Raw genomic sequence first — 72,089 nt, 5'->3', positions numbered from 1 at the left:
CGAACCGAAGTAATTCGGTTGGTTCTTGTGTCCATATTTTAGGTTTCGGGTCAACCCGAATAAACTTTTAGTTTTAAAACCATATATATTTTTAGATATAATAGGTTAAGCCTTAGCCTCCAACGTTATCAGAATTTAGTTCAAATTGACGGTTCTCATTCCAACTATTATGAATCAATTGTTTATTGTTTATTAATGTTTCAATTTTTTGACTAAAAGCAACTATAAAACACCCTAATCATGACATACTGAAGACGATTATGTCGATCTTTTTTCTTATTGTTGAACTTTGTTGAATTTTACCTTTTATAGAATGTTTTATACGTTTATTTTTGTTTTGTTATTGGTTTATTTACATTTAAATTTAGCAATGTAATTTTTTTCCCTAAGATACTTGAAACCTGATTAACCTAAACCGAAAAAACCCAAACCCGAATTACCTAAACTCGAAGAAACCGTGAAAAGTTTGGGTTGGGTTTCGGGTCTGGATTTAAAACTTTGAAACCCGAAATAAAAAAACTAACCCAAAGAACACCCCTATAAAGATGATAATGAATTCAATTTTTTGTTTAAATTCTAAATTATTCCAACAGGCAAATCATGTGAATGATGCATAATTGCATACTCAATGTTTGTGATACTGTGCCAAAGATAATGTTCCAAGACTATGAGCTATAATGGTTCCCGAATCAAGTGCTTTTATTTTATGGTTTCATAAATTTACAATGAAAAAAGTTGTAATAAATATCAAGAGAGGTTATAGTGTTATACGATACCATAAAACATGAAAACTTGATGCGAGTTTTGTATATATTTGATGTAACATAATCGTGAATAAGACGTTATTTACAACTTTTTTAAAATCACAATCATGTCAAAGTGAAATATAAAAACATCATGTAATAATCGTTTTTTGTTAAACCATTACACATTTATCTCACAATCTTTTATTCTTGTAATGTTTTTTTTCTCTTCTCAAAATTTGTCAAAATTTAATAACTATAAAAAAATTATATCTATTTTGATAGACAAGATTAATAAAATAAACTCGACATTTTAAAACTATAGGTCATTTTGACACAAAATAATATCATTTTGACACAACAAATCCATACTAATGCATGTATGCACCGTAGGCAACACAATAATTTTTTTTTTTAGAAAACATAAAAGTGGTGCGAGAAATTCCAAAGTGACGTAAAAGAATTCACTTCTGATGAGGAAGTAATCGAAGATTTAGGAAACTCTTATGAATCACTTTGATAAGGGATAACATACCGAAAGAGCCAAATTTAAAACAAACATAACTCTCATTTAATGTTTAAAATTTACGTTTTCAATTTCGTTTTGTAATTTAGAAAATTTTGCAAACCTGGATAAATTTATAAATCGCTTTGGATCACCAGCAAAAGAGAGTTTAACCGGTAGTCTATTCCGTCAGTAACTGATGACACGTGTCCTATCGTGATTCGTGTAAATTACTTAGTACTTACAGTTAAAATTAAAACAAAAGTGAAATGATAATTTTTTATTTCATAAAGTCAAGTTATATTGTTAATATACTCCGCCAAAAGGATATTTTCCTGATTTTCCAAAAGTTATCATGTGACACCTAACAACAAGAAACCATCCCCTCTATATATATTTATCTCCACCTTTCATTGTAAAAGAAAAAAAGAATAAAACTAACGATTATAACAAATTACACACCGGAAATGGAAGAAGATAACCATAACCCACACCGGAGTCCGAAAAAACTCATCGGTGTAGTCGTATCGGAGCTAAAAGTGCAACAAGCCATTGCATTCCCACTAGTAGCAATGAACTTGACATGGTTCGCCAAGATAGCCATAACCACAGTGTTTCTTGGCCGGCTAGGTGAGCTCACACTAGCGAGTGGGACACTCGGGTTTATGTTCGCGAATGTCACGAGTTTTTCAATTTTGAATGGTTTATGTGGTGCCATGGAGCCCATTTGTGGTCAAGCTTATGGAGCTAAGAACTTTAAGCTACTTCATAAAACTTTAGTCATGATGGTTTTATTATTATTATTAACATCATTGTTTTCTTGTATTTTGTGGCTAAATGTTGACAAAATATTGATGTATTTTGGCCAACAAGAGGATATATCTATTGAAGCTAAGAAATACTTGTATTATCTCATTCCTGATATGATTATTACATCATTTTTGTGCCCACTTAAGTCCTACTTAAGTTCACAAAGCATAACACTCCCAATAATGTTCACCTCGGCTCTAGCGGTCGTTATTCATGTCCCGGTCAACATTTTCCTAAGCGAAACCCGAGGGTTCGCTGGGGTGTCGATGGCGATATGGATCACCGACCTTGTAGCCGTGGTTTTGCTAGCGGTGTACGTGGTGGTGGCGGAGTTTAGGGCGGGTGGGAAGTGGAAAGAAGGCGGGTGGTTGGACCATGGGCTTGAAGATTGGGCCCGGTTGTTAAAGCTTTGCGGGCCGTGTTGCCTTACGACATGTCTCGAATGGTGGTGCTACGAGATTTTGATCTTGCTAACGGGAAAGCTCCCGAATGCGAAGCAAGCGGTTAGCGTGATCGCAATCGTGTTGAATTTTGATTATTTGCTTTTTGGGGTAATGCTTTCGTTAGCCACGTGTGCGTCCATTCGTGTTTCGAATGAGCTTGGGGCGAATCAGGTGGGGCCCGCTAGGCGGGCCGCGTCTGTTTCATTAGTGGTGGGGTCGGTCGCGGGTTTAACGGGCGGGTTAGTTATGGTGTTGGCTAGGGGTACATGGGGTCATTTATTTAGTCATGATAAAGGGGTTGTTAAAGGTGCAAAAAATGCAATGTTGTGGATGGGTTTATTAGAGGTGGTTAATTTTCCTTTAGCTGTTTGTGGTGGTATTGTAAGGGGTACAGCTAGACCATGGTTGGGTATGTATGCCAACATTGGTGGATTCTACTTAGTAGCATTGCCTTTAGGTGTGTTTTTGGCTTTTAAGGTTCATATGGGACTCCAAGGATTGTTACTAGGTTTCATAGCCGGTGTGTTTTGTTGTTTAACGTCGTTGTTAGTGTTTATTTCTAGGATTCGTTGGGATCAAGAAGCCGATAAAGCTCAAAGGCTTGCAGCTGTTGATGTTGATGTCGGTTCGGTTAAAGATGAAAATGTTGTCAAAACTTGAGCAAAACGTGGCAAATTTTGATCAAGATTGTACATTAAAGATTGTAGTGTTTTTCTTGAATTTTTCTTGTAATATCAAGAATCGAGCGCGTGACGCCTTTATTAGTAACATTACGTGTTAGAACAAAAGAAAAAGAACGAAAGAACTTCAAATATCTGAAATACTGTATTGGATATTCCATGTATTGAATAACTAAAAACTAAATATCTTTTTATAGAGATTCTGATAAAGCTAATAGAGTATGATGATAAATGTATATAATTATCATAATATTCAAACTAGAGATAGAATAATAATTAAATTATAATAATAAGAAAAAATACACAATCTTAAAAAAAAAAAGAATAATATCAAATGGGACCAAATTTTAAAATATTAATATCAAGATAACTTGAAAAGATTGTGCACTATAAATTGGATAGCATTAACCTTAGATATGCTTAAAGTTGGGACCTCATTGGTCTTTGCTAAAATAATATATATGTGTGGTTTAAAACATTTTTAAAATGTAATGATAAAACAGTGATCCCACTAAGAAATGATTTTTTAAAGAAACTTATGAAGGAAAACGTACATATTAGTAACACCAATTCTACTTTTTAAAAAGCTAATAATTATGCTTTTGCAAAAACCAAAACAAGTTGCTTTGATTATGGTTACCTTTCTACTACAAACTTTTTTTAACATAGCAAGATTAAGAAACTCACATTATTTTCACCTAACAAAGTCCCAAATGGATTCATGAGCCTAATTTATCTCAATGGTATATCATGTGTCAAGGTGTCAAAAGGATCATTTTATGTGCCTAAACATGTGAGGCGGGTACTCGTGTTTATCTTTTGAAAGTGTTTTATAACAGTTTTAAAATGTGTCAAAGGTACTTACACTTCTCAGTACAACATAGGTTGTGAGATATTGTCACTTTTTTGATAGGTTAAGAAAAAACAGTGAACCTCGATCATACGTGCATCCTTATGGATTTAAGAACGTGGAGCTGTTTGGACGAGTATGTGACAATCAACTCCACATAACAAGTTGGTTTCCTAACCAAAACTCATGCTAAACTATAACATGATAATTTATGATCGAGTCTACCAACATGACGGTTTTGGAAAAAGAAAAGATTAAAAACACACAATGATCAAGCGGTTTGTTTTTGTTTGTTTGTTTTTTTTTTACAGTTATTTGGCTTGGATCTTGTATCATCAAAAAATAGTGTGTTTCCAAAATACGAACTTGAACAAATAAATCCTAAAATCAGAACCCACTCCTACTTATTATTGTAGGTATGGCCGTCCTTACCACTTGTCGCTCGAACTCGCTCGCCGCTCGCTCGGAAATTGCTCGAAAAATGCTCGCTCGTTTTTTCACTCGATTGAAAACGAGCCACTCTGCTTGGCTCGATTTGTCGAGCCAAGCAACGAGCAAAGGCCTGCTCGGTTCGGTTTGGCTTGAATATTTTTAATTTATTTTATATATAATTATATATGTAAAAATATATAAATATATAGACAAAACACATAAATATAAGTTTACAATTATTTTTACCCATTTAAATTTTTCTTATTCCGTCAACTTTATTGTTTTATTTGTTTTATTCAAGTGTTTAGAATACTAGAAGTTTGTTTACATTATCATTATATCTCACTTCAAACTTATTTTTAATAAAAATTTACAATATATTACACGTTTGTCTAAAAACTACTAATTTATTTATAAAATATATTATTTACAACCTTCAAATTTGTTTATTATTGAAAATTTAAAGTGAAAAAAAATAATGATCGAAATCGCTCGATGTTCGATCGAAAAATGCTCAATTCGATTTTGGCTCGTTTCGGTTTTCGCTCGGTTCGAATTTCAGCCGTTCGGTTCGGTTCGGTTGGAACCGAGCCAAGCAACGAGCAAGCCTTCGCTCGGCTCGGTTCGGCTCGTGAACAGCCCTAATTGTAGGCTATTCATGAATATGATTGAATGGTATAATGTTGACATAAATCAAATCATCATAGATTATAAGTGTTGGGCCATTTACAAATAAAATCGAGATAATACGTCCACCGGACCATTCACAAACATTAATTAACTAACAGGCCAATTATATATTAATCCAGTTAGGCTTACTTTGTTTATTTTAACTTTTAAGTTGATATCAATCAGTCCATGGACCATGAATCCGTCTGAAGAAGTTAATAGACCAAACAAGTTACAAGTAGACGTGCACAAAAAAACCGGTTCCGGAACCTAACTGGTGGAACCGAACCGGAACCGGTTCCAGTTCCAACCCGGTTGGTACAGTACCCGGTTTGGGTATTTTTGTACCCGAAAATCGTACCCGGTTCTCATATTTGTATGTTAGTATCAGTTCCAACCCGGTTCCTACCCGGTTCTTAATTGTAACCGGTTCGGCTCGTACCCGGAAAAACCGGTTCCGGCGGGTTTTTTTTGAAGAGTCAAACAAAAGTCAAAGTAGCCGTTGGAACCGGTTCCAACGGTAATATAGCCGTTGGAACCGGTTTTTTTAGCCACCAATTAGCCGTTAGAACCGGTTCCAACGGTAATATAGCCGTTGGAACCGATTTTCGAGAGACAATAGATACGTTGGAACCGGTTCCAACGGTAATATAGCCGTTGGAACCGGTTTTTGATGCCCAAACCTATATATAACTTGTTTTCCACCACTAATTTCACCACCAAACTCAAAAACAAACTAAAATACTACTCCTTTAGCAAACCCGTTCCGTTACCCGACCATCCAACTAAATATTATTATGGCACCCATCAAAAAAACTAACAAGAAGGCTAAGAAGAGTGTTTTTGTTGCCCCCGTTCCTGTTACGGAGGACCCAAGGGTTGTTACGGTAGTCAACCATAACCGCAACCAAGACATATGGAAGAATTGGGATTTGATTGTGGATGACGAAGGTTATCAAAAGGCTCGTTGCAAACTATGTGGTTCAATATTAAAGCACGATTCCAACTCTACTTTGAGAAAGCACATCGAGAAGCCATATTGCAAGGCGTTGAAAGGGATTGGCGCGACCGATCAAATTGACTTGGGTAAAGACGGTACACTATTTCGTTACAACACGACTCAAGTTCAAGATAGAATGGCAAAGTTCGTTATTCAACGAGGTTTGCCGTTTAACCACTTTGATGACCTGGAATTGACGTCGTTGATTCGCGAAACTCTACAACCGAGATACACACATGTAAGTCGTACTACCTTAAGACGTCATTGTATCAGGTTGTGAGAGTGTGCTAAAAAAGAGTTAATCGAGTCTTTTCATTCTTTAGAAGCCATGGTTAGTTTAACTACCGATGTTTGGTCGGCACCACACGGGTTGCCCGAATCATACATATGTGTCACCGCTCATTGGGTTGATCCGGTGACATGGCAATTGATGAAACGCACCATCGCTTTTGAAAACTTCCCGTTCCCACATACCGCCGAAAAATTGTTTGAATTACTTGATGAAGTTATAACGACTTACAACTTGAGAAATAAAATATTTTCGATTTTGTTTGACAACGCTTCAAACAATACTAAGGCGGCTGAAAAATTTATCATTAAATATTCACCACCTTGTTTCGGGGATTTTTTTTCATGTCCGATGTGTTGCACATATCATCAACTTGGTTGTTCAAATAGGTCTTGACAATGAAAACATTTGTGATGATTTAAAATACTTTAGACTTATGTTACAAGATGTCTTCAAAAGTGGTAAAAGAAGACATATTGAATATAAGAACTATTGCAAGTCGGTTGAAAGAAAGTATTTGGGGCCGAATTGGGACGTTCCAACCCGTTGGAACTCAACTTGTCATATGTTAAAGTGTGCTTTTGCCCAACGCCAAACTTTACAAGCTTTTCATAACAATCTTGTTGAAGAACGCGAGGCCGATATGTTTCCGGAAAGTGTTTGGGTCCAAGTCGGTTATTTGTTGGAGTATCTTGACGTGTTCAAAAAGTCAACAACAAAATTATCGGGAGTCTATTACCCTACTAGTTGTTGGGTTTTGCAAGAATTGTACTATATGTCTTGTGTTTTTAAAAGCTTTGCGGAGAATAACAAACTCTTCGAAAATATTGTTGCGGTGATGAAAGAAAAGTTCATAAAATATTTTGAAAACATACCGCCGGTCTTTACTTGTGCCGCCGCATTAAACCCCTATTGGAATGTTAATGAGGTTGAAACAACGATTGAGGAAATATTCGACAACTTAGGTATGCACGAGATTGACCCGAAGTTGTCGACGGAAGCGAAGGACAAGTTCAACAAAAACCTTCAAGACCTTTATGACCATTATTTTCAAATGTATGGTCCAAGCACGAGATCGTCTTTTGTGAAAAAAACAACAACCAGTAGGCCGTGCAATGACCTACTTATAAACTTGATGAATGGGATTCGTGAATTGGCATCTAAGAGGCAAAGAGGAAACACACCAAGTAGCGAACTTGGTCGATATAGTGGAGCAAACTATGTTGAGGGCGCAACGGTCGACGAAATTCGCAATATTGATTTGTTGGCTTGGTGGAAAGGTAAACAAAACGAATTTCCCATTCTATCCGCCATGGCTCGTGATTTGCTTGCCGTACAAGCCTCAACGGTTGCTTCCGAATCGGTTTTTTCTCTTAGTGGGAGGGTGTTATCTATGCGAAGAACAAAACTAACTCCCGAGTCTCTAGAGGTTTGCATTTGCCTAAAGGACCATTTGGATGCGGTGGATCGTGTACAACACAAAGCGAATTTTGAAGACGAAATACCAATAGAGCGTCATATTCATGATGAGGAGGCGGAGGACGGGGTTTCTTCCGATAACGAAGACGAGGGTGAAGACGAGAATGAAGACGAAGAAGAGTTGTAATTATTTGTTTTGGTAAAATTATTTGTAACTTGTTCAACTAATATTTAGTTTTGATTTGTTTTATTATAATTACTTTTGTTACTCATGATTAATTTTTGTTACTTTTTTAATAACGACGAACATTTTATTTATTTAAAAAATAACTATTACAAACATTATTAAAACATAAACGATACTAAACATAACAACTAAAACATAAAAAAAAAGTCCGTCGTTTTAATCCGGGAATACTTATTTTTGGGTTGTAGAGCCGGACGACTCTCCCACTTCCGTTTTTTTAGCTTCCAAACTTCTTTTCTCTCGACAATACTTATTCGTATGTTTTCGTAATGTCGAGTTGGACCCTGCTTTAAGAAACTTCGAGCAATATTTTCAACGTGCCATCTCATGTGAGTCGGTCATGAGACACAAATCATAATGAACCCAAACATCGGGGCATCTTGTTGTTTCGATCACCATAACAACGTCATCATTAGTTGCCATTTGTTGTCGGTTTAAGGTTAATTGTGGTTTGGAGTGTGTTTTATAGTTTTGGAAGTGGTTTAACAAGTACACAAACAAACCTTGCTATTTAGAGTAAAAAATAACCTATTTATAGTTAAAAAACCAGTTCCAACGGTCAAAAACGGCTATATAGCCGTTGGAACCGGTTCCTAACGGCTATGATATTTAAATTTCAAAAAAAACCGGTGGAACCGGTTTTTACGTAAAAACCGGTTCCGGTTCATACCCTACCCAGTTCTTAAAAGTTAGCATATCTGGGCATCGGTTCGGGTCGGGAACCGAACCGGTTCTTGATTGGAACCGGTGCCATTTTACAACCCGGTGTGAAAAAACCGGTTTCGAACCGGTTCGGGTTTTCCAGTTGAACCCGATTTGTGCACCTCTAGTTACAAGTCTACTAAGTACTAACTAAAATGCATGAAGGTTATAATTATATTTGCTTGAATTTTAATTGGGCTTTTATGCTTATAAAGTTTAGCTATGAAATAAGCAAAATAGAAGTGAAGGCTAGAGGTGTACAACTCCCGGTTTGGTTAACGGCTGGTCATAACCGGTTTGACTCAAACCGGTTCAGTTTATAAACCGGTTTAGAAGCAACATAGGTCGGCCTGGTCATGTCGGTTCGGTCCGGTTTATAAACCGGTTTTTCTCAAACCGGTTCGATTTTAAAACCGGTTTGGTAGATATTATGGGGAACCGGTCCTGAAACTGGTGAGTTGGGTCAATTTGAGAACCGGTTTGGGTGAAACCTGTTTTAAACCCAAACCGGTTCGGTTTGCCTAAAACAGGCTTTTTTTACGCCTCTAGTGGAGACCCTATTTCTATATTTCAACTTTTTTATAATAACAATTTTTTTTACACACCTAACTTTGCATTTACAAGGATTTTAACTTAGGTCATTTTTACAGCATGTGTGAATTGGCTATGAGAGAGTGGCAAAATGCAACATTACTTAATTCGCAAATTGTACATTTCACGGTCAGTAGAATGTGTTATGGTGGGATGAAATATGATTAAGTAGTGAACATTTTTTTCATAGTTAAAAAAATGAAATGTGAGGTAGCTAAATCAAATCGGATAGAACAACTAAATGAGTTGGGGTATCGCTCGTGAGAGAAGTCGCGGTAGAAGGGGTACTCACAATGGTATGCACCTCTATTATGTGGGCTGGGAGGCATGCATCTTTACCATGTGTGTGTTAGTCTCACAATGACATGCATAAACATGTTATTTTAATAGAAATCATGTGTTTGACAATCTAAGTATTAGAAAATGTTAGTGATTAAGTATATATTAGAAAACGTCATAAGAGAGATGAAAATCTCTAGCAATTGTTGGTATGATTTTGTGGGTAAATACAAAGCACTTCCGAATGCTTTCAAGTTGTAGCATCAAGATTGAGACTTGATCATTAATGAAGACAACTAATGTTATTTCTGGTTGTTGACATAAATATCATAGTATGGAACTATGGATTCCTTGCTTTCATCTACTCTTTGAATTATCATTTACTACTGAATATATCATAATATTTTATATTGTTTAAGTAGATATGGTAAAAGCTAGCATGCTTAAGTTTGAGGCAGGATTTGAACCATGTATGTGGCAAAATTTTATGGGAACCTCATGGGTGTTATGGTTTAATTCCAACAAATGTATGTCACTAATTGGGATGAACACCGTTGTTCTAGTATTCAAACGTAAGACGGGTTATACGTAGATGTTAAACATTTCGGAGTTTGCCGACGAGCAGTTGCAGTAAATTTGATTAAAAAAAAGGTAAATATGATAAATAAAAAACAGGAAATTATACTCATCTGCAAAGTAGAGATAGGGCAAATAAACCGGTTAACCAAACCGACCCGAAAATCGAACCGAAACCGAACCGGTTTGTGACCGATTATGTAGAAACTGGTTTGGAGCCGACTGAAACCGTAGGTTTGGAACCGGTTTGTAATTTTCTCCACCAAAACCAGTTAACCGAACCGAAACCGATCGTCACTGTTCTCGAAACCGGTTTCAACCCGAACCGAAACCGATCATAAACCGGTTTTGACTTTTATTGACCAACCCGATCCGGATTCAACCCAAACCGGTTTAAGTTTTAAACCGGTTTGTGCACCTCTAGTGCAGAGCACGTGGCTGCATCTAATAACTAAATGTAACGTACCTCCATTAAAAGAATAGAATCCATAACAAACATTGCATGAAAAAGATGGTATGTATAATTGCTGAGGTAAAAAGATGAAAATGTACAATTTTTAATATAAATAAAGGACAAAAAAAAATGGTACTTGTGTATTGTACGTATGCTCATAACCCTTTTGTTACACACCATTTGGATTCTATCTTCCTAGTTAGATTATAATGTTCCAACTTCCAACAACAAAATGAGTCGACAAATATGCTCCACCTCATTAAAATTGTGTCTTTGAAGTAAAATGGTCAAGTGTTGCATCATCCCATCATCTCAAAATAGCAGCTATCTTTATTTCCTTAGACTTGTGCCTCCTGTTGTAAAAGATTTTGGTACATCAACCGGTCATGTCCAGCCGGCCCGGCCCATCCATTGTACTCGTAACCCTAATCGTACGGACATCATTAACATTTCTTGCGCAATTGAGGGCTCAGGTCTAGGCCCATGGCTACCCAAATGATTGATCCCAAAATAAACTTGCCTATGAGAAAATAAGAGACATTTAAAGTTAAAAAAACTACGATTGGTCACGAGTTGACTGGTCAACTAATTTGTTGACTGCTGTAAACAGCAATTAGACTAAAAACACCTAGGCCAAATCAAGTCAAGTTGACTTGTCACAACTTTACTTGATGAATAGATGATTGATCACAAGTTGACTTGATTTATCTTTTGTTAGTTTGCCAGCTTTGTGAATATGCAAATGTCTATTTAAAAAAAAAAAAAAAGTTAACCTATATTACGAGTTCAAGATAGCTTACTCGTTACTTTGCTTAAATAAACTTTCACACTTGATTTTGTTTTATTTGTATTTTGATGTGTTAACTGGGAATTGTGTCACTGATATTGTTGTTGGCCCGTGTTTAAATGCAATTTCTTCAAAATAATAAATAAAAAATCAACTCACAAAGCCACGTGTTGCAAAAATATGAGCTCAAGTTCTAGCTTAGATTGAAGTTTACGAACCATGCAAGTAGAAGCTAGCTCTACTCGTTTTGTCGTGAGCTTTAAGCATAGGTTGATGTTGTCCTTTTTTATATAACGTCAACTCACGTACTTTTTACTCTTTAATTAAACATTTTTTGCCAAGCACGAGACATGACTCTAAGGCTCCATGCTATGGGTGGCCTTGGGGCATTGAGGGCGCGGCACACCGCTGGGGCGCTGCTTCGTATGTATGTACGTACGTACGTATGTATATAATGGGGCGCTAAAGGGGCTTTAAACCATAGTGGGGCGTTATGAAGAAGGACTTCGAAGCCCTGTTTCTTACGTGGCGATGACGTGACACTGTAGAGGGGTTTCGATGCCAAAAGCCCTTTGGCTAATAGTGTTATAACACAGTTGACATTTTGTTCCAGTTACATGTGAATGATAGTTAAAACTTATGATATTAAGGTTTTATTTTCAAAACCTGAGTCAATAGGTTTTTCATACAAATGTGAGTTTCTTCTTATTTAATGGTGTTTCTGAGTTAGTTAAGTTTGAAACGTTAAAATCATTATACTGTAATAAAAACTAAAAAGACTTACTCGGGAATTAGAAATAATTCTAACCATAGTTATAAATATACCCTTTATTTAAATGTCTGGCCAATCAACATTCATCATAGTTTGCGGTTGATAATAATTCTGTAAAATCAGAGAGCAAGAAGATGTCACTTTCCACCTTTTGAGTTTTGCCGTCAACAAACCACCGAACGCCATCTCCACTTTGGTGGGATGGTAAAGGCTTTGGCCTTTGGGTGAGAGGTCCAGGGTTCGATCCCTGGCAATGACGGTTTAATGTAAATAGTAGGAGGAAAGCATTAACATTCAAAAAAAAACCACCGAACGGTCAAAAGGTAAATTCCACGTTACAAATGGCGAGGTTTCCTATGTTGCTCTAGTATCAAAATTACCCACATCTGAGCTGTCATCAACCACCTTTTCTAAATAGGACCCACACTTGGATTTCGCGGGAAATTCTTCTGTTCAACCACACTTGAAAAGCAATGTTTTCATGCCCGGCCCGGACGTTGACCCGGACATCTTACCGGGTCAAAGGTCGGACCGACCTGGAAGGGCGGACCGGTGTTTGACTCGGATGATGTCATAAACAATTTAATATATATTTACATATATATATATATTTCTATTTTTATGTTCAACAAAATTTCACACACCGATACACAAGGTTTTTTCTCTTATCCAATTATAATTCAAGACAGCCATTAAAACATTTGAAGTTTGTTTGATATCCATTTGACTATTTTAATGGAGAGAACAATTTTTTTTATATAGCACATGCTGTACGTAGTAAACATATGAAAATAATTAGATATCAATGTCTAATCTCAATTAATCAAAGTTGGCAAGTCTGAAACTATTTCTTTTTATATCTTGTTAGTATTCCTAAATTAGTGGAGATTGAATTGGAATAAACAACTTTCATTCCATTTACCATGTTTAGTTTCAATATGTGATTTAAATTTCATCTAAATATCCATCAATAAGCTCTGGCGGATTGGTTATATGGCATTTGTTAAGCACTTACCTTGCTACTTGCCGGGTTCGATTTCTAGTATCTATATGAATTTTAATTTAATGAAAAAACATGTCTTACCGGTTCAACCGCGGGTCCTCCGGTTCCGGTCTGACTGCAAACCGGTAGACCCGGCCGGGTTTTTAGAAAACGGGTTTATTGTACGGACCGGACTGGAATACTTACCGGGTCCCGGTTAAACCGGCCGGTCCGGTCCTGGTTTCAAAACATTAATGAAAAGCATTATATGAATTCGTATGTTTTATTGAGGTGTGATTGAGTCAAGTTACTTTCCTTTCTAAGTTTCAACATATATTACAATAAATGTCTATTAGTTAAATAACAACTAGGAGGTTTGGTTTAGTTTTCGTCACATTTTTTTTAACAGTCAACGAATCATTCAAATAAATTACTAGTGAAATATCGATATACACTTGTCTTTGAACTAGAAAAACCCATCACCTAGACAAAATTCACGGGTTTACACAACTTAAAAAATAAACAAACATTGTACGATTATTTGCGTCTTCGATCTTCTGAGTTATGTCTTTTGCCTCTTCCATGGCCGCCGGGTGTCAACCCCTGCACCATCGGATCAGGAGACTAGCCGTCGACAACGACGACCCGCCAATCTGTTCCAATTTTTAGCCCTCACGACAACCTTCCTAAATAATCAATAATCATGTATCTTTGATTTCGATATATGAAGAAGCGTGAATCGACTTACTTGTATTCGATCTACGTTCCTCGGGTATGAGTGTGCTATATCACCGATGGTTTTCCGAGACACGAGTTCTTCCACCTACAAAATGAACAGCACCGTGAGCTTACCCCTAAGAAAGGGACAGAGGGGTCCTCTTTGGGGTAACCCTCCGGCGTGAGAATAAGATATTGTAGGAAAAGATAAGAATGTGAAAATGAGTAAGGACTTAGAATATATTTTCTTTCCTGACCTCAACTGTGGAGGTGGTGTGGTATTTATAGTATTAGGGTTTCCAATGATTGGGCTCAGACCTAATTAGGGCCTTTTTGGTCTCCTCCTATTGCTTCGCGCCACGTGTACTTAGGACACCTGGTGCTTTTTCATTGATTATTCTCTGACCAAGGTATTTCCCGACCCATGTGCCATCACGTGTTAGCACATGGGCTTTGCTAAGTTGTCCACCCTTCATTGGCAGCTGTCAACATCAGCATATTCTTTATTCCTTAAAAGATACCTTCTGGAAGGTTGTCTGATGAGCACAATCATGGTTGTCCTTATCCTGATTTGGATAAAGACGTGGTTGGTTGTGTGCATATGTGATATGCGCCTATCCTGGGGATGCGCGAGGTCTTCTCTTTATTCTCACGCGCAGATGTTTCATGCGCAGATGTGATATGCGTGAGCATGTGATATGCGTAAGCATATGTAATATGCGTGAGCGTATGTGATATGCGCCACGCGCAGATGTGATATGCGTGAGCATATGTGACGCGTGAGCATATGTGATGCGTGAGCATATGTGATATGCGCCACGCACATAGGTTTTGGCTTTGTGTCTTCATGACATCCTGATTTCAAGCCTCTTGTTTATATCTTGTGGGTTGACCCGCCCCGCTCGATGTTAAGGCGGGTGGATACCCCTTCAAGCTCCCCAGTCTAATGTGTGTCTTGTCTCGCGCGAGCGAGGTAAGATAGATATTAGACTTAATAGTTTGCTCTTTTTTAACAGGGTTTGTCTTTTCTTTTTCATTTCTCATATGTGCGTTGCGCGAAATTATATCCCTTTGGTTAAAACGAATCGTCAATGCACGTGGTTGGTTGGTGCTGACATGCATCATTGATGGAGACGTTACGTGTCAGACCTTTCGCGTGCTTGAGGTGCATCAGAGATGGAGACGTTATGTGTCAGACCTTTCGCGTGCTCGAGGTGCTACAGTTGCCTTTCACGTCTCTTCATACAGTGTCAGGAACACGTGTCGCGCTTATGTTGGCCTACGCCTGCGCGTGGGGGCGCGTGAGCGTAGATTTGATTATTACTTGTTTCTCTCTCTCCCCTGGGCCTATAAAACCAAACCTTTTGAATGGTTTTTTCTTCATCTCCATTGTCATTTTCAGAGCTCTTGCTTCTTCAATTTACATTCCGACTAAGAGCTTTCGTCTTTGTCCCTGAATTCCGTCCTTACAGTGACCATATTGTTCGATTTGCAATTGTATGTCTGATAACCCAGACACCATAATTTCCCCTAGTAAACGCCGTGTAAAATCAGTGGTTATGTCTACTTTGAAGAAGACCGGCAAGGGTAAACGGGTTGCCGAGGCCTCGTCGGAGGAGGGAGGGAAGAATAAGGCAGTGAAGAGATGGGACGAGATTCCCTGCAAGTTGAAACAAGCTGACTTTGATAGTCTCCTTGCTTCTCAGGGTTTTCTCCCTGAGTATGGTTGTCTGCTTCCGGCAGCCGGGCAGACGGCGGCAGATCCTCCTGCCGGCTACATCTCTCTATATTCTCATTTTTTTACTCACTGTAACCTTCGTCTTCCGATGACAAGGTTTATAGGTGCGCTCCTTCAGTTTTATGGGATTCACATATCCCAAGTCCATCCCTGTGGATTAGTGCGCATGACTCATTTTGAGTTCATGTGCAAAGCTCAGCGCGAGGAGCCCACCCCTCGGCGCTTTCAATATTTTTATAAGCCAAAGATCCAAGATTCTTGGTTCTCATTCACACCGCGCAGTCAGAAGGTTAAGTGCTGCACTGTTTCCTTCAAAAGCCTTCATGACTGGGCTGAAAAATTCTTTTATATCAAGGCTGGTGTGATTCCCATCCGCATGACTATGCGCGCGATTACTTCCGCGCCCGCGGATGATGACGTTCTTAAGAATCCATCTGGCGCGTGGGTTAAGAAGTTATCTGCTGAACCATCACCCGCCAGGAAAATTTGCGAGGAAGCGTTGGTGGGGGTTGGCATGAGCAAGAGGTGGACTGACAGCGCGACTGAGCCTGTCATCCATGTTGATGGCTTAGGTGGGTTGTTTGTTCATTGCATTAATTCTGCGCGAGTATAATTCGTTTTGCTGATATCACTTGTCTTGTTTTATGCAGTAAGCAAGGAATACATCCATGCCGCCTATGACGAGCATACGGAAGGTGGCTCTGTCGCGCTGAGCGCTGGGGAAATTGCTTTCCCTGATCGCTTCGATGATATGTTCATCCCTGTCGATTTAGAATTTTGCTTTGACAGCGATGAGCCTGGTAAGCCTTTGTATTTGTGCTTAGGCCCTTAGAATACCAAATTTGGTTTTAACATTTCTGTTGTGCGTATTGTAGATGCGCTCGCTAATTATGAATTGGAGCTTGTGGAAGAGGAAGTGGAGGAGGAAGAAGCTGAAGCGCCGCAACTCAAGCGCAAGGCTAAAGGCAAAACTGGCGCAGGGCCAGTAAAAAACAGAAAAAAGATGATGCCTCTGTTGCCCAGAATCTTCCTCCTACTCAAGCGAAGGGACTTGAGAAAACCAAGGGTTTTACATCCAAGTTTTCCTCGTCTTCTTTGCCTCAAGGTGTGGGCAATCCTCCAGTCCACACGAGGTATGGTGCTGCCACATCATCTCTGCGCGCGGCGGACAAGGGAAGCGGTGCTGCGCCTGCTGTTTCGTCTTCTCCAACAGGTATACTTTGTTTATATTTTGTGGCTTTATGAGCGTGATTCCGATAGAGTTATTAATGAAGCTTTGTTCACTCAAATGTTTGTAGAGCCGGCAACGTTGGTGGCTCAACCTCAGGCGCAGCAAGGTGCCAAGGCTATGCCGAAGGTTGTCTTGAAGTCCTCTGTTTTGCCCTCAAAAAGGGAGAAAATGGACTTCATGGCGATGCTTAATTCGCGGACTGCGGTGCGCCAAGGTATTTATTGCGCTTTTATTGTCTGATTTTTTCCTTTAGTTCAAGTCATGAATCACTTCTCCTTGTTGGTTTTTCATAGGCATTATAGCTGGCACACAAGCTGGTGGTGGTACCACTGGCGCTGGCGCCGCTAGTTCTGTTCCTGCTCCCACAAGTACTGAATCTCCCCTCATTGGGATCAATAAGGAGCAGGAGACTATTTTTCGCGCTACTCTAACAGCGTCAAGACCTCCCTCACCTCCTCCTGCGCGCAGCCCTCCTTGTGAGACTATTTTTGATTCTTCCAAGTCGCAGGAGAAGAGACCTGTTCCAGAGGATGATGAGGAGGTTAACTCTGAAGGTTCTGATGGTGGCCGCGCAAGCCCTATAGCGCCACGAGATTTGTGGCGCAGCCCTTTTCTCATGGGGCAGGCAGGAGCTCATCAGCTGGCGCTAATCTTTCTGCCGGTTCTCCTCAGGTATAAGTTTACTTTGCTCCGCTGCGCAGACTTCCAAATTAGTGTTTCGATAACTAAAACGTTTCTTTGCGTTGCTTTGTGTTTGCAGGAAGCCGATCACATATACCGCCCGAGCTGGAATATCACTGAAGAGAGCTCATTCCAATCTATAGGCGTATGTGAAGACTTCTAGGCTCACTCTGTTCCTCCGGCTGAAAGGAGGTTTCAAGAGGACCGCGCTCGCGTGGACTTGCTTAATGACCACCTTTTTGCTGGGTATGCGTTCTTTGCTGCCTCCCAAGAGCTTCGCAATGATTATATAAAAGTGCGTGATGCCCTTGTGGAGGCCAAGCAAGAGGCTAAGGTTTCTGTTTGGAATCTTTCTGATGCCCGAGAGAGGGCTGAGAAACTCCAAGAAGAACTTAGCGAGAACCGGGCAAGTGCCAACGCTGCTTTTGTGAAGCGCGGGCTTGAGCTGCAAGCTGCGCGGGAGAAGTTGCAAGCGGCAGAGGCAGATGCGGCCAAGTACGCGCGTCGAGCCCGTGACTTGGAGTTGGAAGCAGAGGCGCGTGACCAAACTATTGCGCAGGCTAATACAGACAAATCTTTATTGGAGAGTGAGGTTGCGCGCCTGAAGAAAGAGCTCGACGCTGCGCGAGCGGAAAAGAATGAAGCCTTGGCGGCAGCCGCGTCTGACAAAGAAGAGCTAAAACAAGCCAAGGAAACTGTTGAGTTGTTAAACTCTCAGATTCCTGCTCTTGAGACGTATGTTTCTTCCCTCGCACAGGACCGTCAATGGCTAATTTCACAGGGTGTGACTCGTTGCGCTTATGCGATGAAATACTCAGACGAGTTTCAGACCGTTGTGATGGATTGTAATGCAGCGTCGCGCTTGGTGGGTCGGGCTGAAGGGTTTAAGGGTGGTTATGAATATGGCATGCTAAAGAAAAATCCATCCGACTACCCTTATCAGCTCGACGTTGTCTGCGCTGACATGGCTGAGGTGGGGGAGAAGTACTTGAATACTCCAATTCCCATCCTTGAGCAGGTGTTTTAACCTTAATGAGTTTACTTGACTTATTTTTATAATCTTTTGTACTCATACTGTTCCTTGTGACTTGCAGATAGCCGCGCTTGCTGACCAGCCCGATCTTGGCGCTTTAAAGAAATTACTTGATGAATGTGAGGGGACTGGTGGCAATGATGATGGCGCGGGCAATGCTACCTCTGCCAGCGGCTCTGGCGTGGCCAAAGGACCTACTCCTGACACTATCATAATAGAAGACGACGATACTCAAGGCGAACAACTTGATTATGGTAAGTTTGGAGATGTCATATTTCAAGTTATTTTGCGATATTTTGAATATGCTGACACGTGCCTTGGCATTTCATTATTCCTCTTTTGCGCGACGTTATCGCGCATTTATTATAGGGAATTATGAATGAGTTTTTTAGCCTTTACGTGTCAGTATGTGTTACTCTGATATCCATTATAATCCCATGCGCGACCTCGACCTGAGACCTTAACAACTATGCTTTGGCATGTGCTTTGCCTTAGCTGTGCTTAGGTATTTTTATGGTCCAGCTGCGCAATACGTAGGATGGATGCTATGAGTAATTTGAGCTAAGGCTCATATTATTGGGCTAAGGCCCTGAGCTAAGGCTCATATTATTGGGCTAAGGCCCTGACGTTTTAGAGTTAAAACTCGTTAACGCGTTTGAGCTTGAAGCTCGCGCATGTATGTTTTACTTCGTTTTATTTTTAGTTTGATGTCAATACAATGTTGTCGTATTGCTCAAAATTAATAAAGGGAAGTGTGAAACATGTATGCAAAAGGTAATAGAACGCATATTAAGAAAAAATAGCGCGTATCATTATTCATAATGGCTTAAAAAGCCTTGATTACAAACTTAACAACTTTTACATGAAACATTTTCTGAGTTGTGCTGCGTTCCATGTGCGCGGGATCTTCTTTCCATTTAAATCTTTTAAAGCGTATGCGCCTTTTCCCAATTCTTCCGAGACTTGATAAGGTCCCTCCCAGTTGGGAGACATCTTTCCCGGGGGTATTGCGCGACTAGCTTCATTGTTCCGAAGAACAAAATCATTATTCTTGAAGTGGCATTCTTTCACGCGCTGATTGTAATATTTTTCTAGTTTTTTCTTGTATTTGGCTTCACTGATGATAGCCGCCTCTCTGCGCCCTTCAAGTAAGTTGAGATCCAACCTCCTTTCGCGCTCGTTATCCGTCTTACTCATCATGAGCACTCTATAGGATGTGCATCCAATCTCTGCTGGAATCATAGCCTCCGTTCCATAGGTTAGACTGAACGGGGACTCGCCATTGCTGGTTTTGCTTAATGTCCTGTGCGCCCACAGGACATTAGGTAACTCTTCAACCCATGCATGGGACTCTCCCTCAAACCTTTTCTTCAGCCCATTCAGCAAGCTTTGGTTCGCGCGTTCCACTTGGCCATTCCCTTGAGGGTGGTATACTAAAGTGAAGACCTGGTTGATGCGCAATTCCTTGAACCAACTGGATATCTTCTTGTCAGTGAATTGTTTGCCATTGTCGCTCACAATTTCCATGGGCAGGCCAAAACGGCATACGATGTGGCTCCAAATAAATTGCTTCATTGCCTCGGCTGTGATTTTTGCCAGTGGCTTTGCTTCAACCCATTTTGTGAAATAGTCTACTGCCACTACCAAAAACTTTACTCGCCCCGGCGCTTGTGGTAAGGGACCCACAATATCGATTGCCCATTTGTGGAAAGACCATGCAGAGGTCACCGGAATCAAGTTGTTCTTTGGCCGCATGGTGTTTGGCGCATAGCTCTGACACGCTTTGCATTTTTGGATCTCTTTTAACGCGTCCAAGTACATGCCTGGCCAATAGTAACCTGCGTTCATTGCCTTGGCAACCACCATGCGCGGGCCAGCATGTATTCCACAGATTCCTTCGTGTATCTCTCTGATCACATAGCTTGCTTCCTCAGCGTCTAGGCATTTCATGAGCGGTCCAAGATAAGAGCGTCGATATAACGTACCATCAAGCAGTTCGTAGTTCTGCGACTTGTGCCTTATCTTCCTCGCCTGTGCGCGATCGTCTAGTACATTTCCCTCCCTCAAGAATTCCATTATTGGAGTTATCCATGATGAAGGTGTTGTATGAATTACAAGGACAGACTTCGCTCCCACCGACGGGTTGCTCATTACTTCCACCCTGACATCTTTGCCAAAATGATCGAAGCTGGTTGATGCCATCTTGCTCAGCGCGTCGGCAGACTTATTTTCACTGCGCGGAATGTGTATGATTCTGAAAAAGTCAAATTGTTCGGTGAGTTTCTTCGCCTCCTCTAGATACAGAGGCATGGTGTTCTCCTTGGCATCATAAAGGCCATTGACTTGTGCTGCTACCTGGTATGAATCTACATGAGCCTCTAGCTTTTTAACTCCGAACTTGTGCGCGATGCGCAAACCAGCCAGCAGGGCTTCATACTCAGCTTCGTTGTTGGTGCTCTTGAAATCCAACCTGATTGCGTAAGTATACTCATGATTTTCTGGATCCACCAGTTTGAGGCCTGCGCCGGACCCTTCGTTGTTTGAAGCTCCATCAGTGAATAATCTCCAAACGTTTTCTTCATTATTGGCTTGCGGAGGGTCTACTTCGCGCTGAGCCTCTTCGACTTTTCCTTCAAAGATTTCTGCGATGAAATCAGCTAAGACTTGTCCCTTGATTGCTGGACGAGGCTTATAGGTGATCGTGTGCTCCCCTAATTCCAGCGCCCATTTTGTCAGCCTTCCTGAGAGCGCGGGACGTCGCAAGACTTGCTGGATGTTGTAATCAGTCAGGACTTCAATAGGATGACCATTGAAATATCTGTGAAGCTTGCGCGACGCATGCGTTAGTGATAAAACTAACTTTTCTATGATGGTGTAGCGCGTCCCAGGATCTGTCAGCACCCGACTTACATAATAGATTGGTGTTTGGATTCCCTTGCGATCCACCAAAAATACTGCGCCAATGGCGCGCTCTCCTGCTGACAGGTACAACGTTAGAGTTTCGCCAGGTAGTGGAGCTGTGAGCGCAGGCAGGTTTATCAGACATTCTTTTATCTCACTGAAAGCTTGCTCGGCCTCAGGCGTCCACTTGAATTGGCTTTTCTTTAGGCAATTTCTCAATGTGTTAATGAATGGGGTAGATTTGCTTGCATGGTTCGCTAGGAACCTGTTAATTGATACCAATCTACCATTCAACTTTTGAACTTCCTTCATTTAATGATTGTCAATCCAAGTCTGATATTACTGATTATATATTTAATGAGTACACTAATAATATTTGAAACCAATGATTAATAGTAAGATTCAAGGATAAAATTATCAGTTCTAATAATCATGTATGTTTATTTGTTTCTTTATGAAGAAAATCTTGAATACTAAATTGCAAAATGAGACTATTTCTTAAAGATGTCAGCCCAATACAGACCATTTAAAATCCAGAGTCCAGACTCAGAGACATTAATTGGATCCTGAACCGGGTACTTCAAGCCCAATAGCAGATTTGTGCGTTGATCTTGAAAATTGGGCCATATAGAAAGACTCATTAGCCCAAATAAAATCCGTGGACATGTTTTTTTGTTTTTGTTTTTATTAGTGAAAAACTTGTACTTTTGTGTTGTCCCGAATAAGCGATTAAGTAAAAAAAAAAACACGTTTATTGAGTGAACTATGTTTTAAAGAGACTTTCATAAAACATCACGGGTTATTCTGGAAAAAAAAGGAACAAAAAAAACCACTCACATACTAATCAATGAACTTTAATGGTTTTATATACATATTTATAATTTATATTCATCCATATTATTAAAGGAAGAGGCGGATGAATTGATCCATGAGTTTCAGTAAGTATAATTTATATATAATAATAAGAATCTAAACAAAAAAAAATTATGTGCTTATCTTTATTATGTTATTAAAAAATCATCAGCTATTAAATTCCCATATTATTTGTAACCAAACTATAAAGAGAAGAAATATATTTATTTATTTTGTGATGATTGTGTATACAACTAGGATAAAATAAAAATTAAAAAAAAAAGTTAGAAAAAGAAAACAGTAACAGGAAAACCTTGTGTGATAGAACCATAGTTAAGGTTAAGAAATATTTAGTTACGTATATCATATATAAAAAAAACTAAAAAAGTACACTATGTATAGTATCCATCATTTTAACACACATCTATATTCTGTCAAAATAGTAAAAAAAATAAATATAGTTGATATTTTTTTAAATAAACATGTTAAATTATCGTTTGATTTTATGGTGATTTTTACTATTAAGCAACGGTGTATCATCTTCTCTAAAGAAGTACAATGTGCCCTCTCATAAACAAATAAGACAAGATCCACGAGGATGTGTTACATTTCTTGCATCTAAAACACGAACAAAATTTTATCGACGCCCTAGTAAAATATAATCATTCATCAATAAGTGCCGTTTTGTAAGAAGAACTTTATGAATAACCGTAGTGCAACTATCAGTAATAAGAAGATAAGCTTCGATCGATTGAGTTATTGTTATAATACAAATGAACCTTCCACTATTAAATCAATAGCCTTTGTAAGTTGTAACAACCCAAAGATCATGAATAATAAAAATACCAATGATAACATATTGCTAAGTTTGATAACCGATATTGGAACATTTTTGCGAAATGATAAAACATTAATTGTCAACCAAATAAGAATTGTATTTAAAAGACTATATAAACTAATTAAACCAGAATTGTAATTTTTAAATTTAAAGACATCGAGAAACATTAATTAGTTGAATTTAATAATTTTAGAAAGAACGTGAAAATGAAATAAATAATCATACAAATTAGGTTAGAGGTTGACTGGGTCAACAAAAATTCCCATGTGTGAAACACGACTTCCATTTAACCTGTGTGAATAAGATATTATATATTTCTTTTAACCTTGAATTTGTTTTAAATTATTGTTCTTTACGAGACTTGAATCGAAGAACTTCTTAACCCATTTAATCAGAGATGTTTACAGATTTTATCTTTACCAATATATGATATTATATGGAGATAACCTTTTTAAAACAATATATTAAATATACCACTCAGTATTATTACTCTACAATATAAAATATTGCATCTCAAGTTTCATTTGAGTTTTGTTTTAGGTTTTACTTGATTTAAAGTCACCACATCTATAAAAGTAATAAATATAATAAAATATTAGCATGCTTAAACTTAAAGTTTTATAGAAAAGAAAAAGAGATGGCAGCTTCATAATGATTTATTGGGTTCATCACATATATATTTAAATGTTTGATGCCTTAACTATAAAACCTTTTCTTATCTTAACTTATTTATCTATATAATTTACGTGTTATGAATTTTGATTATTAAAATATAATTATGTCATCTAAATTTGATTTAATATTTTAACTTTGCTTTCTTCACAGCTTATTAAATGAATTAAAGTTTGCATTTGTATTCCCTATAGTGGTGGTCCCAATATGAGATGTTAATTACATTGGGGGTTTAATATTAAACTTCTTTTTAACTTGAAATGACCAAAAAAAAAAGATACATATTTTTAAAACATTGAAGAAAACGATAAAACTGTGAACTGAATAAGAGACTCCAAACAATTGGCAAGAAAAGATTAGTGCTTCACAATAACATTGTATTTTAGAGTCTCATTTATCGAGAGGAGGGGAAGGGAAGAAAATTAGGAGACGAAAAGAATTTTTTTGTGTTCCCGAGTTTAATGAGAAGGAAAAGAAAATCAACGAATTTACATATTTCATGTGTTCCTGAGTTGATAAGAAAAATAAAAGAAAGTTATAGTTTTACTATCATATAAAACTAAAAAAGAATTAGTTTTAAATGTGATTTAGTAATTGAAAAGATTTTCTCTCCAAATTTCTCCAATTTGAGAGGATGAATACATGTTTAATTTTTCTAGTATTTCCCTCTCATCCTCTCCTTAAAAAATCTCTGAAACATAATATTTTAACATTTTCTCCTCCTTCCCCTCCCCTCCCCTCATTAAATAAGACTCTGGAACACACCGTAAAGGTGAGTAGTAACCAAATCAGAAAACAAACGAAAGTAAACCGAGATTAACTGAAAAACAATTATCGGTTATTAATCAAATCGAACGGATTGTACATAAATGTTATAATAATATGAAGCTTTTATCCGTAAGAATCATTTTCTTCTAATGAAATTATGTTTCAATACTTCAAAATAATATACATCTAACTTTCTTTAACCGTTATATTCTTGATCTTGGACATTTTATTCCATTAGTAACATATAATTCGTTTCGGATGACAATGACTTCAAACACCTTCGGCTACGAATGAATGGTTTTAACAACTAGCTCTTCATGTTACGAATGGATTGGTGGTCCATTGTTAAAGACAAAGCCTTTAAACACCTTCGGTTGGGAGGGTTTGGAAGGTCTTAGGTTAAATTCTCATAGACGACAAAAGTTAAAAAGAAATTCACCGTTCAAAAGAAAGTTAATTCTTTACGTGTTAAAACCGAGTTTATGAGTAATCTCTTATGTATATTTTAAAACTAATGTGTATTACCTAATCTCTTAGATTTTGATTTTAGTGAAATTCTTAACAAGTTCAATAAAAACTTAATTCATGTTAAAAGTTTGGGTTTAACAGTTAATTAATCGAGTATATCCGAATTAACTGCCAATAACTTATCAACCAAACCGAACGATTATTGTTTTTTTTTTAATTTCGAAGTGTACGGTTATAATTTCGGTTATTGATATCAATCAAATCGTGCACACCCCTACTTCACGTAAATGTAAGTGTGGTAGTTTAACTAACAAATGGAAACGTCTTGTTACATCATTATCATATAGGCTTTGGGGGATTTTTTCTTTTAACTTTTTCATAAAAAGTGTGATAATTTAATAACATAATTATATATATTTCAAACCCGCCATAACCGAACCGCTTTTTAGAAGTTATAAATTTTGATGAATTTTTTTTTTGGATTTCTTTACCACTTATTGTAGTTTATAGTCACATACTCGTGTGTGTAATGTAAATCAGGTTAACAAACCACGACAAGTTAGTTACTAATTAACTACTCGTATCGTAAATGTAAATAAGATAAACTACTCGTATGCGTAACGCAAACCAGGTAAACTTAATGCGACGATTTAATTACTAATAAAAATACACGTATTGTGAATGTAAACTAGTCGTTGACCAAAATCTACTCGTAACGACTAGTTAACCAACTAACCATTCCGATTAGTATTTTGTTAAACTAACCATTCCGATGTATTTGGTAAACAAACACCTCGTCATGGTTAGTTTGATAAACTACTCGTGTCTCGTAAAGTTTTAAAATCTACTCGTCGCGAGCAAAGGATTTCTTATATACTCGTGGGCGTTGATTACGAGGCTTGAAATTTATTTAATATTTACGAATAGATGATTAGTGAAACTGGTCGTTACAGTTAGTTTAAGGACATGTGACAAGTTTTAATTGAGTATACAAACTACTCGTGTGTAATAATAAACTATTCATCACGACTAGTTTATAATACATATTTTAAGAATTTGTTGAAATTGACACCTAAAACCTGAAAAACATTTTTATAAACGCTTATTTTAGGAATTTTCCCTTATTATTTCATGAAATTAATTAATTTATTAAATATATGATCTTGTTGATTATGCCGATGAATGCATGAATGGTGAAAATATAAGTATTTAAAAGTCATAAAAGTCAAACTTGATGAGTCAAAACTATTAGCGGTCAAAGTGGCATACATGGGTTTTTTACATTGTTGCGGTTTAGGTATATGGTGTATATAGTGATTGTAATCTAATTACCGTAAATGCTGTATAACCGATTGTAGCTTAGCATTTTTCACTTTTGTTTAGTTTCTATCAAATCTTGTTGGATTATGTCATTTTTTTTAGGCCCAATTATATTGTTTTGGCCACGGTTAACCGACCCATAACTGACTTGTTTTAACCTTCAAACCGATTAACCGAAACCGTCATAACGGATCGGCTATGGTTATGATAATCTATTAACCAACATATCGGTTATGGCTATAGATTTTGCCTAAAACCGCTCAAAATCGACCCATGCACACCCCGACCTTCGTGTGTGTGTAATAAAGACAAATTTTATTTGCCATTTTCCTCTTGAGGACGTATAAAAACCATAACCCAAGACCAATATGGTTGGTCCACGTATAGGGATGAGCACACAATTGAATTAATCGAAATGAAATTGAACTAACCAACAAAACCATTTCGAGTTCAGGTGTCGTAATGAATCGAACCTATATCAAGCGATGTCCCACCACATCAACCGGATACATTTAGACTATTTCGGCCATATTACGGCGATGTTTTTGTGCTTTCTCTTAGCTTTGTTATAGCTTGCATATTCTCTTTCGGCTACTCCGTCTCGCTGTGACACCCTTAGTTTATTTTAGTTTTAATTATATATTTTTAAAAGCAGACTTTGAGTGATTACGTACAACTTATCGAATACATTTGAGCGAACACGACCTCTGTTTGTGTTCGTTCGTTAAACTTACCAAACATATTTTTTATGCGTGTTAGTTCATTTATTAAATAAACAAACATAAACGAACTTACCATTAGAACGGTTTAACGAACATTTGGTTCGGTACATGATTTGGTCTAGGATTGCGGAATAAGGTTAACGAACATTTATTAAATAAACAAACATAAATTTAATTAGTATTAACGATACCAACACAAATTCGTAAACATATATAGTAAGCCAAAAATATTTTATAGGGGATGTATCAAACGTTGAAATGCGGTTATAATTAAAATCATGCGATGGGATATATTCAAATCATGAAAAACATTTCGCTCATTGTAATGACGAACTATAAAAATATGAAAAAAAAAAGTTTCGCTCATTGTAATGACGAACTATAAAATTATGAAAGCAAAGTTTAAGAAAATTATTTAATCGACAAATAAAACATGTAAAGCTGACTCTTGCCCATTTTTAGTGTTTAAATACGTAGTTTGTTAAATATTTTAATTTAGTTAACATGAAAAGTAATATAAAAGAAATATATATTAATTATGGGATTATATCTATTGATTTAGTATTATAGTTAATAGTTAATAAAATATTAAAAAATGAATAGTAAATTGAATAGTGAATTTATGAGGAGAATTAAATCCTCTTTTTAATATATATAATAATATTTTTACTATGTCTCAAGTGAGACTATGGATGAGTTCGGGATGGTACCACCTTACCGGTACCGACCGATCCTGAAAATAATGAAAATTCGAAATATTTGGTACCATTACTGGCACCGGTATCATACCGATCTCGAAAACTCAAAACTTGGTATCGATCGGTATTGGTACCGAAAATGCTCATTGTTAAGTAAGACTATAATCCATAATCTTCTAGTTGAAAATTATTTATTTTTGCCAGTAGACTAAACTAGTGGTCGATATCAATTTAATTTATGAATTGAAATATAAAAATTAAACTACATACCAGAAAAAATGAAGTATAAATGTTTTTGGTTTTAAATATTTTATTTATTAAACTTTTATTAATTTAAGATACTTAACAACCTATTAAATAATTATATCACATGCTATATAATTTAGTATGTGGTCCAAACAATTTTGGTCTTCCACCAACGAAAAAAGAAAAGAAAATAATATCATTAAAAATCAATTACAAAGATCGACGTAAATGCTAAAATAATCATACTTATTTTTTAATATTATAATTCCATATATATCTATTGTAGTAACTATTAAATAATATTTCTTTATATTTTATAATAATGATAATTAATTGGAATAAAACATACCTATTGAGTTTAATGCATACTTATTACAATATATTGTTTTTACACACATCATTTATTTTACATTTATATAACTATATATATACACACTATATACACATTAAAAATTCAATTTTTTTCTTAAAAGAAAAGCTTGACAACCAATTTCACTTTTTTCCAAATATTCCATATATTTTATTTTCACTAGACTCCAACTTTTTTCTGAACTAAAATACATAACTTCTTCAACTTTTTAATATTATAATTCATATATTAAATAAATTGATCCAATTACAATAAAGAGGTGAATAAGCGAACAACAAACTGCTACGTTATTTTCTTTTGAATAGCAAACCCGATCCTACTGAAAACAAAGTTACAATTCTTAGCCGTCGATAAGTTACTGTGCACGGCCAGTAGACTTCTTTTAAGAAATGTAATAGTTTCGGGGGCAAGCAACCCAAATATATTAAAAACAAAATGATCCTTTTATTATTGGTAATTAAGTACCCAACATTAAATTATTTATTTTTCTATTTTTACTATTTTTTTGCTTTTAAATCTGTTATAGTCAAACCTCCTTGTAATATAAAGTTATACACATATCTCATTTTTCATTTTTCAAAAAAACTTGATCATTGGTTTATGTTATATTGTTATATATATATTTCTCAACACCATCAACTTTCATAATAACATAATAATAATAATAATAATAATAATAATAATAATAATATTATCATTCATTCATTAATGGAAGGTAACAAGGAAGAGATAATAAACACTAGTGGTGTTACGGTGGTGTCCTCCGATGCTCCGTCGGAGTACCACATATCTCCGAGGACTGAACCACCCCAAGTGGGACCCGGTGATCAGGCGTTAAGTGTGGCACCGGTGTCCATGAAGAAGAAAAGAGGCCGGCCTAGAAAGTTTGGGCCAGATGGGTCAGTCACACAAGCAGCTGCTGCTTTATTGTTATCTCCTAAACCCATTTCATCAGCTGCCGGAACTTCGCCGGTGATCGACTTTTCCGCCGGAAAAAGAGGCAAAGTCCGGCTACCATCTGCCGGAAGAAAACAGTCTCACAAGATGGGCATGGAAAGTTTAGGTAATATTATTATTATTTTCTTGATCTTTTTATTTTTTAACGAACAACAAATAGAGAATTGTCTTGGTATTCCGTACAAAGGGAATCAGTGTCAAACGGTCACCGCCAACTGCAGGGACGAAGCTTCTTTTGGGGGTTGGGGGGGGGTTGTCTGTTTTTTTTTACGCAGTAATATAAATTTATCCGTTTTTTTCTCCAGAGATATTTATTCGCAATGTAAATTTACCCGTTTTTTACCAAAAAAAATTGAACCCCCCCCCCACCACACACACATATGTGCCGACGTTCTCATCCAAGCTTTACTGGCTGGTGCAAGTCATCTCCAGTTCTGGGAAAAATTCATTTATCCGAATGTCCACCGGTGGTAAAACCCGGACGTGGATCAAACAGGAGATTACAAAGATCCTGGTTTTTCTTTTGTTGAGTCACCCATGCCTTCCCCAAAAGTGTTGTATGTGGGATTGAACTTGAACCCGAGACATTTTATTTTCTTGATAAAAATTGGATTATTATTTTTTCTTTTATGTTTTGAAGATTTATTTTTGTGATGTTAAAATTGAACTTTCTAAATTCTAACTATTATTATGTGGGTGTGGGGCCAAGATAACCCCCAACCATGGATTTAGGTAGTTCTTTTAAGTTGTTTTGTCTTCAAGTTGTGTTTTTTAGAATCTTGGTTCCATATTTTTGGAATCTATGTGTGTACATATAACAAAAAAGATGAGTGATGAACTGATGACTGAATTGGTTCATATTGAGAATTGATGAATCTATATTTAGCTAGACTTGTAAAGATGAAAAGATGAAGACTTTGCTTTTTATTATCTTGTGGGGTTTGGTTGTTGGTTGAAAGTGGTCATGTTTTAAGTTGCAGTAGTGTAAAATTTTGTTGCAAAGTGTTCGTCTTTTTAAGAATCAATATTCTTGGTTCTGCTAAGATTTGAACCCGACCCGAATGTAACATCAATAAACGATTGTGGAACCGTGAGTTGAAAACCGACCCCTAACTGATTTCAATGTCATCATAAGATTTGTGTGTGATGTAATTAGTAGATCGATCGATTAACTACTATGGCTTAACGACATTTGCGGTCTTTGGCATAGGTGACTGGTTTTCATCGGTTGGGGCTAATTTCACACCACATATCATCAATGTAAATGCCGGGGAGGTAAACTTATAAGTCCTGTTATTTTAATACGTGACATGTATAGAAGTTAATAATTTTTGTGTTAATAAAATTTTTATATTTGTTTCGTTAGGACGTGACGATGAAAGTTATATCATTCTCTCAACAAGGACCTCGCTCAATATGCATTTTATCCGCAAATGGTGTCATTTCAAGTGTCACGCTTCGGCAACCCAATTCTTCTGGCGGTACATTGACATACGAGGTGCCATACTCAATTATATGTTTTTTAAATAAATAAGCATACTATGATATATAATGGATTGATATTATATATAATATTCTATGGGTTTTGGTCTTTTCAGGGCCGATTTGAGATACTTTCTTTATCTGGTTCGTTTTCGCCATCCGAGAGTGGAGGATTAAGAAACCGATCTGGAGGAATGACCGTTTCTTTGGCTAGCCCAGACGGGCGCGTGGTGGGAGGTTGTGTTGCTGGCCTACTAGTAGCCGCTAGTCCTGTGCAGGTACTTTTTAGGGACAACTTTATACAATAGTAACCAAGTTTCTTAAGTGTCCCACTAAAGTCGCCCAACTTTTATTAGTTGTTCCAATCGCATACATTTTTTATGATGTTAAAAGGTTTAATTTAATTTATGAATCTTTGTTACTATTTAGCGATTATTTTGTTTCGGTTTGACTTAAATTTAGAAATAGTGAACTGCGGTTTTGTCCCTGTGATTTGTCCAAATCTGCGGTTTTAGTCCAATAGTTTCAAATTTGCGATTTTCGTCCCCGTGGTTTCATTTCACTTGCAATTTAACCCGGCCCCACTAACCCCGTTAAGTCTGGTCGTTAAACCCATCAGCGTGCCCCTCACGTGAGGGGCATTTTTGTCCTTTTTTTATCCCAAATACACACCAGCGCCTCACGTGAGGGGGCTTGCGAATTATGGTTGGGGTTTATTTGGGGAGAAAAGGGACAAAACTACCCTTCACGTGAGGGGCACGCTGATGAGTTTAAAGACTAGACTTAACGGGGTTAGTATGGTCGGGTTTAATTGCAAGTGAAATGAAACCACAATGACAAAAATCGTAAATTTGAAACTATTTGACCAGAACTGCAGATTTGAACAAACCACATGGACGAAAACCGTATTTTACTCATTTTTAAAAAATTTTGAAACTTGGTTTATTATTTAGCGAACATATTTACTTCACCATTACCTCAAGTCAAGTGGAAAAAAGTTACCGCTTATTAGTAACCAAGATTCATATATGTTTCATTTGTCTCGATAAAAGGTTTACATAGGATTAAAACACCTACAATAATATATCTTGTGTAGATTGTGGTTGGAAGTTTTTTGACCGGGAACCATCACGAGCTGCAAAAGACGCCCAAGACACCAAAACTCGAGAGGGTAACACCTACACTACCACCACCACCACCCGCGGCAACCTTGGCAGCAGCCGCAGAGGCGGAGGAGGATGAGGAGGCATCTCCAACTAGTGTGAAACCAGACGTGTCATCACCGACATTTCGTGGGGATAATTGGTCTGCTTATAATGCTACTTCCCCTGAGTCAAGGAAACAGTCAACGGACATCAATGTGAGTCTGCATTAAGGGAGTTTGGAAAGGTGACTTGCATGGTCCATATGTTATTTTTGTTTTGTTTTTGATTTGTTTGGATGTGGATGTTGAGTTACAGTTTGTAGTTATTTAGATAAGTTTGGTAGGACATCAGCTTCTTTTGTGTGTTTAATATGTTTTGAAGTTGGTATATCTCATGTGAGTTTCTTTTAGGTTTATTGGATTATAATAATCTCTATTGACTGGTATTGGCTGATAATAATCACTATTCTTTTTATCGTCACTAGCGGTCCCAAATTTCAAAAGGTTGTTAAAAATGAATTAACGACGTTATACTTTTTTCCCAAATTTCAAACTAATTTTTTATGGCTTTAGATCAGAAGGAGAATACGAATCGATTGATGTAAAACTTAACTCGAAAAGGTGATCTAAACGACTTGATTTTTGTTAATTGGAAGTTCAAACAAACAAATTGAAGCAAAAATCAAGTCGTATGGATCACCGTTTCGAGTTAAGGTTACATCAGTCGATTCGTATTCTCCTTCCGATCAAAAGCCCTGAAAAGTTTGTTTGAAATTCTGAAAAAAGTATAACGCCGTTAAATCTTTTTTAACGGGGGGCATTGGAGCCAATTTTTTGAACTTTGGGACCGCCAGTGGTGATAAAATGAATATGGATTATTATTGGTCAATACCACTCAACAGAGATTATTAAAATCCAATAAACCTTTATTTTATAAACTTACTTGATGCCTTTTGGTCATTGTTTTTTTACCAAAATATTTATCTTCATACATAATTTAAAAGAAATGAAATTGTTAGAAAAAGTGGTGATAGAAGGTTAAATCCATGTAAAATGATATTTTACCATTATTTAAAAAAATTTATAATTGAATTTGTTAGATAATATATGCCAACCAATTGAATTTGAGTAAATAATCTTGGAAAACAATAAATATTATTCTGTGCAAGAGCTAGGACCACTACAAAAGATGAGTTCCATGTGGTAAAGCAAGCAAAAACAGTTTCTTGGGATGTAGCTATCAAGCACAAATGTGACAAAGAAAAACATGAATCACCAAATTTAACCTCCTTAAAAAAGATCCGCGGATACAATATTTACTACAACCACGTGAGGACCCTCCATGGCGAGACGAGATAGAGGGTCCCCTTGTCACAGACCTTGACCGACCTTAAACTCACGCGTGGGACTGCCATTAACTAGAATGAAAACTTTCGCCGATGACAACCAAGTGTTAACCCATTTGATCAACTTACCATTATAAAACAATACACGCCATAACTTGAGTTATATAGTCCCAACTCAATGAGTGATACGTCTTCGTGAATTCGTTTTTTGAAAATCATCTTCTTCTTGTTCACCGCCTAGTTCATGATAGGAACCCCGTCAAGAACTTGTCGGCCTTTGATGAAAGAAGTCTGTTCAAAACTGATAACTCCATCAATGACATTAGCCAGCCTCATTGCCAAAAGCTTGGCAATAATTTTATACTAAACGTTAATCAAACTAATCGCTTGGTAATCAACTGAGGGTTAGACAATTTCGAAATTATAAAGTAATAAACGAGGAATTATAACCTAGCGGGAAAGTACACGACTCAAAAAACTCGCATGCATAACTGAAATTCATTTTTAAGACTCTCCCAATGCTTCTTCAAGAACCCGAATGAAAACCGCCAGGGCCCGAATATTTACCTGGCCCACACGCCTAAATATCATTTTTAACCATATTCGGCTTCAGTTTTGGGCTTATACCGTGGCCCGGTTGAGAGGAAGAATGAGCCATAAGAGAGAAATCTGCTGAATTGTAGGCCAAGTTACTGGGCTGAGTTGGAGTTTCCAAATCAGGGTGGGCCCCACTTTGCTGACCCAAAAAGATTGGCAAGATGAGATGAGCATACAACAATTTTTCAATCTCATTTATGCAATTAGCAGCTTTCAAAAGAGCATCTCCTTGTCACTAATTAATTACATGCCAAAATCTTATACTATACTTTTCATAGAGTTTAGAATTGCCGGTTTAGTTTGCCACGCGTTAATATTAAGACTAAATTACCATAACCATTTTTAAGGCAGTCAATAATGATTGTGTTAGAAAGCTAATGCATCAAACATCATGATGATCTATGCGAAAAACCTGTCTTAATTAAATCAAGATCATATAACTGATATAAACGATGCTCATGTTTTATTTTTATAATTGATATCCTATATTCAGATACGTGACTGGAAATCTGTAAATGTTTTTTAAAACATTATCATGAAAATACATCCGGCTAGATAATTATGTATTTGTTATATTATATTATATATTATATGCTAGAAGATAGATAAGTTATATATAATTGTATGCTTTATTTTAATGTTGGCATAAGTCTTGAACAAGATCCACTCGTTTTTCACCAAATTCCAAATCTAGTAGGCACAGATAATAAAGTGGCTTTGACCGTTGACTTTCAAAACATAATGGGCTTGATATGAGATAACTTATGAATATTTATATCAAAATTGTCAACATAGTCTCCTCATACTTGACAAATTTATAAATTTTAATTTTCTAACTTAAACCAACTATTATTATGTTTTTTTATTTTAAAACGGTGACTTCTTGTATTTAGACTATCACGCTCTTTAGATTTAAAAAGCCCTGATACCCACACTGTCTAGACTATGTTGTCTTAACCAGACCCACACTATACAAATTTATATGTGCAATTTTAATGCAGATAAAGGGTTCGAGAAATTAGACGTGTGTCATCTTAATCACTACAAACTCATTTTACCCGTATGAGAATTTCATATTTTCATGCATGGTTCAGGTGTGTATATATATATTTTTTTTTTGAAACGGCAACTTTCTTGTGTGTTAGACCACTACACCTCCAAATTTTCAAGGGTTCGTTGCTTCCACTCTGGCCATACTATGTGATTCAGCCATTCAGGTGTATTTATCATCCCTGAACATGATATATATGAAAAAATAAAATAAAAATGAAAAATAAATTATTAAATCTATCATATCCAAAGAACAAAATAAGTTATTGACTTATGCTTCCCACCATCTATAAATAGCAACCTTTTCATTCAATACTCCCAAACTGTTCCAAATGAAGACAGCCATCTTGCTCTCATTTTCATTCATCCTTTCTATCTTCTCAATCTCAGCCAATTCAGCACCCGATCCCGTGCTAGATGTCACCGGAAAAAACCTCGAGTCAGGGATCCAATACCACATCATGCCAGCGGCTAGAGGCGGTGGCGGAGTTGCACCAGGCCCAACCAACCCAAACAAAACTTGCCCACTTGTAGTAACCCAGCTCTCAACCAACAAAAACGCCCTCCCGTTGACTTTCACCCCAGTCAACCCCAAAAAAGGCGTAATTCGCCTCTCCACCGACAATAACATCAAATTCGCTGGCACACGAGCTGTAACGAGTCAAATATATGGAGACTGAAATACGATGAAGCTGTGAAACAATATTTTATAACCCTAGGCGGTGTAGAAGGAAACCCGGGACGGGGGACACTTGACAACTGGTTTAAGATTGAGAAAACAGATGACGGTTATAAACTCGTGTTTTGTCCTACGGTCTGCAACTTCTGTAAGGTTATATGTAAAGATGTTGGAATATTTTCAGATGTTAACGGGATTAGACGTTTGGCACTCAGTGATGTTCCTTTTTCTGTAATGTTTTACCGTTAGTTCAGTTATTTGCGGAACTAAACATGTAACAAAGATACTTGATGTTCTATTTATGCTCAAATAAAGTTTCATAATATTTCGCTAGTTCACATATTAAAGTCCCAAAATACCACAGAAAAAGGTTTTGAAAATACAGACCGTTTAATTTGACATAATATTAACCGAGACCTGTACCCTCCTCTTTACGTGGTGCATCAGCTTTTATACGGGGTGGTCTAACGATTCGGTCAATGAGTCCATAATCCAAAGCTTCTTGAGCATTGAACCGTTTAGTCCGCCTTAAATCTTTGTAAACCTGCACATTATCGTAATAAATAGTACTTAATATTTGGATACAGTGACCAAGTAAACATGTTAATCAGGTTGGTGGGTTGTAAACAAATGGGTTAAAGAGGTCAAACCTGCTCCACCGGTTGACCCGTCTTTTGAGCCAACTCTTTGAAAAGATAACCTCTAACTCTCAAAAGCTCATTCGTCTCATTTTGAATATCATCAGCCTGTATAACATCATTGGTAGCAAAATTAAAAAACTAGACATAAATTACTATATATAACTATATATTAACTATTAAGTATTAACTGTAAGACTTTATTGACACAATAATATGTTCCAACCTGACCACGGGCGGCACCAGCTGGCGACTCTAGAGCAATTCTTGAAAGAGGCATTGCAAATCTTTGACCCTTCACAATTTCAAGATAGTTAAAATTTTAAAAACACACCTAAACAATGCATTGGTAGTTGTACAGTGCAACCAACTATATGCAATAAATACAAGATGTTAGATATGTAAACAAACCGAACCTTCAATGAACAATTCATGAACTGTTTGGCAGGAAAGTCCGATTATTTAAGAATCAAACAAACATGAATACATGTCTCATTAGTTAGTTTTATGTTTGATCGTTTACATTCAAACATGTTCGTTAGCTTAAATTTGTGTAAGTTCGTTAGTTTACGGTCGTTAATTTATTCATATAAAATTTTTGGGCCCATTACAACTTAATCTAGTTTCAATATTTTTTAGGCCCAATGCATTGTTCCTCACATAACTTTTACCTGGTTTTTAGTTCAGTTATGTCCGTTCATCTATGTTCAGTTATGTTAGTTAGTTTAACGGACATAAACAAACATGAACATGTTCATTTTTTTAAGAACGAACATGAACAAGAAAATCCTGTTTGTTTAATTGTCCATGCTCAATTGCTCGTCCGTTTAAAGTTAAACGAACACGAACATACTGCAAATGTACCTTTTCTCCAGCTGCAAGAAGAAAACCAGCAAGACCATAAGCATAACCGACACAGTGAGTGCCAATTGGACTTTGCAAGCTTTGCATCGTGTCATAAATAGCCATGGTTGGAGTAATCTTCAAATAAAACATACCAAATAATTTATAAAAAAATTATGTATTCATCAAAATGACTATGATTGTATCATGAGAGAGAACTCACGTCACCACCCGGGCCGTTAATATACATATACATTCTTTTGGAATTGTCAATACTATCGAGGTACAACATTGTTGCAAGTATCTGGTTACTGAATTCTTCATCTATGTTTTGTCCAATAAAGATAACGCGCTCACGATACTACATTACATTAATTTTATATAAGCATTTCAAGAATCAAAATTATACAAATGACTATGAAATAATAATAATAATAATAATAGCTTACGAGAGCATTCCACAGATCAACCCATTGCCAGGTTCCTTCACCAGGAACCCTATAAGGTACTCTAGGTGTCCCTATTGGCATCATTGTAATACGCCCTCGTGCTGGCTTAATGCCAATCCTGAATATATAGATCAAGTAATATTGAAAATCAAGGTTTATTGTATATTGATTGTGTTCATAATACTGAATATGAAAACTCCAATAACCACAAGTATGAGCAGCTAATAACGAAGATAAATCATGAATAGTATTGTATATTAACCGTGTTCATAATGTAAGGTCTTGTGAAGCCATATGAGCAGCTAATATGAAGATAAACCATGAATTGTATTGTATATTAACCTTGTTCATAATGTAAGGTTTTGTGATGCTATTTTGGGTACCTTTTAGTTTGGGGTGGAAGGCTCGTTTAACCTAATAGTTCTCTGTATATACCTATCATTGTATTCTAATCCTTGTACTGAGCTAATAAAAGATAAACCCTAGTTGCAGCCTAGGTCACCTTAACTGAACCACGTATATCTTGTGTTCATGTGGCAATATTATTCCGCTGCATGCTTGCTCTTATCGATATCTAACACATAATAGGGTTATATTGCATATACCTCTTTAATCTATACATAGAGTAAGAGTGCAAACGAGCCGAGCTGCTTGCGAGCTACTTGATCTCAGATCGATAAAAAGCTCAATATGACTCAACCTTTTTCAAGCTCAGCTGAGCCCCCAAAAAAGCTCATTTGGTTATTGAACCCAAGCACACACCTTGTATGGGAAGCTCATTGAGCCTTAACGAGCCATCTGTATTTGTAACTTTTACATCCTTAGACCTTTATGAATTAATTTCACAGTGCACCGTCGGGATCGAGCCGAGCTTTAACTCATTTACGGCACTACACGATAAGCTTAAGCCGAGCTTAAACTCATATTAGGTTATTCTAAAAATACATATAAATAAAAATAATTAGAAACGTATATAAATTGATTAATAAACAACAAACGAACCGAGCTCGAGCCGATCCCGAGCTTGAAAAACAACTCACAAGCTGACCTCAAGCTTTAGAAAAAAAGCTCAACACAAACCGAGCTCAAGGTTGAGCACTCATAAATCAAAACGAGCTCAGCTCAAGCCTAGTCAAGCTCACGCTCGGCTCGTTTACATACCTAATATAAAGTAGATAATTACACATAGATACCTAACAATACTTCACATATAAACAGTTAAACACCACCATTTGATGCCAATACAGTATGAAATTAGGTTTAATTTCATACAATAGAACATTATTATTGTATTGCAACAATTATTACTATTAATAAAAATAATAATACATACCTAGGTTCAATACTTTTATGAATTCTCTTGTACAACTCAGCGGTCAAATTAGGTCTAGCGAATCCATAACAATCTGTTATTCGTAAACGTAACGAATATTAATTCAACGAGTTCTAGCAAACATATAAAAATAATAATAATAATAAGTAAGTAATTGATAATAATAAGAAAACTGACTAGGAGATTGGAGCCTTAATCCAACGAAAGCCTTGTCCGTGCTGCAATTGAGTAATAATAATAATAATAATAATTAATAGTAATATAGGGTTAATTGAAAGCATATATTGTTAATAATAAGTTTGGTAACCTGGGAGAAGAGTGAGCTGGGTGAAGATATGAAGAACAGGTGATGGAATTGAGCGTCATTGTTGCAAGAAGAATGTTTGATGAATGAAGAGGAGGGGTGGATTTGGTAATACGGGTCGGGTCGGGTCGGGTCGGGTCGTTCTTTAGTAATCGGTTTATGGACTACGGATTAGACGTTTTCTCTAAGAGAAAAAGTTTGAGTCATGGATGTTTTATTTGGCTTAGACGGTTTTGATGCAACCTTCACTTTTATATGTTTTTAGATGTTTTCTGACCTTTTATTTTTAATTCGTTTGATGATTTTGTGCGTATTTAGACGTTTTAGTACATATTTAGTCGTTTCATACATGTATGGATGTTTCCAAGTTTTCATACATCTTTAGATGTTTATGTAGGTATTAAGTTGTTTCGTACATGTATAGATGTTTCGGTATTTTTCATATGTTTCTTAACTATCAATTACCAAACAAGGATGATAATTTTTTTTAATGTCGCTTAAGATAGTATGCTTCGTTTGATTGAGTATGCTTCTTTCGATTGTAGGAAACGTGTGATGTATTGGAAACATCTTAAACAAAAATGTGGACATACATAGAGAAACATTTAAATTCATTACGAAAACGTCAGAGCTGTCTACGTTGATGGGAACATCTAGGGCTTGGATATTCTTTTTTATCCTAGACATTTCAGTTGCAACGTATCCTTTATAGGAGAAACGGCTAGGGAATAAACGTTTCCCCTCAAATGGCATATATGTAGACTTTTCCTTTAAAATATGTCAGGAGTAAGCTAATAAGTGGTCTCTTTGTGAATCCAACAAAAAGAGAAATCCCCTGTCTAAAAGTTTCAACCATGTATCATAGGCTTCTCATGTTTTTTTGTTTTGACTGATCAATATTTATTTTGGTGATTTTCCCATTGTAATAACTATTAAGGATAGTTTGGTTTCCATGCTCAAACAATAATTAGACATAGCCGCATAGGGGCTATTTGACAATATTATAATATTATGCTAAACTATTAAGAGGCTTCGTAAACCATTAAGATGTATATTTTTAATGAGTCAAACACACTCTAACCTTAACCGATTTAAAATAGTTTCTTAACAGAATCATTAAAATATTACCAAACAACCCATAAATTTAACATTGATATACATGCATCCATAATAAGAAAAGTGAATAGTTTGGTGGCGTGTTAAGTTCTTTTCTTTTTTTCTTTTTCCTTCTTTATTTTTTTAGGGGGGGGGGGGGGGGGTTGGGGTTTGGCAACTTTAATCATGTGGTTTAACAGTTTGGTTATATCATTCACAAAGTTTAAATAAGTATATAAAAGAATTATAATTAACTTTTATTTTTAAATAGATTATTATCATCACAAAATCGAAGCAATACCAACCGGATTTCCACGGCGACTACACCACAAAGCGTTGGTTTAACACTTTAGTACCGACCAAGTTCTTGTCACATGTCCGCCACAACATGTGAGGTTACCCAATACCTACTGAGTTCTCATTCCATCCCCGTCAAATGAGTTTTGTGTTGTTCTCATCTTGTATTATTTGTTAAAAAGGCCATTTAGATGCTTAAAAAATGTATTAACTTGCACTAATATTTTTCTTGGGTCCTGCTAAACGTACCCACTCTCCTTTAGTTTTACTATACATACCTCTTTACTGAAGTTTTACATTAATACGATTTAAACCTTTTTGTTTTTCTTTTGCAATTTTGTTATCTTTTATTATCATTATAAATTATAAATAGTTTTTTTATACCTTAAGGAGTTTTTCTTTTATTTATTTATTTATTATTATTTGCATATTATAAAATAGTTTTTTTTATAGTTTTTAAAAATAACCAAAATAATTGTTCATGCAAAAAACGTTTCTTGAATTAAAAAGAATGTTTTTTTTTCTATTTTGGTGTTTTTAAAAAATAATTTTTAAGGACGACTTACATTTTTTTAAATAAAAATCACATTTTTAATCAATAAAAGAGATTAAACAACATGCGAATTGATCAACATGGTGATTCGTTTCTCATGTCATGTCATATTTATCTTATGCATCTAAACCTAAAAAAAATATTCAAATGATTTTCTTTTTCGTGAAAGACATATGATAAGATAAAAATATACAAAACGTTTTATTGTTCTTATAAAGATGCTATATCATTATTCTTTAAATACAATTTATAAAGCATTTAATAATAAATATTATTATTATTATGATAACGAACAATAAACACATAAAGAGAGAAAATAAAAAAAATAATAAACAATAAGGTTTTTTATTTGATATTTTAAAGATAGATTTGAAGTAACAACAAATATTAGACGGTAGTAATATGTCAACTAAAATTGTAAAAGACATTGAAAGTCTAGGAGGTGGAGTATGATAAGTATACAATGATGTACGTTTAGTCTGACCATTTTTCTTTTATACTTTTATATTCATGGTCCTCTGTATAAACTATAAATAGAATAACATACTATTTCACTATTTTACTTTTCTAACTTTTGCACAATAAAATCACACATGAATACAATATCGAACTATAAAAAAAATTCAATCAGATAATTGTTAACAAATTAATAGATTTACCAGACTGCGATACAGCAAATTATTAATAGCCTTGTATATTGTCATCACTACTTTAAATTCACATATTGACAAGTATCATCTATCTAATAAATGTAATAGTTGCCAAGTGTCCTCTATATGATAAAGCCATAAAGGTAACAACTTTTACAATAACAACAAGAAACATATTAAACATGGTTTGATTAAATTGATAAGTCAAAAGATTTTACCAACATATCTAACCAAATTAAGACTCTAAGAACTACATAACACTAGGGTAAAAACACATTTCATCTACCGTACGTGTGACAATGTTTATATACTTGTATTTCATGTATCTACATGTACTTATCTTCCAAATGATTGTTTAAGGTATGGTTTGAACATCACCCACCAAAACAACCTAATAACCTCCTAATCTTCCTTGTTTTTTTAATCATTTTTCTAAATCCGTGACGTATAAATCCTAGAAAGAAAATATTCATAAACGGAGATGTAACTTCATCCGCTTTAGCAGTCATTTCTGAACCAACGAATGTACTAGAACGCATGGCTCCATTGTCTTTAACACTCTTACGCAAATAGAAACTTCTACTCCCGATATCTCCAATCATATTCGATTTATCCAAACCTATGTCAAAAAGATAGTTAAATTTCTTGACCTCAAGAGTTGTACCTAAAATGGAGGAAGATTGACTTACTATGAAGGCTAAAGTATGAGTGGTGCAACTCAAAGTTAGTCATGTCATCTTGATCAAGTCGAGGAGACCTCCTTTCCGCGTTGTATTTGTTTGTAACAAGTTTTATCGCCTCGTCAACACTCGAACCCAACTTTACCAAAGCTTGAATTGGCCCAACGCTTCCCTCGACCGTTACTTTAATTACAACTTTTGCGTCTTTGTTGTAGCTCTGCGATACTAGATATATTTAAACGATGCTTATACAAATACTTCGACTATTTTTGTATATGCAGAACGTTATAAAGAGTTTTTTACATCATCATACCAAAATATAACTTGGTCATGTAATGGAAATTATGAAAGTATGAACATATGTTTATGTGAAACTGAAAAAGGTATAGTTTTACTAACATTTGAAAAAAAAATAATAAAAAGACATATATCATGGATTATGCTAGAAACTATAATAGAATAAAATCTAGGTTGTTGCAATGTCGTTATCTCGTTAACGAGACATGGAGATGACCAAACTCCAAAGTCACATATGTTTGGTCGGCAAAAAGAAAAACAAAAATTGGGATATGAAATTATACGCCTTTAATAAATACCACTTATTATTTTTAATTATTTTTATTATATTATAAATGTATGCAATGCAACGGTAAATACGGCTCCAATTATACATCAATAAGTCAAATAGTCAATAACGTGTCATTCGATCGTTCAGATCATACGACCCGTATATAATATGGTTCGTATAACGTAATAGATATATCAGTACGCACCACCGTATAATATAATTTGTTTTATACTGAAATGGCGTAGACTCGCAGTAGCGAAGTTTGGACATGCACGTCGAGGGGCCGGACTCAATATGTATAAAAAAATTCATAAACTAGAGGGGGCAGGCTGAAAATTTCGGTCGGAAACGGGTAGATTTACACAATGTATAAAAAATTTCGGCCGAAAAAGGATAATTTACACTACCGAGCGAAAAAACGAAGGGGCCGGACTCCAAATTTAGGTCGAAAACAAGTAAATTTACACTGTATAAAAAAAATTTCGGCCACCCATGACCCCAACTAAGCTACGCCCTTGAATGGCGTAGTTTTAATTTTCAATCGAACATACACAAGAAGCCAAGAAAACAAGTGCAAGGGAGAAATAAGTATATATCAATCAAGATCAAAATTAATATCATTATTCATATTTTTTTTCATCTCTATCGAAAACAACAATCGTTTTGATCACTTCAATCAACAGTTTAAATATATACAGCAAGTGATCAAGGCATATTTGATTAAATCAAATTATTAAGTTTCTGACAACGGTCAACGCGTTATTGTAATAAAGGTATTTTTAATATGTACAAAGACACATATTTTGATCAAAATAAATTAACCAAGGAAACACGCATTACATCATATAAATGTTATATGGTCCTTTACATAATTAGAGAAAATTAATATTAGAGTAAAGTTTTTGTTTACGTGGTTTATCCAAATCTGCGATTTTAATCCAATAGTTTTAAATTTGTGAATTTTGTTCCAGTGGTTTCATTTCACGTAAGGGGCAGTTTTGTTTTTTTTCCCCTAAATACACCCTAGCCCGTCACGTGATGGAGGCTTATGAATTACGACTGAGGTTTATTTGGAGAAAAAAATGACAAAAATACCCCCCACGTGAGGGGCACGCTGATGAGTTTAATGATCAGACTTAACGGAATTAATGAATTCAGCTTTAATTGCAGGTGAAATGAAACAACTGGGATGAAAATCACAAATTTGAAAATATTTGACTAAAACCGCAAATTTGGACAAATTACATGGACAAAAACTGCGATTCACTCTTAATATTATTATATATTATGTAAAATCGAAATATTAAATTTAAAGTTGACACGTGACACCCAATATTTAACAAGAAAATGACGTTTACCTCGTTTTTTCCCGGAGAATAAGGCAGCAACTCCGGTGACGACGAGAATATATTCGTAGGGGCCCCAGTTCGAAACAACAAGCTACTCTCACAAGCTGGGGGAGTCATATCCTGGTGATCATCTCCGACAAAAACTGTGGTTAATAAAGTTGGTTCGGAGTGACATCTCTTGATGAATTTCGATTGTTTCTTCGACGAACGAACAACGACTTGGCGGTGAAGTTTGTGACCGGACAGTGATGGATGAGGAGGTTTGATCCTCCGGTTGATAGGAAGTCTTCGAGGGTTAAGGTTTTGTGACATAGAATAATATATAATATTATAGATGCGTGAATTGAGATGGATTAATAATGTATGTATGTTGAGGTTTTAATGAAGGGAAATATGTTGCTTAATGAATAGGCAATGAATCAATGAATCGTCTGTTGGGAGTGTCGTATTGTGTTGTGTTGTGTTGCTTTAATATATTCATTTCCCCTTTTTCTAGCTTTTATTATTATTATTATTATTTTCTTTTTTTTATTTATTTATTACTTCGTTCGAATTACCTCAATACTCATGTGAACGTTTTCAAAACGTGATTTCGATCGTTTATATTAATTTTGAGTCTTTGACACTCTATATTTGACTAACTAAATAGACCATTAAAAAAACACCATAACGGAAAAACCTCATTGAGTCATGTTTTAAACCTGAGATCATTAAATTTCAAATTTTACTTAATATTATTATTATTGTTGCTGTTGTTATTATTATGACAAATAATACAATTAATTAAACATGAATGTTTGGATGTCATTATTACTTTTTTCATCTTTTGTATTAGCATACGTACCCTACTACCTAGTTATATATGATTATATGCTTACATGACATTTCATGATATGAAAATGTGGAGGATAACATGTGTACACGACTTATTTATCAGGATTTGTTGGTTACCACTACTTTATTGTGTGTCGTGTCCACTATTACGATTTCGGTTATGACTAATGTAATGACCACTTTGAGGAATATCGACTAAGATTATAATGATCATTACAAGTTAACAACTATCACTACTTCAACCATCTTTATTATTTTATCGTTATAAAAGGTGTGTAATGTATGATATAAGCGTGATATGTAGGTATCATATAGAATCTAGTATTTAGAGCATTCACAATTTATATATAGTTGAATATGTTATGATTGGGTGGGGGGGGGGGGGGGGGGGGTTGAATGGTATTGTTTGGTCTGATGAAGTGAAATAAATGGTTGTATATTAATTATTAATTAGAAGGACAAGAAAAAAAACTTAACTCATCATCCATATGTGCAGTTGTCCACTACTTCTACATGGTAGGGGGACATCACTGCCACTTCGCATCGCCATAAAATATGGCTTTACTATCAATAATACCCACTAATAGACAATTAACTTGATGGATGATATCATATAAAGTTATTAATAACTAAATTTTTATTTACTAATTAAAATAAGGAGCACTAGTTAAATCTCATATAGTTGGTGAATTGTTTTTCGTTTGAAAATAGTAATGAAAAAATTGCAATATTTTTTTTTATTTCAGAAGTCTTTATTGTTTAGTGGTGCTTTTTTTATTTATTTAAAATCTTATAAGCATGATTTTCGTAATTCTAATTAATAAATCATGGAAATAGTTAATGTGGTGCATATGATGTAGTTGGTTTTGGCATGAGTGGTGTTGTTTCACAAACTTTTGTGACAAAGAGATTAAAAATACATGACAATCTTCATTCAACTTATAGAACAAATCAAACACACTAATTAAAATTACCTAACATCATACATTTCAACTTTCAAGTCTTTCATGTCGCCTTTTATATTAATTTCATTCATACCTTTAGCATCAACTTCAGTCCAGCTATAGAATAAATATACAATTCGACGCATTCGGCTTGTTTCTACGGATTTTAAGGTCAAACCACCAATAACTAAGATTTTGGATTAAAGCAAAATAAACTAGTTGGACTGGCTTGATGATAGAGAATTAAAGCAAAATATGCATGGATTTCGACTCAACAAAACGATTAACAAAAGATTCGTTATTTCGTTGTCATAACTCAAAATAACCACCTAATTAAACAAAGTATTTCATACCAGAAAATCTACCATTTTTTTAAATCAATACACTCATTCATCTTCATGACCAATACAAAAAAAAATGAAAGAAAAAAATATATTATAAATTTATAATGAAGTTTCATTGAATTTTCCTTAAAGAGTCATAACTTTTTCTTGGGCTCTTCATAGCCTCCAAACTCTAGTTGATGCTCTTGTCCTTCATCGTTTATTAAAATAGTTTTTATTTGGATTTATATATTTTAGGATCCGACCGGTTCGGTACTTCGGTTTATACGGCCAAACCGACCAATTGCAGCTGGATTTATATAGTTATGACGGTTTTAATTATTTTTAAACACTCCCTTTAATACATAATAATGCATTATACAACACTAAGAAAAGAAAACATATCTAAGTAATGGCCTAATGATATGAGGCTTGGGTTCTTCATTGAATACCCAAATACAATATTTATTTGTGTCATTTTGGTGGATTATAACAATAAAGGATTTGACCTAGGCCTTACGAGGTTGTCAACTTAAATCCCAAGTCCACTGTGTTACGCAGGCCCGTCTCCGAGAATTGCTTAAAATTTTTGGGCCGAAAACGAGTATAAATTCGGGCCGTTAAGTAGAATATAAATTTGATAACTCGTATATAAAAATTAAATGATACGATGATAATTGTGATTTCGATAAACAAAACATACATATTGTAGCAAAATAATCTAATTTAAATACCTAAATGAAACGTGACACTCACCTAACATTTTTTGAAGCAAAACTCTCGATCAATTCTTAATAATCTATATTAGTTATTTACTGATAAAGTAATAATAAAAACTTAACAAAACAATAAACATTAAACAATCAAAGTAATTAATGTTAGTCGTGGAACCAAAACATTTCAATCCAAAGGTCACAACATAAACATTTTTTATACCGTAACTCAACATCTAAATCCATGTATTGTTATCCAATAAACTTAATATTTTCAACAAAAGCTTAGCTTGAATTGTTTTTACTGTAATATCTCTATCAATATGTCCCTAATTAAAAAAAAAATTCCTTAGTTGTATATTTGTTAAAAAGATAGAAAAAAGAATAGAAAAAGTCAAATATATTTAATAAATCTAACGTAAATAGTAAAAATTATTTATTAATTATATATATTGTTAACAAGGTAAAAAACATAGAAAAAGTCCAATAAAGTAATACGATCAAACATGAAAAAATAACTAGTAAATAAATCAAAAAACTTCCTAGTAAAAACCAAATGGTAACTTACTCAATTTATCAATTTATAAAAAGAAAAGTAAAACAAGAACTTTAACTTATCAAAACAATCTAATAATTTATGATATGAAATAGTGTGCATAATAGCTTGAGTGGCTAAAAGCCTACTTCAGATTAAATAAAGTGAAAGACATTTATTGCTTCTTCCTCCTAATGAAATAGAGAAAACCAAATGACCAAATAACCAGTTCGAAACATCTCCGATCATCGCAAAAAAAAATTCATAATGCTTTCTTCAACTTTTCTTTTCTCAATTATTTCTTGCTGGTCACTGGTGATGTTAAAGTTTAAATACATCTTTTATATATATATATATATATATATATATATATATATATATATATATATATATATATATATATATATTAATTTTCGGGCCTATCGGGTGATCGGGCCCGAGTCCGTCGACCACCCTGCCCTACCTAATGGCCGGCCTTGGTGTTATGCCATAAAGTTATGCTCTTATGGTACTGGTATCATAACGACTGTTAAGTAGCACTCGACAGTAAGGTTTCCCGGGGACGTCCAAGTCAAACTCTGAAGTCAGCGTGGGCCCGACTAAAACAACATAAATTGGGGGGCAATGTGAATTTCCAAATTTAAGGAGTGCGGTGACCAGGGCCATATCAAATCCCATACAAAGCTTGACCGACATCTACTGCATAATTTTTTTTAAAACAAAGTTACATGTATACATATAAATATATATTTTTAACATTTATAAGTGAACTTGCCTAATAATAAACTAATAAGATCTTCAAAAATCTTGGGCCGTCATAATGGGCACCTGTTTAGACACGATAAAACATGTTTAGCAAAAAAGTGCGCTATGCAATTTTGTACTTTTTTTTAAAAAATAATTAAAATTAAAACACTAGAGTACATCATTTCTCTTTCTTAGTACATAAAACGTATAACTGTCATGCTCAAATCACCAAAGTCAATTGTTAAATGAGTCATTTTCATGTATAATACTTGTGTTAATCGCGTCGTATCTAATTTGTTAAACACGTTAAGACACGAACTTACAGCCTTACAAAAATCTGAACAAGTCCATTAAGTATCAAACAATCTTATAATATGTATCTGGGTCTGAGCATACTAATGAAGTAATGAACTTATAGATAACCTAATAATATGTTTTATTGGACCATTTTGAGAAGGATTTTTATTTTATTATTACTGTTATATATTTATACAAGGGTCCTTTTCTAGTACTCGTCTTGGGCATTCAAAACTTCGAAGACGGCCCTGGCGGTGACCTAACACAAGAAAGTCGTTAAAAAAAAGCAATGAAAAATAAAAATAATAATAAAGTGTCAAAACCAGTTGACGTGTATTATCTATATCTATGCTATATATAATGTACGAGAGGAGGATAAATTAAGACACCTTGGTTTTAAGGGATTTACAAATCAATCGACACATGATACAACTTTTAATGCATTTAAGATAACGACAAACTTGTCCAGTAAAAGAATCAAATAGGGTTATTAAATAATAGTTACAAGATTAACCCCTTCACTTTGGTTAACTTTTGTAAATTTTAAAAATAGTTACAACTATGATCCTTAATCCTTCACTCATATGTGATTTTTATTTCATTTTTAACTCAACTCCCTTCATGATTTTTAAGCGTTAATAACTTTTTTCATATGCTAATATTTTTTTTAAAGAAATTACAGCATAAAAATGAACATGTTTTTCTCTTTAATTAGAGTATCATATTGTTATAGTTTTTTTCATTTAAAAAAACATTTTACGTATGAGCGTTTACGGTCTGGTTTTGATGGTTTTTACATTAAATCGTGGGTCAAACCGTCAGTAACCGGTTTTTGTCGTCGAAAACCGAAACGAACCTTTGAAAATTGAAAACGACCGGCCAAAAGTTAATGAAAAAAATCAACGATGAAATCAAACCAATGACCCGTTTGAACATTTTTCGGTTTCAAATCGAACAGCGAACACCCATAAACTTGTCATGATTACATAGGTATGTGTTTCCCGCTTCATCACGCGGGGTACTCGTCTAGTATATTTATATGTGCCTATCAACTTTGCTACGACTATCATGCCAGTTACAAGACTATCACTATTATTTTGTGACATTTCTCATAAAATTTATAATTTTATATATGAAACAATTAAAAAGTTCACATATTTACTTGGTCAGCTAATATTTGGGAAACCATTAGCGTAAAACATGTTAGATCCACAATCTCTACCTCCTTTTCTTGTTCTCAATTTCTGTTTTCCAAATTGCTCTTCTTATTCCCATTACAGGAAGAGACAAAAAAAAACAACAAAAATATTATAAATATTTGTAATTTATATATATTTTTAAAAAATGAAGGAAGAAAGCGATACATTGCCCAAATTCGGAGAGTGGGATATGAAGAACCCCTCGTCAGCAACCGAATTCACAATGATTTTTGACAAGGCTAGGAAGGAAAGAAAGACGAGATATTAATATCAGTCTCGTAAAATAAGCGCGCGTTGGAAGGATAAACAAAGTGTCTCGTTGGATGCTAAACGATCTTCTTCGATTGTCAAGAGTAATTTGCTTTTGTGTTGTTTCTTCCCCTCTTTCAAATCATGACATACGACCAATTGGTTATCATCAAACATGCATATGTGAGATCATACGAATATTGTGATTATATACGATAAGATGTTATATTGGATTGATATTTGGTTCTAATAATAAAGCAAAACGATAAATAATGTTTATAAACATTTGGTTTTAATGATCAATCTTTGCTTTATTGTTTTTATTCGTCTATATATCATATTCACAACTGTTAATGTATCATATTTAAAATAACAGGTAAAAAGTGTTCATGTTTCCTTAACAAAGATAGATAAGAACACTTCCTACAAGATGTTAATTTATAACGTTTTTCATGAGATAGTGCGTAAAATGAAGGAAAGAGAAAGGGTTGGTGTTCTTGTGCAAAAACTCCCAAGAACAACATTGTCAGTGAAGAGAGGGGAAAGGGTGGAGCGAACATGAATCGACCACAAACATTTAAGCCAAATTATATTAGCAAATTATGGTTAATACAACGGTCGAGCAATAAAACTATCTTCAAACGGTCAGAAACACTACGAATAATGAAGCAAAGCATCCACCCCACAGTCGGTGCCACACACCAACATTGGATCAACCGTCTAATCACTCTTTAATAAGCACAATCGAGATTAAAAAAATTAAGATAAATATCCATTAGCGAACCCTAAGATTGCTAAACGACAAAAGAGATATGATTAAAATCACTTGGTCAAAGTTTTCAATGTTGAACAAAGTTTTAAAAACAATAAATTGCTAAACTCATCTACGTGTTTTGACCACTTTTGTCATTTTCGTAAAAAAAAAGTTTTAACATGGTAATTCTCAAGTTCCATTAAGTTGTACAAACATCCTCATAAATTTTTAATATGGACGGTAGATCTAACCGATACCAACCAAATTTCCATCACATTCCTGCTACAATGCACAAACTTAGAGCGACTAGTTAAAAAATGGTGTATTGGTTTTTATTAATTCGAACTATCATCTTTTGGTCGATGTTGGTCTTAACTAACGAGTTAGTTGTTGACAGTCCCATCTTTTAACATATTTGACTATTTGTTTCGAACGGTCCGCAATCATAACACCGTTACTTGAAAGTCGTCAGAAAAACGCAACTAACAGCGTTAAATTTCTGCTAATCACAAATCGTCAGAAACAAATATGACAAAAGATGAAAATTATTCTCATCCAATTTATTATTTATGACCAACAACGATTAAAAAATAATAATCAAATTTATTAAAACTAATATTCATCTCTTGAGAAGTCACCAGGTCCCTTTACTCCTACTTAGAGGTGGACAAACAAACCGGTTAACCAAACCGACCCGAAAATCGAACCGAAACCGAACCAGTTTGAAACCGATTATGTAGAAATCGGTTTGGAACCGATTGAAACCGGAGGTTTGGAACTAGTTTGTAGTTTTCTCCACCAAAACCGGTTGACCGAACCGAAACTGGCCAAAACCGGACAAAAACCTGTCAAAACCCGAACCGAAACCCATCATAAGATGGTAAGAAACCGGTTTCGACCCGAACTGAAACCGATCATAAACCGGTTTTAACTTTTGTTAACTAAATCGAACCGGTTTTAAGTTTTAAACAGGTTCCTGCTCACCACCAGTCCACCACCTGTCCAGTTGTCCACACCCTCCTCACCTTCCTAAACCAATATTCCTTTTCCCTTCTTCATTTCCCCCCATTATTATTTTATAACCAAAACAAACAAACACACACACACACACTCCTCACTCACAGTCACAGTCGTCATTACTTTCATCGCCACCGATCCCCAAATCCAAATGTTACCCTACGCCTCCATCCACGACGCCTCAACCGCCCTCAACCGATCTCTCACCTCCTTCGAAACCTTATGGTTCGATTACACCTACAACAAGTCCGATTACTTCGTCTACTGCCACAACATTCTCTTCCTCTTTATTATTTTCACTCTCGTTCCTCTCTTTTACCTCCTCACCGAACTCGTGTTTCGTGATTACGTATCTGCGTACAAAATTCAACCGAAAGTTAAGCTCTCGTTGCGTGATCATTTCAAATGCTACGCCGATGTTATGCGCATGTTCGTGCTCGTAGTCGGACCGTTGCAGCTCGTCTCGTATCCTTCGATCCGAGTAAGTTTTGTAAAGGTAGCCTCTTAATATATTAAGAGGCTACCTAATTAATGGTTAAGAGGTAACATGCCGTTCCGGACTTACGGTACATCTTAACCATTACAAGGCTATATGTAGTATTATGAAGTAGCCTCTTAATGACACATTGGTAATTAGTAAGAGACTTAAGGTTACCTCTTAATGGACATTAAGAGGTAGCCTTAAGGTTCTTCATTCTGACTTAGTTAATTATCATTAAGAGGCTATCGACTATCTCTTAATGGTTCATAGCCTCTTAATGGACATTAAAAGGTAACCTTAAGTCTGATTGGTTCTTCATTCAGACTTAAGGTTAATGATCATTAAGAGGCTATCTCTTAATCTTAATGGTTCATAGCCTCTTAATGAACATTAAGAGATACCTTAATTTGGATTGGTTCATTTAGACTTAAGGTTAATGGTCATTAAGAGGCTATGAAGTATTAAGATGATGACGTTAAAGAGACTACTTTAGTGATTTGTGAGTTTGAATTTGCGAAATACTGAGATTAGTTGATTTACTTTTGTTATTGACGAAGAATGAGAAGATGATAATGATGATGATGATGTTTGTCAATTTTGTTGATATGTGGAGTTTGTCGATTTGAACATTAATGATATTAGTTAATTAAGTTTGGATTTAATTTTGTTGATCTGTGATTGTTACTGATGAGAGTTCTGATTTGTGATTGCAAATCTGCACAGTAATGAGACTAGTTGATTAAGTTCAAGTTTAATTTTGTTTCTGTTATTTGTGTTAAAGGAGATAATGCTGTTTCTCATTTTTGTGTTTCCGTGATTGTTACTGATGAGAGATCAGATTCGTGTGTGCATATTTGCGCAGTAATGAGAGTAGTTGATTAAGCTCAGGTTCAATTTTGTTTCGGTTTTTTTTGATGAAAAAGGCAATGAAGTGATTATATGATCTCTTTTATGTTTATTATTATGGATAACAGGATTAATATGGTTGTACTTTATAACTAGTTTATGCGATATACTTTGTCATTTGTAGATGATCGGTGTGAGAACAAGCTTGCCTTTACCATCATTAACGGAGATTACGTTACAACTGATGGTCTACTTTCTTATCGAAGACTATACTAATTATTGGATACATAGATTTCTTCATTGCAAATGGGGATACGAGAAAATCCATAAGGTTCATCATGAATACACATCACCTATAGGATTTGCAGCCCCGTATGCGCATTGGGCAGAGGTACTGATCCTCGGGATTCCAACTTTTCTGGGCCCCGCAATTGTTCCGGGCCACATGATTACATTCTGGTTGTGGGTTGCCTTGAGGCAGATTGAGGCCATTGAGACTCACAGTGGGTAAGTTAACTAGTTGAGCATGCTTATAAGTTATATCTTATGTATTGACGGTTGACCTCTAAACAAAAGTATAATGTTAATGAAACGGTAAACTAACGTTGGAATTTTGTAATATGACAGGTATGATTTTCCATGGACATTAACAAAATATATCCCGTTTTATGGTGGTGCCGATTACCATGACTATCACCATTATGTCGGAGGTCAAAGTCAAAGCAACTTTGCATCTGTCTTCACCTATTGTGACTACATATATGGTACAGACAAGGTAAAATATACATACATGTAAGGCCCCGTTACCGGTAACCCTACTTTCGTGTTGGATTTACTCATAAACACAGTTCTAAATATCAGAGTTAATTAAAAACTTTACGCGGAATATAAAACTTTCATAAAACATTACATATCAATTCATAATCATGTCTTCAAACATTCCTCTTGTCTTTCAAAATCAAAACGTAACTTATAAAACATATCGGATCTTCAGATGCCAGGCTTTAGTCTTCTGCCATGTGTCCTCCACTCAAGCCAGCTGTCTCATCCTACTCACCTGCGTGCATACTAAAAGTCAGCTACGCTGAGTGAGTTCTAGTTAATCATACACTACCATACAATACCTTGTTACATACATACGTACTTAACCTCATAACTTTCTTTCATACACACATAAGTACTCATACCTTCATTCTTACTTACATACTTTCTTTCTTACTTACATACTTTCTTTCTTACTTACATACTTTCTTTACATTCATAATCATACGTTTTAAAGAGCCTTTCGCCCTATAACCTCACAGATATTATAAGGGTCTGGTCCCTAACATCACAGATATTATAAGGGTCTGGTCCCTAACATCACAGATATTATAAGGGTCTGGTCCCTATCATCACAGATATTATGAGGGTCTGGTCCCTAACATCACAGATATTATTAGGGTCTGGTCCCTAACATCACAGATATTATTAGGGTCTGGTCCCATGTTTTCGAATATTAGTAGGGTTCGATTCCCTCTTCGTTACCATACAACCATACATCATACCTCGAGTATTATTAGGGCTCGGTACCCCTTTCGTAACCATACAACCATACAACCGTCATTTCCTTCTTTTATTAACTTTCTTACGTTCATACACATAAACATACATATCATACTTGCCATATTTATAACGTTACAACCTGACAGTACGTGCAATATCCGAAGATCGTTCACGAACCATCAAGCAATCATTCATACATATCACATATATCACCTATGGCATACACTTATCACTTTGGATAAATGTATTAACAACACATCAAGTATGCACACAGCCCCGAAAACATAACAAGGAATGGGGCTAGAAACTCACCTGGATCCTGTTACGCTCGCCGTTGATCGTAATTCCTTTCTTTAACTGGGCTCGGCTAACTGTATAATATTTACACATATCAATTAACTACTGCTACTCGTTTGTATTTCTATCTATATATGACCCACAACGAACGGGGGTCCGGGGGCAGCGCCCCTGGCAGCGGGGTTCTAGGGGCGGCAGCCCCTAGCGGGGTCCAAGGGGCAGAGCCCCTGGCTGGGGTTAAGCTGCCAGGTCAGCTTGGAAAAATTTTATTTTCGATAACTGCCTTAACACATTTTCCATTAGGTTTTTAATTTATTTTATAGACGAACTTCGCTTCAGGCGAAGTTAAACCTTAGGCGAACTTGGAAACAGCTTGGTTCTGGCTTGATTCGATCGAATAGGAACACGTTCGATCGAATAGGAACACGTTCGATCGAATACAACACGTTCGATCGAATAGGAACACGTTCGATCAAACAGGAACACGTTCGATCGAATAGGAACACGTTCGATCGAATACAACACTCATTCGATCGAATACAAAACTCATTCGATCGAATGAGTTGGAGACCATTCGGTTGCTTCCCTATTCGGTCGACTGGACTTGTTCGATCTACGCATTCGATCGAATGGACTGATTCGATCGACTGGTTCGATCGAATGAGTCTGATTCGACTCCTTCAAGCTGGGCGACGGAGAAACCCACGGGTTTTCCAGATTTTCCAGATTTTTGACCCAAAATCGAAGTTTTTGACATGGAAATGCTCGGGATTGAAAGGGCTATCAATTCCTAGTACTTTTAAACACAAAAGCTTGCATTTTGACACCAAAACAAGGCGGTTTTTGACCCGAAAACTCAAGTTACGAAAATGGGAGTTTTTGCTCGATTTGAGGTCGAAAATGGTTATGAAAACGGATGATTTTCGAGAGGGACTTACCAAAAACGATTAGGAACAAGATTGTGGACTCGGATTTGTGATTTGAGAACTTTCTCTCTCTAGCTTCTCTCTCTAGAAATGAGAGTGTTTGGGTGGGTGTAAGTGAAGGAAGATGGTGAAAATGGTGGAAGTGTCAAGAACTTTCGTTTATATACTACGGGTTTGGTTAGGCTCGGGTTAGCTTCCTACGGGTCGAGACAGGCCGAGTTCATAAAATAACTAAGCCCAAGACCCGTTCCTTACTCGACATTAAATAACTAAAACGTGAAATTACTAAACATAACTTTCTTTTATTTATCAATATAAAAATTTTAGGATGTTACAAGTCTTCCTCCCTTAAAGAGGTTTCGTCCCCGAAACCTAACTATTACATAAACAAACTAGGGTAAAACTTGCGCATCTCATCCTCGACTTCCCAAGTAGCATCAGATCCCTTGCGGTGTTTCCATATCACTTTGACCAAGGGTATAATCTTGTGACGAAGCTGCTTCTCCTTGCGATCAACGATCTTTATCGGTTGCTCGATGTAGTTCAATTGTTCATCAACCTCGATGTCCATTAAGGGCACGTGAGACATGTCATCAGCTAGACACTTCCTCAGATGAGAAACATGGAAGGTTGAATGAATTCCTTCTAACTCATCGGGTAAATCCAGTTTGTAAGCTACTTCACCCACACGTTTTACAATCTTGAACGGTCCAATGTACCTCGGACTCAACTTTCCTCTTTTCCTAAAACGGATGATCCCCTTCCAAGGCGAGACCTTAAGCATCACATAGTCGCCAACGTTAAACTCAATTGGTCGACGCCGCTTATCCGCATAAGACTTTTGTCTGTCTTGAGCGGCTTTCATTCTTGCTTTGATCTGATCGAACTTTGAAGACGTTTCTTGAACCACTTCTATACTTCCCATTTCCTTCTGACCAATCTCACCCCAACACACCGGGGTTCTACATCGTCTACCGTACAGCATCTCAAACGGTGGCATACCAATACTCGAATGGTAACTGTTGTTATAGGAGAACTCTGCCAGATGCAGATGATCATCCCAACTTCCACCAAAATCTAAAACGCAAGCACGTAGCATATCCTCAAGGGTTTGGATCGTCCTTTCAGACTGTCCATCGGTTTGAGGATGATACGCCGTACTGATGTTCAACCTCGTCCCCATAGCTTCATGAAATTTCTTCCAGAACCTCGAAGTAAACCGTGTATCCCTATCAGACACGATCGATAACGGTACTCCATGTTTGGTTACAATTTCTTTAATGAACAAGCTTGCTAACGTTTCTGACGAGATGGCCTCTCGTATGGGCAGAAAGTGAGCACTCTTGGTCAAACGGTCCACAATCACCCAGATGGTATCATGTTGCTTAGCTGTACGAGGTAGCTTAGTTATGAAATCCATGGTGATGTGTTCCCATTTCCACTCAGGTATCTCTAGCGGTTGCATCTTCCCACAAGGCTTTTGGTGTTCGGCTTTGACTTGTAAGCAAGTTAAGCACTTACCAACATAATCCACTACATCGCTCTTCAATCCTGGCCACCAGTAATCTCTTTTCAAGTCTTGGTACATCTTTGTAGCTCCTGGATGGATTGAGTACCTTGACTTATGAGCTTCATCTAAGATTCGACTTCTAAGATCACCATGGCGTGGGATCCACATACGGTCGAACCTAGTCTTAACTCCATGAGTGTTTTCCATCAACTCATCTTGCTGGCCATAAATCCTTTCCTTCTTTACTAACCCTTCATCTATTAACACTTCTGACTGCACCTTGATGATTTCTTCAAAAAGACTCGGGTTCATGATCAACTTGTATGACTTCACTGTTGCAAGGACTTCCTCATTCTTCCGACTTAACGCATCAGCGACCACGTTAGCTTTACCGGGGTAATACTTAATCTCACAGTCGTAATCCTTTATCAATTCTAACCATCTTCTCTGCCTCATGTTCAGTTCTTTCTGCTCGAAGAAGTACTTTAAACTCTTATGATCGGTATAGATAGTACACTTAGTGCCGTACAGATAATGCCTCCATATCTTAAGAGCATGCACTACAGCTGCTAACTCCAAATCATGCGTCGGGTAAGTACTCTCATGGACCTTCAACTGTCTAGACGCGTAGGCTATCACCTTCCCTCGTTGCATCAACACGCAACCTAACCCTTGATGCGAGGCATCAGCACAAACAACAAAATCCTCATCACCATCGGGTAAAGTAAGGATTGGAGCTTGCGTGAGTCTTCTCTTTAATTCTTCAAAGGCTTCTTCTTGAAATTTTCCCCAACTGAATACTATCGACTTTCGGGTCATACCGGTCAGCGGTGCGGCTATCTTGGAGAAACCTTCGATGAATCTCCTATAGTAGCCAGCTAACCCTAGGAAGCTTCGTATATCAGTCGGATTCTGCGGAGTCTTCCAATTCGTTATCGCTTCAATCTTAGCTGGGTCCACGGTAATCCCCTCCGGATTAACCACATGACCTAAAAATTGCACTTCTCTTAACCAGAACGCGCACTTCGAAAACTTGGCGTACAACCTTTCTTTCTTCAGAACTTCCAATACCTCTCTCAGATGCTCGGCATGGTCAGACTCACTCTTTGAATAAATCAATATATCGTCGATGAAGACGATAACCGACTTATCCAACATCGGTCGACACACCCTATTCATCATGTCCATAAATGCTGCAGGAGCATTTGTTAGACCGAATGACATTACAAGGAACTCGTAGTGTCCATACCGCGTTCGGAACGCTGTTTTAGGGATGTCTACCTCTTTCACCTTCAGCTGATGGTAGCCTGATCTGAGATCTATTCGTGAGAACCAACTCGAACCTTGCAGTTGGTCAAACAGATCGTCAATCCTAGGCAAGGGGTATCTATTCTTTACCGTAAGCTTATTCAACTCACGATAGTCTATGCACATTCTCATACTTCCATCCTTTTTCTTCACAAACAAAACCGGTGCGCCCCATGGAGAAACACTCGGTCTGATAAAACCCTTGTCGAGGAGTTCTTGCAGTTGGGACATTAATTCCTTCATCTCGGACGGTGCTAGACGGTAAGGCGCTTTCGCGACGGGCTGGGCTCCTGGTATTAAATCTATCTGAAATTCTATTTCTCGCTCCGGTGGCAGCCCTGGAAGATCCTCAGGGAATACTTCTGGGTAGTCGCGCACAATAGGAACATCCTTCATTTCTTTCGTCTCGGCCGTAGCGTTGACAACATACGCCAGGTAGGCACCGCACCCTCGCCTTAACAAACCCTCGGCTTTTATCATCGAAATGACATTAAGTCCATAACTCTCCTTATCACCATAAACCGTCACCGCACTACCATCCAATGACTTTAACCTTATCATCTTACTTTTACATACTATCTGAGCCTCAAACTCAGACAACCAATCCATACCCAAGACTACATCGAACCCTCCTAAGGCCATAACATACAAAGTAACAGGGAACTCATGTCCCTCTAACTCTATCTTACAATTCTTCACCATTTTTGTTATTTTCACCGAAGTGTCACTTGCGGTTTCTACTACAAAAGTTTCAGACACTCGGCAGCCTTTCATTTTAGCGAGTTTACTGAATGTCGTAGCTACAAAACTTCTATTCGCACCAGAATCAAATAATACTAAAGCAGAAATGCCGTTTACTAGGAACGTACCAGTGACAACATCCGGAATCTGCTTGGCTTGTTCTTGGGTCAGCATGTAGGCTCTAGTTCTTGGCCTAGTTTGATCGGCATTCTTCCTTCCACTACCTCCAGCTTCAATCTCTGTACACTCCCTAGAAAAGTGACCTGTCTTACCACACTTGTAGCATGCAGGCTTCACACTGCACTCATTGGCATAATGCCCTACCTTCCCACACTTGTAACAGGCATTCGACCCCAATCTGCATTCTCCACCATGAGCCTTTCCACATTTGAGACAAACATTAGAACTTTTACCCCACTTGCACTCACCACCATGCCTCTTTCCGCAGGTCTTACACGATCTCTTCTCCCACACTTTCTGTTTCATATCCCTGGAGTTCCATAACTGAGTACCGGGTCGTTTAGCAGGAGTGACCCCTTTCTTCTCTTTCTCTTCGTCCCTTTCCACCCCCTCATCCGCGGCCACGTCAGCATAGACCATTTCCGCGAGTCCAACAGCCGAATCAAAAGTAGCAGGTTGAACCGCCCTGACTAACATGCGGACCTTTTGTGGCAACCCCCTCACATAACACTTGATTCTCTTGACCTCAGTGTCAACCATGTCAGGCACCAACCTAGATAGTCGGTTGAACTCCGTGGTATACTCACGATGCGTCATCATACCGGCTTTTAAATTCTGGAACTTCATCTCCGTTCTTTCAACCTCGGCATCTGCACAGAACTTCTTCATTACCAACTCTTTCAAATCTTCCCACTTCATCCCTTTGATCTCTTCACGGGTCTTCCTCTGCTCCACACTCTCCCACCAATACATAGCCTCATCTACGAATGACTGAGTAGCATAGCCCACAGCTTGGTCGGGACGGCATTCGCTAATGCGGATAACCTTGTCCATAGCAGTTATCCACTGGAGAGTAGCGATTGCGTCTCCTAAACCAGTCAGCTTAGGCGGGTCACAACCTTTGAAGGACTTATAGCTGCACCCACCTTGTCCTCCTCTCCTATCATGGACTTTCACAGACTTATCCCCACTCGAGGCCCCTCTTTCACCTTCCCCATCCTTTCTACCATCACCACCCGCCCCTTCAGCAGTTCGTTCACGGCTTCCAGCAGATCCTTCGGGATTCAGGTTCTTCACAGCAGCAACTACAGCCTGAACAATGGCTGCTTGAACTGCAGGACTAAGTTGAACTTCCTCGTTGTTGTTCTGGTCTCCTCCAGCTGCGCTTCCTTCATCTTCGGTGTGGGAAGCTTCTTCTACCGAGGGTTGCCGGACAAGACGAGGCCTGCCACGACGTCCAGTGCGACCCCCAGTTCCAACAAATTCTCCAGCTCCCGCCATTAGTATTCTACAAGGGAAAACACAAACATCATCACTCAAGGAACTAGTTAGTACAAGGATAGTAAGGCTAACAGGTAATAACAGTGGCCAGTTGCGATTAGCTGATCACGTTACTTTCCGTGTCATATACACTTCCCTTTATGAGTCTATTTGTGCTGGTTCTACTTAAGCAGTTTGTCAATTTAAACAGTCAATTATTCCTATTCCTATCGTTCACATATCTTTTCTCTCTCATTAACATATATCATTTAATCATACACTTTACCTTTACTGATCTTGCTTGAGCGACACATGGCATTCTTGAACTGGCATCTTCTTTCCTTTCTTACTTAAATCCCATTTTCTGTTCGAGTCTAAGCATGTAGGATGCTTAAATCTCTCGAACTTATGCTCTGATACCAACTTGTAAGGCCCCGTTACCGGTAACCCTACTTTCGTGTTGGATTTACTCATAAACACAGTTCTAAATATCAGAGTTAATTAAAAACTTTACGCGGAATATAAAACTTTCATAAAACATTACATATCAATTCATAATCATGTCTTCAAACATTCCTCTTGTCTTTCAAAATCAAAACGTAACTTATAAAACATATCGGATCTTCAGATGCCAGGCTTTAGTCTTCTGCCATGTGTCCTCCACTCAAGCCAGCTGTCTCATCCTACTCACCTGCGTGCATACTAAAAGTCAGCTACGCTGAGTGAGTTCTAGTTAATCATACACTACCATACAATACCTTGTTACATACATACGTACTTAACCTCATAACTTTCTTTCATACACACATAAGTACTCATACCTTCATTCTTACTTACATACTTTCTTTCTTACTTACATACTTTCTTTCTTACTTACATACTTTCTTTACATTCATAATCATACGTTTTAAAGAGCCTTTCGCCCTATAACCTCACAGATATTATAAGGGTCTGGTCCCTAACATCACAGATATTATAAGGGTCTGGTCCCTAACATCACAGATATTATAAGGGTCTGGTCCCTATCATCACAGATATTATGAGGGTCTGGTCCCTAACATCACAGATATTATTAGGGTCTGGTCCCTAACATCACAGATATTATTAGGGTCTGGTCCCATGTTTTCGAATATTAGTAGGGTTCGATTCCCTCTTCGTTACCATACAACCATACATCATACCTCGAGTATTATTAGGGCTCGGTACCCCTTTCGTAACCATACAACCATACAACCGTCATTTCCTTCTTTTATTAACTTTCTTACGTTCATACACATAAACATACATATCATACTTGCCATATTTATAACGTTACAACCTGACAGTACGTGCAATATCCGAAGATCGTTCACGAACCATCAAGCAATCATTCATACATATCACATATATCACCTATGGCATACACTTATCACTTTGGATAAATGTATTAACAACACATCAAGTATGCACACAGCCCCGAAAACATAACAAGGAATGGGGCTAGAAACTCACCTGGATCCTGTTACGCTCGCCGTTGATCGTAATTCCTTTCTTTAACTGGGCTCGGCTAACTGTATAATATTTACACATATCAATTAACTACTGCTACTCGTTTGTATTTCTATCTATATATGACCCACAACGAACGGGGGTCCGGGGGCAGCGCCCCTGGCAGCGGGGTTCTAGGGGCGGCAGCCCCTAGCGGGGTCCAAGGGGCAGAGCCCCTGGCTGGGGTTAAGCTGCCAGGTCAGCTTGGAAAAATTTTATTTTCGATAACTGCCTTAACACATTTTCCATTAGGTTTTTAATTTATTTTATAGACGAACTTCGCTTCAGGCGAAGTTAAACCTTAGGCGAACTTGGAAACAGCTTGGTTCTGGCTTGATTCGATCGAATAGGAACACGTTCGATCGAATAGGAACACGTTCGATCGAATACAACACGTTCGATCGAATAGGAACACGTTCGATCAAACAGGAACACGTTCGATCGAATAGGAACACGTTCGATCGAATACAACACTCATTCGATCGAATACAAAACTCATTCGATCGAATGAGTTGGAGACCATTCGGTTGCTTCCCTATTCGGTCGACTGGACTTGTTCGATCTACGCATTCGATCGAATGGACTGATTCGATCGACTGGTTCGATCGAATGAGTCTGATTCGACTCCTTCAAGCTGGGCGACGGAGAAACCCACGGGTTTTCCAGATTTTCCAGATTTTTGACCCAAAATCGAAGTTTTTGACATGGAAATGCTCGGGATTGAAAGGGCTATCAATTCCTAGTACTTTTAAACACAAAAGCTTGCATTTTGACACCAAAACAAGGCGGTTTTTGACCCGAAAACTCAAGTTACGAAAATGGGAGTTTTTGCTCGATTTGAGGTCGAAAATGGTTATGAAAACGGATGATTTTCGAGAGGGACTTACCAAAAACGATTAGGAACAAGATTGTGGACTCGGATTTGTGATTTGAGAACTTTCTCTCTCTAGCTTCTCTCTCTAGAAATGAGAGTGTTTGGGTGGGTGTAAGTGAAGGAAGATGGTGAAAATGGTGGAAGTGTCAAGAACTTTCGTTTATATACTACGGGTTTGGTTAGGCTCGGGTTAGCTTCCTACGGGTCGAGACAGGCCGAGTTCATAAAATAACTAAGCCCAAGACCCGTTCCTTACTCGACATTAAATAACTAAAACGTGAAATTACTAAACATAACTTTCTTTTATTTATCAATATAAAAATTTTAGGATGTTACAATACACACACATACTAGTATACGACTTGCTCACTCTGCAACTTCCAAATAATTTACTAAAACCAATCGTTTTATTTATTTGTTTAATTTATTCTATATATTTAATATTATTTGAGGGTAGCTTTGTCATTTATTATATGTAATTTGGTTATTACATATATAAAACAAATAAATAAAATGATTGGTCGTTAGGAGTTCTTGAAGCTATGAAGTTTTTTGAAGTTCTAAAGAGATTGAAACCCTATTTATATACATATATACAGACATACAACATATAAGTTTTGCCCTTTACCGTAGCTTTGCTATTGGTGGGATATACTGAATACGATGATGATGATATACTTTAAGCTTTTTTTTTGTTTGTTTTATGATATTGACATAATAATATGTTTGTTTTCAAATCCAACCAGGGATATAGGTACCAAAAGAGACTACTGCAACAGGTAATAATACACTTTTACATTTTATATGTATTTATTGTTAATCATAGTATTAAAATGCATACTGAACTGAATTCCTATATAGTTAAAAGGTGACTTAAAAAACAACGGTGCATCAAAAGCTTCCGGGCCGGATATCAAATCGGAGTGATCATGAAGACTAAGAGCATAATCGGGTATGCATGTTTTTTTTTCTAGTGTGACCATACTATCATGGTATTATCTTGTATTCTGAGTTTAGGTTGTTAGATTTCGATGTCGAATGTGATCATTAACATGATACTTTAGTAATATGACATCAGGTAATTTTGTTCCCAAGTATCAATATATAAGGCAGTCACCAAATTCTACCTTTACAAATAATAAACACATCTAACAAATATATTTATCTAGTAACAACAATCAATTTGATCGTCTAAAATAGTTTTTTTTTATCTGAGCATATACCACTCGGTTGATGGTCTATATGTTTTTGATTATATGGGTGTGAACAATTCGAGCGTGTTATGTGAGACCGGCTTGTTAAAAGCGCTAATTAAGCCAGATTAAATGAGCTCGAGCTTAAATTAAAACTTATTTAAAGACGAGCTTGAGCTTCGTATACCAAATTTGATTGTGAGCTTAAGCAAGTATATTATTTGTATAACTTTTCTTATATAATGTACATACATATTATTACATATATAGTTATGATAATAAACTTAATAATATATATATTATGTTATATATAATTATAAATAGGTAAATATATTATTTAAATAAGCAAATCTAAGAGCAAACTTGAACTTGATAATCCACTTCATTTGATTGTTGAACTCGTGATTTTGTAACAGGCCAAGCTTTTTGGGCCAATTGATCGTTTCTTATTTTGGGCTTATTACTTGAGACGCAAAGATTAGTACTTAAGTTTAGTCAATAGTCAACGACTCAAACCCAAATGATTTTTTTTTTCTCTACAAGTGTATTAACTTCTAATAAGGAATACAACATATTCTTTTTAAAATTGTTTTTTTTTCCTATAATGAAACTTAAAAGGGCAATATTTATGGCTAAATGTGGTTTTTAAAGCATCTCAAATGAGAGTTCCATAAAAAAAGTCATGATTTTAAAGATTTTTTCATAATATGAATTCTTTAATTAAATTCATTAATATTAATATATTGTTTATTTCATTCTTAAACTCTAAAAATGTTACTATGTAGTGAAATATGTATATGCTTATAACAAAGCGATATTTGACAAAATAAGATGATAATAATACACATAAAAACCTTTAAATGAGTCCTAATGATGGACGTTTACCAAACAATTAATTAATTAGGGGTGCTGCTTAGACTCATCAGAGAAAATCTTTTCTACTCTTTAGTCTTCACTATTTTGTTTGCATAATTAGTTCATATGAAAGAAATATAAGTTGTTTGGTCAAAGAGCACATCCCTAACCAAATCGTATTGGTGCTTGAATTGCATGAGCTCTTTACAGTGTATTGTGTTCTCCCCAACAGAGTCCAAACGTGCCTTGCAACAAACAGGGCATATGACTCGTCAACAAAAATAGAGATGCTACGACCTTGAGATCTATGAATGTCATTTCTAAATGGCATTCAAAATAAGCTAGCGGAACAACTTATCATCCATTTACCTTTTGTATCGATGTGGATACTTTCTTTTAATAAATGAAAAGTTTAAGTGGTCAAAGAATAAATGAAATTGGAATGAATTACTTTAAATCGTCACATAAAGAATTAAATATTTTTTTAAAAAGAAAATGAAATGATTCAAACAAAAAACTGAATCTCCAACTCCATCGCCACCACAACCACCACCGCCATCAAAATTCCCTTGGCCACAACCCCATAATTACAACAATCATCGCAACATTCGTCGCCATAGTTGCCACCACAAACCAACATTTTTAACAAATATATAGATCAAACATGACTATTTTGTCAACTAAAAGAACCATAAAATCAGTGGCGAAGCTTAGACTAAGACACCGGGGGGGCTCAAAATGTATAAAGAATTTCAAAAACGGAGGGGGCGGACTCAAATTTTCGGCTAAATTTACACTACGTATAAAAAATTTCGGACGAAAACAGCTAAATTTACACTATTACGCAAAAGGGGGGGGGGGGCCCTTCCTAACTTCGTCCATGCATAAAATTCCAATTCTATTAAATACATTCCGATTCCCTTAATTTTTAATTATTTTAGTAAATTCCGACTAAATAAACCACAAAATTCCAATACTTTAGTAAATAATAATAATATAAAGGGATCAATGACCATTAAAAATGATGTTGAGAAGCTTAAATGCACATCCTACTATACCCTCGCGAAGTCATTATTATTGTGTGTATACTGTATATTAGACCACATGTGATAATAATAATAATAAAATATTAAAACCACAAACCAAATAGTAAATATGAAATTGGAAGTTTGAAAAACGTTTTATACAAAGGCATCTACAAGACTACAACGTTTGGTTAAAGCCCACCAAAGTTGGGTTTAAGCATCTTCCGTTTTTATGCTAATGAATCGGTGATGGAGTGATAAAGTAGATACTTAATGTTTATATGACTCGGGTTTGATTCATGTTTTTTGCATTTGGTTTCAGAGACACCAAGGTGATGATGAGAGACTATGTGAATAGGTGATTTTCACTATTTGGATCTTTGAACTGAACGTGCTTTATCTTATTGCACAATCGAAAGATGAGTGTATTCTGATGTGTGAATTTAGTTAGTAGCACATTTAAAGGATTCGTTGGCCGTTCAAAAAAAAGCGTCTTTTGTTTTATTTGGGTTGATTATTCGGTTTGAAGGTTTTTCGATCAAAACCAAAAACAAAATCAAACCAAATTTAGGTAGTTAAGAGTCAAATTTGAATGCAGCTCATTTTTCTGGTTTAACCCCCCAAAAAATACCAAATAATCATGATTTGTTACTGAATTGAGTTAAGATAAACGAGATTTAGCTAAAATTATAACCGGGTTAAGTTAAATGACAAGACTTAAATAGTTGTTTAAACAAAATTTAGATTTTTGGAATAGTAAACAAATCAGTTTCAATTTAAAATTGAACAGAATAATAATATGTAATTTTGATCGGTTTTGATTAAATTAGTCTGAAACAGAATAAGATCCGTCTCTTGGCACCAAAGAGGTCGGGTATGTAAAAACTTATTTCACTGTATGTGTTTCTTAAATATAATGACTTGTGTACAAAAATAAAACTTTTATAAATTGTTGTTACGACTAAAGAACTTTTTAATTTAAATTTAATGTGCCAAAACTTTGTTTTTGATACCGGTTAAACTAGCTTTTATTTTTGTATTACGGGGTTGTTTTACATTATTCGTTTATAATATTTAGTCAAATTGAATTTTAATAATCTCAACTTAATGCAATTGGTCGATAATAATCTCAACATATAAAATATCTGTCATTCGTCCCATCTTTCACACTGTTTGTTTTCATTGGACAGCCGTTAAAAAAACTTATCGGCGTTATGTTTTTCCCAAGTTTCAAATTGATGTTTTAGAGCTTTCGTTCGGAATGAGGATACGAGTCGATTGATGTAAAACTTACCTCAAAACGGTGGTTCAAACGACTAAAGGACGCTTCAATTTCGGCATGTAAACTTTTAATTAACAAAAAATAATTTGTTTGGAGCACCGTTTCAAGGTAAGTTTTGCATCAATCTATTCGTATCCTCGTTCCGATCGAAAGACCTGAAACATTAATTTGAAATTTGGAAAAATAACTTAACGTCGTTAAGTTATTTTTTAACGATGGTCCAATGAAACAAACAGTGTGAAAGATGAGACCGCTGACAATTATTTTTTAATTGGGATTATTATCGGCCAATTATATTAAGTTGGGATTATTAAAATCCAATTCGACTAATATTTATATATTTTTTTGAATTTTAATTTTATTTATTGTAAGTAAGTTAATAATATACTTAGTATGATGATAAAAGAGTTTCATAAATAAATATGATGTTATAACATGATTTAAAAACTATAGGTGTTTGGTGAGACCCATGACCCGCCTTTTTTAATTATAAATAATATTTTTTAAACAAACTCGGATATTAATTTTTAGTATATGAATATTTTATAAAAATTATCTATATTGACCCAAGACATTTAATTTGGGTTTTTTTTACCACCCTAGGAGCAACCATGGATCTTTTAAAGGTTTGGTTTATATATATTTAAATTTAATATTCTTATATAGAGTCAACATTTGGATATAAAAATCAAATATTATTACATTAAACTAAAAAAAAGGTTTAAAGTTCTATAAAGTTAATTTTGATACACTTTGTCTAAAATAGTTATATAACAATTTTGTAATATTGTATAACGACCCTACCATCACATTTAAAGGAAAAAAAGTTTTCTTTAAAACGGAAAAAAGAATTGTCTATTTTTTATTTATTTCTTTAACATCGAATTTCTTTTTAATCCATGCATTCAAAATTACGTCTATAATTTTTGTAATTAGATGAATCTATGTTTTCTTTGACAACGCTTGGAACCACTCTAATACCCGGGTTAACCTTTCTAAGACAAGATCTTAAACGTTCATATTGATTTTGACGCACTAAGTTTGACTCATCTAATAACACCATCAAAAAGGAAACATAACACTATGAGAAAACCCCATTAAATCAGGTTTCGAATTTGAGATATTGAAATCTCAAACCTTAACTATGACTCTCATGTCATTAGGTCACAAGGCTAACCGCAATAAACTATGTTAACAAAAGTAAAAATATGATGTTTGAACCAACCAAACTTCCTCTTCGTGGGTGGGCTCATAATTCTCTCCTATAGTCCTACACCGCCCCACTCAAAGTTATGAATAAAATTATGGGTTTCAAAGTTATGTATATAACTTCCAATGGAGGTGTCTTGACTACGTATGATCTAAGGTTATGAAAACGTTATTGAATTAACACAAATGTCTCTAAACAAGGACTTGCTTTGGAAGCGTGCTAGCGCAACTACCACTCATTAATTGGTCACGACATTGGACGCAATCCGCAACCAAGATAAAGCGTTGGGAGATTGGTTTACAAAAAAGATCGCACCAGGGCATTGTTCCGCAAATAATTTTAGTGGTATGAATACAGAAAATATTTTTTTAAAGGAAAAATAATGCAAAACATGAAACAAGTATAATATTCGGTCATCCTAGCTTTTTTCTATTTACACTTTTCATTCTTCTTGATTTAACATGGTCAACTGTGGGGCAATGGGGCGAGGCTGTTAATTGGGTAACTGTTTAAGACATGATTAAATCTGATAATAAAAAAAGTACACTATGATTTTTTTTTATTTTTTAAATAATTAAAATTAGTATGCTAGACTCCATCATTTCTTTTTATTGACACATTAAACTTCAAATTGTTTTATAGACATGTGATATAAAGTAGTTAAATGAGTCGTATTTGTGCTTGATACTTGTATTAATGTGTCGTCTCTAACATGTTTAATACGATAAAACCTATCTTGTAAGTATCGTTTAAATGCGTATAATTTATTAATTTTAATTCCATTAAAGAAAATCTTTATGATTTCTTGACAATATATTTTCTTATTCTAACTTCATTAGTGCTTGATTATCTAATTAGTCAAATACTTAACAGTGACTAATTTGTCATTTTCTGACATAATTTTTAGGTCAATAAAATAATTACATTCTGTATATTTTATTTTATTCTCTACAGAATAGACACTATGATTTTCTAATCTTATATTCTTCTTAGGCCTAGGCTACTCTTCAATCTTTTGACAACCTCTTTTAAGACATGTTCATCAACAGTTGATTGGTCATCATATTATTTTTGGTTACAAAGAATTTTAATAATAATTAGTATTATAAATAAAACATACCCTCTTCATCCATATGAAGTTATATAAAATTGTTTAAAAATAAATTAGATTTGGTCAATGTTGTGTTTTTGGATTTCTTTTATGATTGAATATATTTCTAAATCATGTGTACTTGGTTTTCATATTTAAGTATTTCGTGTAGTATAAAATTAATAATTGGATAAGGCATAAAGTTTACAAGAACGAGTGTGACATTCGATAATGAAACCTGACCAAATGATTTCCTTATATAATGAGTTAAAAGTGCAATGAACCATTGCAATCCTTCATGAAACGTTATGACTGTTAACGATTATAATTGCTATAACTGTTGCAGTTATATCATCTTCAGTAATGAAGAACAAGTTAATTTTTAAGAATAACTTTGAGTTTAAAGCCCAAAGTTAATACTGAAGGACAACTTTAGCTCTTAAGACCAAACTTATTTTTATATTTTTATTATAAACTTTGTTTGAAAAAGCCCAAAGTTAAATTTGATCGTTATTTTTATTCTGAAGAACACTAGTTGAATATGATGATCATATTCAACCAAATTTGAACAATTTTTTGATTTCGAAGCAATATCCAATATATAACCAAACAATGATAAAAAATTAAAATAATTTTAACCCAGGTTAGAGCCTTGGAGTCCACTTTTTTTTCTCCGTTTGTTCTTAAATGAATCTAAATTACCCAAAATGTCTTGATGATATTAAAATCAACAACAATTCACGTATTTGTAAATAATAAATGTTTATTACTTTTTTGAACGACTCCTAATAACACCTACTAAATCCACCTAATAACCCCAATGTGGGGATCAAACCATTGGTCTTAGGATAGAGGGTAACACCAATTCTCTCGGGCCAAAGTCCTTCGGTAATTTTATTTACCAAGTTATCAAATAAACGAGTTATGTATTTTCTGTTAGTTAAAGCAGCCTCAATGCAACAACATTTTTAGTGACCACATATAAGGATATCAAACTGTGAAACTTAACGATGAGCAATGCATAGACGTTTGCACTGTGCTGGTGGATTCATGATCTCAATGGACAGACCAACTGATACATGGTTGTCGTGTGTCTCGTATGTATGGACATGGACATTTTCTTTTACGTTTTTCTTTTTCATTTTATTTATAGAATTGATAAACATTAAAACTTTTGTTAAGCTTTTATAAAGTGATGTAATGCTACTACTAAACAATATGAGCACAAAAAGAAGACTAAAAATCAACCCAAGTGTTGTTTTTTGGTATAAGCATCTAAAATAACTTTTTTTTGGTAACAGCTTGTACTAGTTAACTTTTTAAAAATATAACACACATAGTGTTGTTTATTTATTTAATAAACTATATTGATGACCAAGTTGGTTTAAAAACATAATACATTTTGATCAAGTATACGGCATTACCACATACTTTTATCGGTAAATTTGACGGAGCATATATATTCATTTCGACTGCCAAACAACGATGATAACTGGATATATTACTTTTTATTTGCAGTTTACTTTTGCGGATCGAGTTGTAGTTTTATAATTTTAAGTGGTATTTTAAAGTATGTTTTATTATTTTATTATTTTTAATTATTTAATATACTATAATACTAAACTGTTGTAATCATGTAATATTAATATTAATATAAAGATTCTATAATATTATATTGTAATCTTTTAAAAAGTTTAACCATATGTGTTAAAAATGAGCGCGTGTAAGACTGACAAAAAGGTGAAGGTGCTGAAGATTACCCCACAACTGCTTGTAAAAGTTATTTATTATTATTATTATTATTATTATTCAAGGGTAAGAATAAACT

At 35.8% G+C, this 72,089-nt stretch overlaps 4 protein-coding genes and 2 pseudogenes across 4 annotated transcripts; 4 read left to right on the top strand and 2 right to left on the bottom strand.

Moving 5' to 3' along the window:
- The first annotated feature begins 1,492 nt into the window (after positions 1-1,492).
- Positions 1,493-3,318, top strand: LOC143578628 (protein DETOXIFICATION 56 pseudogene; annotated as a pseudogene).
- Positions 3,319-29,187: 25,869 nt separating this feature from the next.
- On the top strand, positions 29,188-32,472 carry LOC143578639 (AT-hook motif nuclear-localized protein 1-like). Its single transcript, XM_077062149.1, has 5 exons — positions 29,188-29,548; positions 30,653-30,717; positions 30,809-30,940; positions 31,041-31,202; positions 32,021-32,472. The coding sequence occupies exons 1-5, from the start codon at positions 29,194-29,196 to the stop codon at positions 32,297-32,299; spliced, it is 993 nt and encodes a 330-aa protein (XP_076918264.1). The 5' UTR covers positions 29,188-29,193; the 3' UTR covers positions 32,300-32,472.
- Positions 32,473-35,240: 2,768 nt separating this feature from the next.
- LOC143578627 (miraculin pseudogene) lies at positions 35,241-36,116 on the top strand (annotated as a pseudogene).
- On the bottom strand, positions 36,016-39,381 carry LOC143578625 (ATP-dependent Clp protease proteolytic subunit-related protein 2, chloroplastic-like). The gene is made up of 9 exons (XM_077062139.1): positions 39,311-39,381; positions 39,181-39,221; positions 39,004-39,076; positions 37,671-37,788; positions 37,445-37,582; positions 37,243-37,359; positions 36,605-36,673; positions 36,391-36,486; positions 36,016-36,284 (listed from the first exon to the last, which is right to left on the bottom strand). Exons 1-9 carry the CDS (start codon positions 39,367-39,369, stop codon positions 36,147-36,149), a joined length of 849 nt encoding a protein of 282 aa, XP_076918254.1. The 5' UTR covers positions 39,370-39,381; the 3' UTR covers positions 36,016-36,146.
- Positions 39,382-42,163: 2,782 nt separating this feature from the next.
- On the bottom strand, positions 42,164-44,886 carry LOC143578638 (uncharacterized protein At4g22758-like). The gene is made up of 3 exons (XM_077062148.1): positions 44,509-44,886; positions 42,592-42,799; positions 42,164-42,521 (listed from the first exon to the last, which is right to left on the bottom strand). The coding sequence occupies exons 1-3, from the start codon at positions 44,809-44,811 to the stop codon at positions 42,277-42,279; spliced, it is 756 nt and encodes a 251-aa protein (XP_076918263.1). The 5' UTR covers positions 44,812-44,886; the 3' UTR covers positions 42,164-42,276.
- A 7,329-nt stretch (positions 44,887-52,215) lies between these two features.
- On the top strand, positions 52,216-64,710 carry LOC143578636 (methylsterol monooxygenase 1-2-like). Its single transcript, XM_077062147.1, has 5 exons — positions 52,216-52,592; positions 53,623-53,945; positions 54,066-54,213; positions 64,353-64,385; positions 64,468-64,710. Exons 1-5 carry the CDS (start codon positions 52,263-52,265, stop codon positions 64,531-64,533), a joined length of 900 nt encoding a protein of 299 aa, XP_076918262.1. The 5' UTR covers positions 52,216-52,262; the 3' UTR covers positions 64,534-64,710.
- Positions 64,711-72,089: the final 7,379 nt, after the last annotated feature.

The sequence above is a fragment of the Bidens hawaiensis genome, unplaced genomic scaffold (genome assembly GCF_021521415.1).
Source record: "Bidens hawaiensis isolate Kalapana, Puna unplaced genomic scaffold, B.hawaiensis_p1.1 tig00029315_1, whole genome shotgun sequence".
In the NCBI taxonomy this organism is placed as follows: domain Eukaryota; kingdom Viridiplantae; phylum Streptophyta; class Magnoliopsida; order Asterales; family Asteraceae; genus Bidens; species Bidens hawaiensis.
This window is presented reverse-complemented; position numbering and strand designations above follow the sequence as displayed.

Coding starts and splice junctions, on each gene's coding strand:
- LOC143578639 (XM_077062149.1), top strand. CDS start 29,194: ATGGAAGGTAACAAGGAAGAGATAATAAACACTAGTGGTGTTACGGTG. Junction 30,941..31,040: donor GCGGTACATTGACATACGAG/GTGCCATACTCA, acceptor TGGTCTTTTCAG/GGCCGATTTGAGATACTTTC. Junction 31,203..32,020: donor TAGCCGCTAGTCCTGTGCAG/GTACTTTTTAGG, acceptor TATCTTGTGTAG/ATTGTGGTTGGAAGTTTTTT.
- LOC143578625 (XM_077062139.1), bottom strand. CDS start 39,369: ATGACGCTCAATTCCATCACCTGTTCTTCATATCTTCACCCAGCTCAC. Junction 37,789..39,003: donor CATAAAAGTATTGAACCTAG/GTATGTATTATT, acceptor CTATATATTCAG/GATTGGCATTAAGCCAGCAC. Junction 36,487..36,604: donor CTGGTGCCGCCCGTGGTCAG/GTTGGAACATAT, acceptor GATGTTATACAG/GCTGATGATATTCAAAATGA.
- LOC143578638 (XM_077062148.1), bottom strand. CDS start 44,811: ATGTCACAAAACCTTAACCCTCGAAGACTTCCTATCAACCGGAGGATC. Junction 42,800..44,508: donor ATTCTCCGGGAAAAAACGAG/GTAAACGTCATT, acceptor CTAGTATCGCAG/AGCTACAACAAAGACGCAAA. Junction 42,522..42,591: donor CTCATACTTTAGCCTTCATA/GTAAGTCAATCT, acceptor TTTTTGACATAG/GTTTGGATAAATCGAATATG.
- LOC143578636 (XM_077062147.1), top strand. CDS start 52,263: ATGTTACCCTACGCCTCCATCCACGACGCCTCAACCGCCCTCAACCGA. Junction 52,593..53,622: donor TCTCGTATCCTTCGATCCGA/GTAAGTTTTGTA, acceptor TGTCATTTGTAG/ATGATCGGTGTGAGAACAAG. Junction 54,214..64,352: donor ACATATATGGTACAGACAAG/GTAAAATATACA, acceptor AAATCCAACCAG/GGATATAGGTACCAAAAGAG.